This window comes from Gadus chalcogrammus, chromosome 10 (genome assembly GCF_026213295.1).
Source record: "Gadus chalcogrammus isolate NIFS_2021 chromosome 10, NIFS_Gcha_1.0, whole genome shotgun sequence".
Lineage (NCBI taxonomy): Eukaryota > Metazoa > Chordata > Actinopteri > Gadiformes > Gadidae > Gadus > Gadus chalcogrammus.
Genome location: NC_079421.1, coordinates 13,949,479 through 14,013,377, shown reverse-complemented (window position 1 = coordinate 14,013,377; position 63,899 = coordinate 13,949,479). Strand labels below are relative to the sequence as shown.

The following is a 63,899-nucleotide window of genomic DNA, read 5'->3' as shown; positions in this document are numbered from 1 at the left end:
AGGCTCTGACCTTGCAACAAATCAATTAGCAGAGCTGCAGGGCAATCAGCAAGGCTCTGAATGGACCCTTAATTTATGAATGGGTTGAGGGGGGGCTGCTCTTGGGGGATCGCACCCTCCCGACCCAGTTCCTACCTGATAGGTGGCCCCATCCCTACTGTGAGCGTCACCTCATCTTCCACATCTCACACTGTGCAAATCAAAAAGAACTGGCTCTCCATTGTTAGCACAGCAGGGGGCTGGTTGGATTGGAGGGGGGGCTGTAGGGGGGGGGGGTTGCTCTCGGGGGAGTACACGGTGTATATTAGATATTGAGTGTATTCTCGTCGGGCCCTCGCTCCAACTTATCTCCCATGTTGCCGTTATAACAACCATAACGAAAGATAAGAGAAATTACTCCTCCATGTGCGGCCTAGGGCTCCATCTTCCCTCCCTCCCTCCCTCCCTCCCTCCCTCCCTCCCTCCCTCCCTCCCTCCCTCGCCCTCCTTCGTTTCCGCTTGGGAAACCTGACACTTACTCCAAGGATTCCTGCCATTCAGTATCAGCAGCATCAATGCAGCATCTGTGTCTCTCCTCCCCCCTCCTCCTCCTCCCTCCTAGGCTTGATGGGATGTAATCCCTCCACTGCAGCAGCAGCAGCAGCAGCAGCAGCAGCACAGGGGATCCTGAATCACCATTCACTCTCCGGCAGAAGAGGAGTACGTTTTCCCATGGACCTGAATGACTCGCGGGGCCTCTGTTCCTGTGTGCTCCCCTCTATCGTTAATAGTGGTAGTGGGTCGATGCGCAGTGCTCCACTGACCTTATCCTCCATTAGACGCATTGTGTTATTGCCTGTGTGATGATGTGGAGTGTTCATATAAGCAGAGACCCTGGTTATGGAAACAGATCTTTCACGCCGCCGCTTCCACAAACCTCCTCTCTCTCCCCCCCCCCCTTGTGCATTAGGATGTATGGCTCCGTACGTGTATCATGGGTGTATGGGTCGTTTGCTGCAGGCGGCCGGGCTCGTTCATTACTCATCTGCCAGCGCATATTGACAGCGCCACACTTTCATAATTTTTTTTCGCCGGCAAAACAATTTGCATCACGCCGAGCAAATTGTCATTGTTGGTGTGAAGTGATAAAATCACCAAGGGGGTAAACGTATATATATATATATATATATATATATATATATATATATAGAGGGGAAACAAACACGCGACCGAAGGCAGGAGTGAATCAACATAATTAGATTATATAATCATAATGGGAAAATGATTGGGTCGGTCGTTTGTTTGAACACTTTGTATCGGGAGCAGGTAATGAGTGCGCACATTGAGAGAGAGAGACACAATGCGTTTCAAGGCTAACTGATTCAAGAGGCAGATGCGGCCGCAAAACAGTTACTAAATGTATTGATTTCAACTGGATTCGGCATTGACAAAGTGTCACCCGTGCAGAGAATGGCGTTTTCCTTTCTACAGGTGGGGATTTAACGCAGAGACGAAAGTCGGGCGTCTACACGGGCCGTGAGCCTATTTTCTCAACAACATAATGACCCCAATCCCCACCTAAGGAAATGGATATTACATAATTATCCCTAATCAGATCTGATTATGCTGCAAATTGTATGACCTTCTTCCTTCTGCGCCCTTCTCTCCGCGGTTGGAGGAGGGGGATGATTCGGCCCTTCCCCTGGGAAAAAGGATTAGATGTTTTCATTTGCGAAATGATTTCAATTCCTTGACTTGGCAAAGAGTTGCAGAGTTGAACCCCCAACTGGCAACAGATGTACGGCTTGGGAAGGACCGAAACTGGGAAAGCAACGCGGGTGGCCAGCTGGCGAAAGGCAAAGGGTTGCTGGTTTGAGAACCTAGGGGTGACGCAGTTCTTGAGGAGATTAACTTAACCTTTAAGGGCTCACAATGTGAGAGTCCATGAGGTGTTATTGAGAGGTGAATCCATTGTGTGGAATCCTTGGACTGACTACAAAAGCACAATTTTCAAGCTAGCTACTGTTCGTACACGGGTTCATTCGGTTTCTGTTGTTTAAGAAGCAAAAAACATGGTAATGTCCGTTGCAATGTATTCAAATGCTGATTTTATTTTATTCAGTCCTTCAGAAGGTTTAACTGTAATTTGTTAATTCAGTGCCAAAGCGAGGGAAGTAAACAGCAAAGCCTGAGAAAGCGGAGGAAGCAGATTCACAGATTTTGTGAATCTGTGACAGACTCAGAGATGTTTATGTGTGTTTTCATAATGTTCTCGAGGCCTCGTCGCTCCTCCGATATGCACTTATGTACATGAGCATACGCCACGGCCGCCGCGTTCCGACTACATTCCTCACCACCTGCTGCGACAGCTGCTCCGTGCACACAACTACTGGACTGTCAGTCAAGTGAGTCAGCAGGCAAAGTCTTGCTCATTTGCTGCAACACACACTCATTCAACCGCACACACACACATACATACACACAGCAGAATCAGCTCCTCTGTCCGTATCTATCACATCTATGTTTTGGATGCATGATGAAGTAGACGGGGTACAGAGAGAAGAACAGCTAGCTGGGAGAGCCCTGATGTACAGTGTAGTACGCAGAAATAGATTTCTGAGGTAACAGAGCACAGCCAGCGAAAGGGGCCCCCGGGGAAATGGGTCTGACGAATCGGAAATTCCGGCTGAAAATTAAGAATAGCAAGTTCTGAATTATGGATCAATTTTCTTTTTCTTTTTTTGTTCGAGTATGATAGTAAACAAAACACGTATTGTTGTGAGTGCTGGATTGGGGTGAGACGCTCGTGCTGTACAGAGGAGTAGTTATTTATTTAAAGCACGCCGGGATGACACCTTCAGCAAATTGCCTTATTATTTATAAAGCTCTCTTGTACGTTGAGACATTTTTACAATGACAGGTCTGTAGAGCCCAGCCTGCCAGGAGAGGGGAGGCTATGGATTCTGCCGAGGAAGAACAACCCTTCTTGCGTTCCTAATAAACACTTCTGCTTTTTGGGGTTGTTCTTCTCTGGTTGTCTGCGATTAGTTAATGTCTCTATCCTCAACGTCTTTATGTGATGTGTGGGACAGGTGGGGGGGGATTACTATATGCATTTGTCCATTAGCGTTTGATAAGCAAGCCTAAAATATGTGTATTTATCGATTATCATTTAATGCTACTTTCTAAATTCCACAAATTCAGTTCATTCCTGTAGCAGGTAATGCATCGGTTGGGACATATATAGGCCATCATTACTCACCGTCACTTTCCACTTAAAACCTTAAGACAGGATGAGCATAGAAATAACTCGGAAGAAGGTATTCACTCTCTGGCACGATCATCCATCATTTATTAAGGAATTTGATTGACTGATGATTTACAAAATACATGTACTGCCATATAGTGCAGCATCATTTATATATCTGTGTGTGTGTGTGTGTGTGTGTGTGTGTGTGTGTGTGTGTGTGTGTGTGTGTGTGTGTGTGTGTGTGTGTGTGTGTGTGTGTGTGTGTGTGTGTGTGTGTGTGTGTGAGAGAGAGAGAGAGAGAGAGAGAGAGAGAGAGAGAGAGAGAGAGAGAGAGAGAGAGAGAGAGAGAGAGAGAGAGAGAGAGAGAGAGCGAGAGAGAGAGAGAGAGAGCAAGAGAGAGAGAGAGAGAGAGAGAGAGAGAGAGAGAGAGAGAGAGAGAGAGAGTCGGGATGGATGAATGGATGGATGGATGGATGGAGAAAGATTGACCACTTTCTGTTTTGGCATTAGGAGTCAGTAGCCAAAGATGGCAGCTTCTCAAAATCAATAGTGGTACATAACGACAAAGGGCAACGCACAACTTTAGGCATCCTGAGTGCCAAGTGCAGAATCCTGTGATGAACACCTCAGAGAGTTTTTGATCGATAGACATATGGAAATTATATGAAATGTTTTTTTGTGTTTTGTGCGTGTGTGTGTTTGTTTGGCGTGTATTTTGCATGTGCGTGGGTTTTGTGCATGAACTCACAAATAATCACTACGGCGTGTGCGTGTTGTTGAGGTTTCATGGCGTGGCACTGATGTCAGGGTGACAGAAAAAATGAATCAAACGGTGTTCCGTTTCACTTGAGCCGCCGAGCAATAACACAGATGCTCATCGGTTTGCTTAACGACCGATGACCAAAGCAGCAGCGAGTCCCCCGTTCGACCTTTGACCTCTCAACACCCTCTCATTTAGAAAATTGTGTGGTTCCCGTGGGACTGAGGCCCTGGGGAGGACATCAGTGAATTCTTGTTCTGGGGTCAAGTGTCAAGCTCGTCCCCGGAACATACCGTGGTTATACTAATTCTCCCTTTCACTTTCTCTTGCACGCGCACATGCACACACACACACACGCACACACACACACACACACACACGCACACACACACACACACACACACACACACACACACACACACACACACACACACACAAACACACACATATACACACACACACACACAATCACACACACACACACACACACACACACACACACACACACACACACACACACACACACAAAACACACACACACACACACACACACACACACACACACACACACACACACACACACACACACACACACACACACACACACACACACACACACACACACACACACAAACACATACACGCACACGGATGCCTGTCTATATATTTATGACTGTATGTGCTCACATGCACCAAATCCCATGAGAAGAATTACAGCTCCCACCACTGTGTTGATCCAGGTGTCATTTCATTATTTTTGCCCACCAAGTGTGTCTGCAATTTAGTGATAGATGGTCCAGGATAACCTTCTTCACCCCCTCTTGAAGCATCGTCAGAGACAGATTGCCTTTGCCTCAAACATCTGTTAACCTAATAATGAATGAACAATACTATGGACGGACCCTACAATGCGTATTTCATCGCGACCGGTCTGAAAATACGCATTGTAGGAACAAAAATAACACAAAAATCAAGCACACTTATTTTTTAAACTATTATACCTCGGTTTTTCGCCAAAAAGAATCGGACAAGTACTTGTGACACTTGAGTCGGTGCGGTCTGATTGAGTGAAAAGACTCAAGCCTTTAATGGAGGTCAGACATCAATATTTCGTGGAACCACTTTCACCCTTGTATTCATTCAAAGGCGAAAGGGAACAGAAATCGGTCAGTGTTCTCAGAATCTCAGATGTTCCCTCACTGCCCCCCTCCCCTCCTGGACCAATCAACACCACTCCCCAACCCTGTTTATCAGCCGTGTGTTTGTGTGTGTTTGTCTGTGAGCACATGCTAGGGTGTGTGTGTGTTTATTTGTCTGTGTCTGTGTGTGTGTGTGTGTGTGTGTGTGTGTGTGTGTCTCTTTGGGTGCCTGTGCGTCTGTGGGGGTGCCTGTGTGTGTGCGTGTGTGCCTTTGTGTGTGTGTGTCTCTTTGGGTGCCTGTGCGTCTCTATGTGTGCATGCGTAGACGTCTCTGTTGGTGCCTGTGTGTGTGTGTGTGCGTCTTCGTGGGTGCCTGTTTGTGTGTGTCTTTACGTGTGCGTGTGTGTGTGAGTGCGTCTCTGTGGGTGCCTGTGTGTGTGTGTGTGCGTGTGTTTATGTGTGTGTGTGCGTCTCCGTGGGTGCCTGTGTGTGTTTATGTGCGTGTTTGTGTGTGTGCGTCTCCGTGGGTACCTGTTTGTGTTTATGTGCGTGTTTGTGTGTGTGTGTGCGTCTCCGTGGGTGCCTGTGTGTGTGTGTGTTTATGTGTGTGTTTGTGTGTGTGTGTGTGTGTGTGCGCCTCCGTGGGTGCCTGTGTGTGTTTATGTGCGTGTTTGTGTGTGTGTGTGCGTCTCCGTGGGGGCCTGTGTGTGTGGTCCTCCTTGTGAATTTAAAGACACAAGCATAGGGGCGTCCATGGAACGGTAACCTAACCCCACAGTGTCAGGCCATGAAACTCACCATCTGTTGCAGCGAGATGACACACAGACAACCTCTGTCTGGGATGCCCTGCTTCTCTGAGCTGCGTTGCGTTTATTATGGGCTGCAAATTTACGGGCATCTCAGCACATAATGCTCAAATCTTTCACGCATATCAATTATTTTGTGACAATCTGTCCTTGTGGTTATTTACATTTTATGGAAATAGCATAATGTTGAATGACAATGTCTGTTTCTCACTTTGCTTGCTTGACAAATTGCCTTTAAGGGAATAAAAGCAAGAAAGAAAAGCAATGTATTTATTCAAAAACGAAAAGCAACTGGAGGAGGATATGATTTGGGACCCTGCTGCAATGGAACCCCTCGAGATGATTTATGCTTTATATGTATATATATATTTCAATTCATTTATTTATTTAAAGGACAGTGCCCATTAATCAACATTTCTGTAAATGTGCCAGTGTTAGTCAGCAGGCAAATTTTCAACTGTAGTCCTTTGTTTATATATATATATATATATATATATATATATATATATATATGTAAGTATAAGATATATACACACACACACACACACACACAAACACAAACACACACATAAATAGACACAAATACATAAATAGCTATCGCTTATCAAAGTCAATCTACCGCGTGCGAGCTGTGAAGAAAGAACAAAACAAGGAAGGAAGTGAGGAAAAAAGCTTTCCCACGGTTCATTTAAAACAAGCACCTCTCTGTGTGCAATCAAGCGTAGACATGACATCACTGTCCTGGGAGGGGGTGCTCCGCGCACGGCTCCGCGCACGGCAGCACCCCACCGTTAGCCGTTAGCTCCGGCCCGCTCGGGAGGTGCTGAAAGCGAATCACCGAAGGGGTCCCCGGTTCGAGCCCCTTCGCTCTGCCCGACCGACCTCTGTGTTATTTCGGAAATCTGAAACAAAGCCAATACCTTGAACCAAAACACGCGGTCCAAAATGTGTACTCGAAATCAAGCGTTTTTTCCGCCAAACTCATTTGTAATGTAAACTCTACGTTAGATTTTTCTATGGAATAATTACGAAGTTAAGATCGGGGTGGAGGGCGCAGCTGTTAAAACGCGTCCGGCAAATATTTACAGAACCCCGTAAAGACCAGCGCTCCGCCCTGCGATGGCATGTCTCCGTCCCGGCCCATTGACAGAGCGATAATTACGGGTACAATAACAAAAGTCCCCCGTTAACGTAATGTCCGCACATTGCCTCGGCTCCAGAGGTCAGGAAATCAATGCGCCCTCGCCTGCAGCTGCTACCGAGAGCCGCCCATCTCCGACCTTCATCGACACGTCCAGAGATCCTCTTCCTCGTGGCCAGTGAGGGAGAGGATGTATAAGTAAGACACAACTAAGAGGTTAATAGAGGGCAGGGTGTGACACCCCCTCTGGCTGATCTGTGCCATCATATCCACCATAGTGTTCCTCGCTGAAGGTAGGGGGAGGGGTCGGGTCGGAAGCCATTTGATGGCTTCTGTTTCATTCGAGGTGTCGATGGAATGAAGAAGAGCAGGGAATCGGTGATGGGAAACCCCAAAAAAAGATCTGATTAATTCTTCTGCATCCTTCGAGGCCAGTTATTGCTTTCTTGCACATTTTCCGGGGGTTGATTTGAATAACAAATTAGGATGCGGATTGCAAATGTGGCGCTCTCTCTGCCACGCGATCCCAAAGCACTTTATCACTCTTTATACATTCATAAAGCACGCCTGCAGCTCATCTCCCCACACTTAGGCTCTGGGAGGCCCCACAGAGATGCTAATGTTCAAATACTATTTTCTCCCGCAAGCTTGTTAGCAAGTTATACTCACTTTTGTCGAGTCATTCAATTGTTTCACAATTACCAAGTCTCTCTCGGCTTGCCCGAGTGCCACGGGTAAAACAAAAAGTTTAAACCAACTCCGCGACGACTTTGAGTCTGGGAGCATTTTGAATCCTAATGTCGCTGAATGTGAGATTAAGCCGCCGCAGCGTGGACAGCCAGTCTGGAAAAATAATAAGGATTTTTCTTTTGATTCAGAGGTCTTCATTCATTCTGTCTTTGGCACACTGCTGGATCATCCTTCTGGACCTGTGGGTGGCGTTAGACATCACACACTCTCACGCACACACACACACACACACACACACACACACACACACACACACACACACACACACACACACACACACACACACACACACACACACACACACACACATATACGCATGAGAGTACACATGCATACATCCACACACAGAGATGCACATATATGCACGCATGCATGCACACACTCACATCAGCACACACACACACACACACACACACACACACACACACACACACACACACACACACACACACACACACACACACACACACACACACACACACACACACACACACACACACATGCACACACATATACGCATGAGAGTACACATGCATACATCGACACGCACAGACGCACATATGCACGCATGCATGCACACACACAAACACACACACATATAGGCAAACATGTACACACACGCACCCACCCACTCATAAAGGTACGCATGCGCACACACACACACATACAGACACACTCATTATACACAGTGAATCGGGGTGACCCAGCATGGATGACAGTTTTGTTATCTGCGTGGTGCCAGCTCCATCCGCCTCTGAACTCCACGATCCGTGCTGGGGAACATCCAAGAGGTTTGTTTGGTGCACTTACAAACAAACAAAAAAAAACCTGGTCGTGTGTTCTTAAAACGAAATGAATCCGAGATGGATCCTGCATCTTAAAAAGGACCAGATGCTACAAAGTGTGGATTGGTAACACAAAGGAAATCAATACGGGTCTCCGGAGCTAAAGCATCTGTACTCCAAGGCAACAGGGCCGTGCATTGGGAATGATTCTCGGGAATGGGAAGGCTCTCTCTACAGGCTGGGTGCTGTTTAATTTGATACATGGTGAAGGCTGACGTACCGATGTGCCTTGAGATTTGATGTATATTCATGAGTGCGCCAGTTCATCAGTAGGCCTGATACATGAACACACAAGTACTACTGAATTCAGGCAACTGCCTATATAACAAACTAATGCATACTTATAAAGTTAACATAATGAAAGAAATGCGGTCAAATCCTGGGCAATGGGATAATTGTATCTCTATAGAGAAGCGATATAAAAAGAGTTGTCCTCGCTATTGCAACACAATGGCCAATGTTCCATCTTCAAAACAAGGAAAATACATTCACAATTTAATTAGTCCCCAGATCACACCCCCTGAACAAATATATTCAGTTCCAAGGCTACGTTGCAGCAGACTCGTCTTCCTCGCTAGTGCGCCGTTTTGGGATTTATATTATTCTGACAGTCACCAAGAGCACTTTTCCCAGTAGGATGATTCACACGGAGCACGTGTGAACCCCCCCCCCCCCCCTCATCCTCTCTGCTCTGTGCTGACTCCCTTCTCACAGCGGCTCTCCCCCAGCAGCGCTGGTCGTCATACCAACATCGCACGTACTGGACTAGGAAGTGAACCGGCTTCGAGATCTCAGAATACACCGCACCGTGCGTACGGTGCATCGGAGGATGCCCGCGTACGAGAACTTTTCCAGCATCATAGCGCACGGCTCTCCATCGGCGCACACACCACGGACGGTCGTACTGGAAGAACTTCACTAAGAAGGAGAAGAGGAAGAAGAAGAAGTGGAATTGCGAATAAAGCTTCCCCGGAGTGTTTTTTTTCTTCATAGATAATTTCCAAATGATGATTTCCTCGCGTAAAGCAGGACCCGTTCCTGCTGTGTAGGCGAGGTGTGCAGAGGGTGGACTAAGAGGTGCTGGGTCTGCCAAGCTTAACAGAGATTCATCCTCTGGTGCAGACATGGAGCTCTGGGGAGTCTATCTTGTGCACTTTCTAACTTTGGGTAGGTGGCGAGTCCCTTCCTTCATCATGTAGAGTGCGTATGTCAGGGTGGAATGATGCGGTGAGATGTGTGCGTTTGGAACGTAAAGGTTGTTTAAGGGATTTGAAGTAACAAATATTTAGTAACATGAAACTTTCCGTCGCCATGTTCTTGTAGGACAATTTAATATATATATATATTTACTGTATGGTCAGGAAAGAGTTAAGAGCAATAAATGTAGATTCCCCCTAAAAGACATATCTAGGCCTACATATACTATAATACAAAAAAACATCTCACATTAAATATAGGATGATAACTACCACCAGTATTCGTGCATGTACCGCTATAATGAAAGAGTGATACGATTCTGCGCAAGTGCGTGTGTGTTTGTGAGAGTGTGTGAGTGTGTGTGTGTGTGTGTGTGTGTATGTGTGTGTGTGTGTGTGTGTGTGTGTGTGTGTGTGTGTGTGTGTGTGTGTGTGTGTGTGTGTGCGTGCGTGAGAGCGCATGTATGTGTGTGTGCGCGCGTGCGTGTGCGTGTACGTGGGCATGTGTGCGCGCGTGCGTGTGTGTGCGTGTGATCCATGAGGCGCAAGCTTTTACGCGTTTGGGTGCTTTGATGTATTGATGATGGTTCAATTAATGAATAGTGTCAATAATCTATGGCTAGTTCGAAGTTTATGCAAGTTTCTGTATGCCCGTGTTTATCATAAAAAAAAAATTATATTCTCAAAGGGGGTCGTGTATGTATGCCCCCTTTGAAAAATGTACATAGACCTCTGTCCTTTGCGTAACCACCCACGTAAAATCACATAGCCATGTAATTGGATGGAGTTGGAGTATCTTTTTCACACCAGCTACAGCAGAAAGCTTGAGATGTCGCTTTGCTCAAAGAGTTTACCCATCAAACCACTTGAACAGATGATGGTGAAATAAGAACAGCACAATAAGGCCTGAAGACAACAAACTTGCTTATATAGGCCTATATATATCAATCTATATCTATATCTATATATATCTATATCTATATATATATATATATATATATATATATATATATATATATATATATAAATATATATGGGCCTAAACACATATATAAGTAATACTCATACTGCATTACTTGCGCATGTTCATTGGGAATTCATTGGGTAGGCCTACCTCATTTCCCCTGCACTACTACACTATTGACTTTCTTCAGCCCAGCCTCAGACTGTGTTTAGCCATCTGCCTGGGACAATTAGCTGAGGCAGCCCACCGATAGATCAGCCACCACTGGCTCTTTGGGCGACTTGATGCATTTATATGGGCTGCTGAAGAGGTATAATGGCTTTGCATGGCTAGTGACTAGGGGTCATGCACACACACGTTAACGTACACACGTACACACACACACTCAAGCCTCGACGCGCAAACACACACAAACACACATACGCATACACATACGTGTGCACACACGCATACACACACACACACACACACACACACAAACACACACGTGCAACCACACACAAACACACGTACACACACACACACACACACACACACACACACACACACACACACACACACACACACACACACACACACACACACACACACACACACACACACAAACACACATAGAGATGAACACATGCTTGTTTGCTAGGAGACTGTCTCTATTTCTAATTTGTAAAGCAGGTCAAACTGCTTTTCTTCAGGTAGCTTTGTTTTGAGTTATAAGACATTTGGAGAATAGTAAGGATGTGTCCACTAGCAGACAAATGACGAGTCTACTTCAAGCAATATGAAGATTTGAAGCGTAATTGCCGAATTGCCACTGGGTCTCTAACAAACGAAAACATAAACAAATCGTTGGCACAAACCGGGGATGGAAAGTCCAAGCATTGATCTGATCTGACAGATGATCGTACGCGCTTCTCTTTGACAGATCCACACAGGAGTCTCACACCGTGATACAGAATGCTGGTCCTTATGCCATCGAACCCATCATTGTTTTAGCTCTGATTAGTTTGCACTGTTAACCGGTGGCGGGTCGTGGCAGCACTATAGCAGCACCGTGTATTCAGATCATTATCAACGCTGGTCCGACCGGTTCTCACTTCAGCGGCACTAGGTGATTGCATGAAATATTAATGGTTCATATTGAATGGGTAAGACATTATCTACATGGGTATTCAGACAGGTAACCTTGTAATTAAAGTCAATCACAACTGGTACACCAGACTTGTTTGCCAATCGGGAGCAATTGACCTGATTGATTGTAACACTTCTCTCCGGCGCACACCTTTTAATTAACCTCAGTCATATTACATACTGAATTTCACATTAATAATACCTGACACACATATGTGCATATATAGTGAGAGAAAACAGAGTTAAATAGCGCAAGCTCTAGAGAGAGAGAGAGAGAGAGAGAGAGAGAGAGAGAGAGAGAGAGAGAGAGAGAGAGAGAGAGAGAGAGAGTAGAAGAGAGTGTGAGAGAGAAAGGGAGAGAGAGAGAGAGAGAGAGAGAGAGAGAGAGAGAGAGAGAGAGAGAGAGAGAGAGAGAGAGAGAGAGAGAGAGAGGTAGACGAAGATATGGAGAGAGAGAGGGATAGAGACATGTACGCACACACACATAAGCACACACACAGAACCCAAACACACACACACACACACACACACACACACGCACACACACACACACACACACACACACACACACACACACACACACACACACACACACACACATACACACACACACACACACACACACACACACACACACACACACACACACACACACACACACACACACACACAGAGGTATTAACGGGCATCACCTGTTTTATTGCCTTGCCACTACTAACAGATTTGCAATGAATCTCATTTGAAACAGGGATTAACTCACAGACCTCTTTTGGAGAATGAAGTAAACTCGAAATCAAATTAAAACCACTCGGTTAATCTCTCAACCCGTGTCTCTTGTTGTTCTGCCAAGTATTAGGAATCGACTGGCATAGGTGGTCACCAAAGGCTAATGGCTCGCTGAAAATACCGAATCACTGCCTGATATCCTATTACCCTACTCCTAAACATGTAGTGTTCGTAGCTCTGGGCTGAGCAGGTCAAATGACGATGATGACTCTTACAGCCTGGCATCCTATCTTTCATCACTTGATAGCCACAGGAAATATAAGTAAGGAAGGAAGCGGAATGAGAGTGTTCCATTTGAGACGTATCAATAATTTGAAGTGACGCTCGCCCACAGATGTGGGTTGAAAGCTTCGAAGACTCTGCGGCGGTTTTCTACCGCCCTGGCTCACTTCTTAGAACCGTTGGAGAGAAAAAAAGGGCTCCATATTTAATTATTGAGATTTTAACTTTTTTTTTGCAGCTGAGATTTTGCTCGGGCATTTCCGTCTCGTGTCACTCAGGTGAAACATCTGACTCCCACCAGAAAGTCAGGTGGTAAGGCGCCGGCGGTAAAGTCAGATACAGCCTTGACTCTATGCGCCTGAACTAAAGTGACACATTTTATTGACTTTGAGGGAATGTTTGGTGAATAGTGTCAATGGTTTGAACGGGTAATTGATGTTGACTTCAAGAAATAATGCCAGCGAAAATACTCTGACCTTGTTATACAAACGTCTAACATCGACTCACTATACATACCCGGCTTGATTGTACTTTATGGTTATTTGTAATTTGACACTGGCTGTCAAGGCAGGCTTACTGCAATCTGCTCCAGTGGTCTGTTTTCCTGTGTTGCCCAGAATTACTCATGCTACCCCGCACTCAACATCAGGATTAGACAGCTGGGCCCAATCCCAATGTCCGGACTCACAGACTCTCGCGAAATTATTAAGGCTTTAGGGCTGCCCCAATGTCGAATTCCAAAGGGCATGAGGGTTTGAGCCAACACTTACCGAGCCCTTTCCGTGAGTCTGCATCAGTGCAGACTTCACCTAAGGGAATTACCCACAGGTCAAAGCGTTGTGACGTTTACCGCGGAGACCATAGGGAAATCCGGAAATTAGGAAGGTGAACAACAAGACGTTGTTAGTTACACTGGCCTTTTTTTAGTGAGCCGGATCATTTGGATCAGCTCACCAACCAGAGCCGGCTCTTTTGGCTCCCAAAGGGCAAGTGGGAAGCGCAAAGCGCAAGTAGCTTTGTGGGCGGTTCTACGGCGCTATCGCTATTTTACAGGCGGATAAATGACACTTGCGTCGCGGCGCAAGTGTCAAAAGGGTTGGTCTGAAGCAGCCTAGTTACCCGTAGGTGTGGTTTGGGCGTAACGTCCAACAAACCAATGAGAGTGCCAGCTCCCATCCCCTTTAAGAGCCATGAGCGCATTTGAATCGGACGAGTTGATATTTTGACAGCGCGTCTGCAGTCTCCGATGAGACAGATGCACATGAATTTCAAACTGCAAATGGCTCAGTTTATTGCCAAATAATATGGCCTAATTCACACATGGAACAAGGGGTTTTCTTCCACAACTTCAGAAATACTGAGTCCTCAAATAGATTTCGGCAAAGAAAACGTATATGATATAACATATGATATGCGGTAACTGTGGTTATATTTAATGATATACGCAATGCATTATAAACATTGTTTCTTATCAGTATTGTATGCTATTCTAATATGCATGTGTCCCCGCGGTAATAGACATTGCCATTGATTGTATTATGCGTTACGTGTTTAGTTTGCGTGTGTTTAAACAGAGCACACACGCGCGCCCGCATTCATTGATTCTTTTTAACACTCACTCGCGGTAAAACAATGTTTTTCACGATCAAATACTCATCAATCCTAAAAGTTATGGGCATATAGGCCTACACGATGTCAAGAAAATATGTGTTTGCTGTACGGTGTTTGCAGATGCATTGATTTAAAAGTAAAACTTATTACCGCTGCATCAGCTGTTGTTTCCCAAATAATTTACCAAGAATGTGCGGCTAGGTAGATGGGAGAAGCGAAGTGTATGCGCGAGGTGCACAAGCAATCCGTATGTATTGCATGCGCATGTATGCATGCGCCCTTAAAATAGCATCTGAACAACGCGCTACTGACTTTAAACCAGGTATTTCCTGGTCAGTAGCGCAATGGTATTCAGAAACGGCAAAATACCGTTTGCGCCAGAACACGCCTCCTCCTTCCGCCGAACCGCCCCTTGGGGTGCATGATCAATCCCTAATTTACCGGCGAGTGGCGGTGGTGGGAAAAGAACGCTCTGCGCCAGTTGTAAACTAGCAACGACACATGCGCCAGTGACTAAGTCACTTGCGCCGGACGGAAGATAGGGCCCCTTGAGTCCCTTAGTCCTCAAGGCTCACTTTGGGATTGGGCCATGTGACTGGGCTAAAAGAGTTAGCCTTGCCCTCCCAGCTAGCACTATCGTTAGCTGGGAGAGCAAAAACATTAAGACAGAGTGTATTTCAATGTTAAAAGGCACAACATTTAATTAAAATGCATGTCAATTCATGCATTTTGAATGCATCTTAAATGCTTTAGTACAACACTTGAGAATATACTTGAATAATCTTCTCCCCTTGGAAAGGAATTGAGTCAAATTGGGCTGCTCATCGGGCTCAAGTTGGAACATGCAATAATATGCAACTAGGAAAGTTCCTGCTTTGATTCGTTTTTGAGTCAATCACTCAACTCTGGCAGAATTTGATTGGGCAGAAATGTGTGCTAAAATACACGGTATGTTTCACTGATACATTGTGGTCTAGAAATCACATCTCTTTCCTGATTCTTACCTTTGTTTTACCATCGTGATGACAGAAATAAAGATTATATTTTTTCTTCTTGAAGATTCTTCTCCAAGATTCCTCTTCTTGAGTGGTAAAGCATGTTGTTAAATGGAGTGTGTCGTGGGACCTTATGCAAGAACCGTTATAGAAAGCAGGCTACTTCAGTTTGTTTACAGACAGCATGAAGATGATGAATTGTTAATTTGTCTTTTGCTTGCCCTTTTGACTTCATTCTTTGCCAGAGGGAGCTCTCTGTGTTATAGCTGAATGTTTTCACACACCTTAGCTTTGACACAGAGGATCAACAATTCTACTTAAAGTTGTGGGAAAAAAGATAATGGGAAGATTTGAAACTTTCATATAACTCTGCTCTCTATAATTGTTTCAATATATAAGAACAATAAGACAATTGGTAATGGTATACTTGCTCACAATTTCATTTAAAACTCGAGTGTACACACAGAAATAACAGTAAAATAGAAAATGCTTTTTATGCAATTCCATTCAGCACCATGGCCAATTCGGGGTCTGGTATTAAAAGCCTTGGTGGTTGTGATTGCGGAAAAACAATAAGGGACATACTGTATATCGTCTTCTGAAAGAAAACTGAACTGAAGCCGGTGGCTGGATATCTTGGTGTTGGAAGGCGCATTGACTCTTAAAAAAATGGATCAATCTTTCTGACACAGAGCTTAATATGGTTTTGCAATGGCAAATGTGGTTGGCTGAAAAAGAGGGGTAAGTAGGGTCCCATGGGGTGAGAGAGAGAGAGAGAGAGAGAGAGAGAGAGAGAGAGAGAGAGAGAGAGAGAGAGAGAGAGAGAGAGAGAGAGAGAGAGAGAGAGAGAGTGAGTGTGTGTGTGTGTGTGTGTGTGTGTGTGTGTATTTGTGCGTGTGCGTGTGCGTGTGCGTCTGTGTGTGTGTGTGTGTGTGTGCAATGTGTGCAATGTTTTTGCTTGCGTTTGTACGTGGAAGGGGAGTGTAATATGTGGAATAAAATTGTGAGTTGAGGCCTGGTCACACTATATATTATGTAAACAGCGAGAGCACATCGAGTGAGGCTGGATGGAGGGACGGCCGACTGCTCACTGTAGACACCTGGATGTGTGGCAGACTTTAATTGAAGGAAACATCTGTGATGGGTCAAGCTGATAACCCCTATAATTTCCTGCCGCCCACTGACCTCCTTTGTAGCTATACCTTCAAATCAGGTTTTCTTTATTCGAATGGAAAAGTTTGTGTAGCCTAGTTTCAGAAATACACAAGGAAGGCTGTCTGATGCTGTGTGGAGTGCAATGCTCCTGCAGTCATTCTTGAAACGGAATGGTCAATTAATTTGTACAGTTATGTATCACTGCGGTGAGATTAAACCCATTAGTGGGCATTACAGTATTATCATCTCCATTAAGTGGCCCAACCGACTGTGTTTGCTCCGTAATCGGTCGTTTCTTGTTGACATTTTCTGGCGAGGGGAAGCGGGGCAGACGCGAGATCACATGACCACAAAATTATAGGACACAGTTTGTTTTATCTGGCTCGATTTCAGAATGTAATCGTCGACCCTTTTCTCTGCAGATCTCAGACGGGTGCAGGCTGAGGATCTTAGAGGTACTATTATTTGCTAAAACCATTCAGGTATTTAGCAGCATCTGATCCACTTGTGCCTTCAGATTCACGCTTTGCTCAAGAAGTTTGTCTCCCTGCCTCAGGGCAGGGAGACAAACGCAGTACTTTTCGTCTTGGCCTCCAATACCCCCGCCACGGCACTGCACCTCCAGCTCCCTTCCCGCCATTTGAGATACATCACACTTAGTGAAAAAGCATTTTCAATTGTCAATTGTCAGCTCCCTACCTGAGGACCAAAGCATTAAAGCACGGCCATGGATTCAGAGCTGAACCGTACCAGTCGGCGATGATTCGAGTGGGACCCCTAGTTGCTTTGCGCAGTGTCTTCTCTATTAAAAGACCAAGACGTGGTAGAGTGTACGGTGTGGAGACTAAGCGTGCCCCCCTCTCCCCCCCCCCCCCCCCCCCCCAGGCCCCTGCAGAGCCTCATTAGCTGGGAGTTGGTGTTTATATGCTGAGAGAAAGCTTGTCGCTGACAGGCAGCCACGGCCCCTTGGTGACAACATTTCAGAACCGAGGGCCTAAGCTCTGCTTCCGTCCCTCTCGCGCTGCCCAAACGCCTTTCTGGGACACTTTAAAGTCTATTCAGGGTTCAGAGTAGAAGTCGCCATCCAGATTGATGGAGGAGGAGCTTAAATGGGAGCGGATGACAAAGGTCCAACAAAGTGTTTTTACCGAGATTATTGGTTTCTTTCTTGTTTCGCCTGAGTCTGTTTAATGTCTGAAAGTCCAAAGAACACTTAATCTCAGGACTTCTAAAGGCTTGGTTTGGGCTTTTAAACTCGCTGCTAGATCTCAGATGGGATTCACGCAAATTATTATGTGCTTTCATATCATATCTTATTTAATGTGAATAAACTTGATTGCGCTACATATATTATGTTTTATCAAGTTATGCTGTAGAATAACTGTGATCACCAAAGAAATGTTAATGTATTGTTGTCGTCGCCCTCACATATTTTGCATATGACCAACGAAACTCGAACTTGAACTTGATCTTTTCCAGTCCGTCGTGTGGGGAATAAATATTTCCATAGCGCATACGGCCGGACAATATGGCAAGGAGACATTTGAACTTACCTGACTGTGTGTTTTTTCTCTCCTGCGGACGACTTCGCCCACAGCTGTGACATTAGACCTTAGTCAGTCTGTGACAGTCGGAGAACGCTCTGACTGCAGCAGACCTTGGTACATCCTGTGCACTAATCCTTTTGTAATGGTGAGGCTTCCACACGCTCTCTCCCTGTGTAAACATTGTCCACTCTCTCCTCCTGCTCCTCCTACTTCTCTTTTCCGTACATTTTTAACATCATATCTGATATGCTTTCTTTATTCTTAGCGTAATATTTCCATACTCTTTCTGATCCGTATCCTATTTTGATGTTATCCGAAACTTTGTTGACGTCGATTCAATGAAACTACATGAATGGGAACATACAAAATATTAAGGACAAACAATAATATTATTTATTCTATGTTCATTTTATTAACCTCCCTCAAAATGCCATGAATAGGAACCATCTTCGCGACAGATTACATTACAATACATTACACAACTTAATTTACGGGATCCTTTAATCCAAAGAGACTTACAATTAGATCAGTCCCTCATGGAAAGCTCACGATACTGCCAATCTCATTAAGCCCTATTTCCCAAAGCTCTGGCCAAAAACCCTTGTGTTGTGTGTGTTACGAGGAAGCTCTTCATCAGAATCGACAAATGTAACATTTATCCCGGTTCTGCTGCAGAGACGGATCTGTTTCTCCTCAGTCCCGATGCGTCGCCCGTGTCGTTGTTTTATATAGTGCCGCAAAATGTGACAAACGTGATGAATGTAATGAGCCAAAAAATTAAGGAAAATTTGCAAACAAATTGAAGTGATCAGGGCGCCAGGCAACACAATAACACGGCGGCCATGATGGATGCAGCTGTCTCGTATCGTTGTGGTCACATCACCGTTCCCATAACAATCACGAGGTGCTAACCGACTTAATAGATGTGTTTTATATCGAGTCGGGATGGCTGAATTAAATCCTGTGTAACTATTATTTTATTGAACATAAATAGAGTCTATTTATTACCCAGGGCGATGTCGGTGTTTATTTAAACATGGAGGCGAATGAGTGTAGGCTGGGTGTAATAGTTTTTGGCTCAGTATTCCAAGGCTGCACGATGCCTGTAAACAAGTCAAGTGTTGGCACCAAACGGTTTCTCATCCAAATGAATTCATCTCTTGTTCGCAGCCACAAGGAGCCCTTAGCCTAATCAAATCAATGGAATCTAATGGGTGACCTCATTGTTGTTTCTAATAAAATGAAAAGACAGTTTATTCCTGTTTGCGGGTTACTGAATTAGATCTCCGTCTGAGGCAGGGAACCTGAGCTCTCTCGTGTCTCATGCGTGCGACGGATCACGTTCCGGAAACGGATCGAAGGCAGAGAGAGTCCGACCTGACAGTAATCCACTGACCCTGATGGCCGTGTGTCCAGAAGAGGAAGCGTCGGATAGCGTCTCTCATTCATTAGAAAGGGGGAGGTGGACAATAGTAGTCGGTAGTAGTGATGTAGTGGTAACACAAGCACCCTTGGGTGGTGGTTACACTCGACGTCAGTGGTTACACGCGACGTCAGTGGTTACGCACACACACCATCAGTGGTTACACACACACACACACACAAACACACACACGCCATCACTGGTTACAAACATACCCCAGGGGGTACATCAACAGCTGGTTCCAGGGGGTACGTTTATAGATGTTCACTTAAAAAATGTAACACATGGTGACATAGTAAATAGTTACATCACGTATCTATATATCTTCATACAGCTTTACATATATTATGCCGCTGGTCAAAAAATCGACGGCTAGAAACAAAGGAATCCAATTAGGCCGTTGCAGACAATCCTATTAGATTTGATTTCTTGAACAACTCTGTTTACTCCGGTAGTCATTCCGTACTAAAACCTCCTTCAGAATAATAGGATATTAGAGAGAGAGAGAGAGAGAGAGAGAGAGAGAGAGAGAGAGAGAGAGAGAGAGAGAGAGAGAGAGAGAGAGAGAGAGAGAGAGAGAGAGAGTGGGAGAGAGAGTGGGAGAGAGAGAGAGAGAGAGAGAGAGAGAGAGAGAGAGAGTGGGAGAGAGAGAGAGAGAGAGAGAGAGAGAGAGAGAGAGAGAGAGAGAGAGAGAGAGAGAGAGAGAGAGAGAGAGTGGGAGAGAGAGAGAGAGAGAGAGAGAGAGAGAGAGAGAGTGGGAGTGAGTAGAAGAGAGTGTGAGAGAGAAAGGGAGAGAGAGAGAGAGAGAGAGAGAGAGAGACACTATGCATCATCCACCCCCCTCCCCCCATTTTTCAACCGATTAGTCGTGGGGGGGTTATGTTCTGCGGTGGATAACCTTGCGAAGCAGCGACGACAAAGGTTGAAGCGGGCTCTGCTTGGGCTCCTCGGTGTTCCAGAGAAGGGAAACACACCATTACCAGGGCAGCAGACGGGAACGGGCTGGAGGGCGCCTGTCTCTGTAAGCGGCCGTGGATTTACAACATCTGCTCGGCCCGCCAGAGGATGCCACCTTGCGCACGCCGTCATGTGATTCATGGTGTGTGAGGAGCGAGAGCACCAAACTGGGATTTAGGGAAGAACCACACACACACGCAGATACACGCACGTGCGCACGCACACATGGAAGCAGACGCACACGCACGCACATGCACACACACGCACATGTGTACACACACGCACAAACACATGCAAGCAGGCACGAACGCACACGCGCAAACACACACATTCTCATAAACACACACACACACGGGTAGATTCATAGTGCTTGGTGTTTTCCAAAATTTCGGATATTAAGCCACGTTTAGCCTAATATCGTTGTATGCAATTAACACATTTAAAAATGTAGGTAATGATAATACGTTTATTTTCTATAGCGCATTTCTCACACTCAAGGTCGCTTCACAGATTCATGAGAGAGATCCAAAAATGATTGTATGGAGAAGGTGGCGGGAGTGTATTCTGGTGTTTTACAAACAACAGGGGGATAATTATGAATCCAGGTCTGGATTATAACCTCACTCTAAGTGGTTCCAATATCTATTCGACAGACATTATTAATGTCAGGAACCCGTAGTCGTGACTTAATATTAATACTATGATTTTAATAATAACATCACCTAGCGATGTTGCGTAGCAACCAGGAGAGAAGTCTGTACATTTTTTAATCAACGGTATAATTTGTTTAATTCTTACTGTGCACAAAATGATTCCATAATTAAAGCGTTGGGTTATGCAATTAGACCTTCATAGCTCAGCTGATATCCCAAATTCTAATAATCAAAGACCTGAAATTGCTGTTGCCTGTCTATGGTATTTCATAGTATAGTCAATAGCAACCTTACAGCAACCCACATATTGGAATAGTTATTGTTAGAATCACATAAAAGCTGCTGAAGACACAATACACTGGCTTCTTCACCCTTCAATGTACACCCTTTTGTAAGGCAACACCTGCATTATTATATATTAGAAAAAAATGACCTCTTCATATCACAATATACAAGGTCACAAATCACCACCTTCTGCCAGAAGGAGATGCTGTTCTGGATGACTCTTGACTTTCCTACGGCCACACAGAACTTATTTGGCCGACTCTTATTTGACCCAGAAATACCTGGTGTTCCTCAGTGACTGACGTCCAGGAACGGCCTTAAACTGGTTTCTCAAGGTTTACTTGAGCCCTGCAAACTCCTCTAAACTTCTCTTTGTATCACTTTATAATTGGTCCAGGGGAAGGATGGAGAGGAGACTAGTTTGTCAGAGGCCCTGTCAAAAAAGTTCTGGGTTATTAATACTTAATGTCTGCGGCTCGCACACCCCTGTATGCATCCTTAAGCAAGACAGAAAGCCCCCCCCCCCCCCGCTCCCTGGACCACTCTCTATAGAAATGTATCCTAAATAGAAACAACACTATGTTTCTTTCTTGGCTTTATCTCGTCTCACATGGTCTACAATGATGCTCTTTCTCTCTCGTGTTTCTACCTGGCGTCTCTAGAACGGATCATCAGAGAGCCTCTGTATAAGGATAACAATGCATTTAGGATCCTGGAGTGTGAGGGAAGAGAACACAGCATAGAAGTCCAAAAACCCTCAAACTTTTAATGTCTAGCCCTGCAGCTGCCCCAGGGAGCTCTGCTCTTCAACGCCAGACTGTAAATACAGAGTGTGGAGATCTTCTGGTCTGGGAGAGTGTGAGCTGGGTGAACCACAGGCAACCCGCTTCCAAAAAAACACAAGAGAAATGGGTTTCGGTGGCAGGGGTTGTTAAATTCTCGCTTTCTGGAAAATGCAATATATTTCCTAATAAGTAACAAAGAAAAGCACTGAGAAACTTTATTGTGGATTATAACGTTTTGCTGAAACATCCAATTTATGTGCACACAAAAGGTGATTTGAAGGTGTTTAAAATGGTGTGAGGCTCATGTGTTTTCATGAAAACTAACCGTAAATAAATGTCCAAGTTACGCCTTTTCTGCTTTTGTTCTTCTTCCCAACTTTCCTCCATTACTTTATTTTGGTTCTGATCCAATGCCCTTCAGTCCACATGGTCCGCATCAAAATGGTACTTAGCATTTTAAATCGCACTCCTGCCCAGGGAAAAGGAGAGGAGTAGAGGAGAGAGAGTGAGAGAGAGAGAGAGAGAGAGAGAGAGAGAGAGAGAGAGAGAGAGAGAGAGAGAGAGAGAGAGAGAGAGAGAGAGAGAAAGGAGAGAGAGAGAGAGAGAGAGAGAGAGAGAGAGAGAGAGAGAGAGAGAGAGAGAGAGAGAGAGAGAGAGAGAGAGAGAGAAAGGAGACAGGGTCGGATTCAGACAGACAGAGGAAAAGAGAGACGATAGAGTGAGCTAGAGAGAGAGAGGTTTACAAGGCTTACGGTGCAAGCTGCTATGAGAGCATCACCTGTGCTTTTCTGTACATGCCCTTTGAAACCTGAAAAAGTAGCACATGGCAGGGAACGGGACCACATATGGTGAACTTGTTTTCAGTGGAAGGTCACTTATCCGCTTTACGGGCTTTGCCTCGCCTCAAGGCCAAGAGACCTGAGTGAACTCCAGTCTGTGATTAAACACTATACATGACTGCTGCAGGAGAGATTATTGTTGGGCACACTACATAATAAATGTAATGGCGCATTTCCACCGGAGGGTGCGGTTGGCTTCGCAAAGGTGCGGCACGGTTCGCGTTTCCCCCGCCAAAAGTGGGCGTGACCTGGACTGAGCCGTACTGAGCCGCGCTCGTTTCGCACTCCTCTCCAGTACTCCTCTGTTGGGGTACTGAGACACCTGAAAGGGTGCCGGCAAGTTCGAGCTACACACGCCCTTCGTTGATTAGTCGACAGAATCATCACTTACGGGCGACATGGGGATAAAAACAAGTAACCGGAAGGTATTAAAGGTATTATTCTGGAAAATGGGCATGTCGCGCAAAATTGTATCTTGGGCGAACAAGGAGGTGGAGACGTTCCGAAACTGTTGCTGGACAACTTCCATGGCAGCTTTTGGTTTAATGTGTCACGTTCCTCTTTTCCATTGTTTTTATTGAGCAGGCTACACTGTGTCGCGTTTCTATGATGTCACGATGTTTAGGCAGCTGCCGCGGCGATCGACATTTGGCCTACCATAAAGGGTACTGTCAGTGGTGGAAACGCAACCTCAGAACTGAGCTGGGAAATATTGCCCTACCGGACTGAGGCGAACTGAACCGAACCGCACCACACAGACTAACAGCTCTGGAGAAAACGTGTTTTTTAGAAAATGTGTTTTGGGCTAAGAGTTTAAGGAAGGAGTGGGCGTGTTATCCCCATGGCTACGACCCATTTTGGATAATGTTTTAGAAGAGTGGAGTGTTTTAATGAGAAATGTTTTGTATGAAATGTACCCCACACTGTGGCGTTATACTGAGTATCCAAGAAGCTTCACTCTCTTAGACGCGGACACCAAAAGCAACCGCTGGCCAAGAGCTCCACACATCTTCTCACACACACGCACACGCACACGCACACGCACACACACACACACACACACACACACAAACACACACACACACACACACACACACACACACACACACACACACACACACACACACACACACACACACACACACACACCCTCGCATTAAACGTGTTCTAGAAGCTTAACCCTCTCTTGGACCTGGACATCCACCTTTGCACATCCACCTTTGATGGTAAAATAGTGCAGTGAATGGCAGAATTTACATTTTGCATAAATAACCAAACACAATTTGTTCAATAAAATCCAACAAATAGCCTCATTACTGGACACTTGTGATGCTACCAGATGCTGTCGTAAACTGCCTCATTGTTTTGGAAGCACCTGCTGGCACGTTACACAATACAGGCCAGTGCATCCCTCCGTTGTCATTGGAAGGGAGGGTGGGGAGGGGGGGGTTCAGTTGGCTGCAATCGGCAACCCCCCCCGTTAGTGGTCACCTCAATCCTTCAAAGTGGGCTTTAAAGGTCACTATACACAACATATCGAATAGATAAGTTAGAATATACACGATAGCTCTAAAATGCTCAGGTCAAATCGAATGTTCTTTAAACTTGGTTTGATTTATAAATGCCATTATTTGCCGGCAAAAACTTTTACCAGCCAGAAGTGGCCCTTCCCTTCGCTGTTTGGTACAGCTTTGGCGTCTTTGGAGTTCAGGGACGAAGGAAAGGACAGAGAGATTTGATTACCATACAAATTGGACTATTGTGTGGGATGGAATCGAACCATCTAGCACAACTGGTGTCTGAATAAAAAAAAAAAAGAAAGCTGAGTCCAACCTGAAACACAGAATGGGTTGTTTATCAGTTTGAGCCAAAAGGACCCATATGCCCCACAAATACACGTCGCCTACTCTTTCCCCAAGAAGAAGAAGAAATTTCATCGCTCGAAAGTCTAGCTTTTTATTGAAAGAATATCATCAAATAACGCAACATCTCACAGGAAGGCATTGATTCAAACGCAGCCTGTGTGGTTTCAGGGGTAGCAGTGTCGATAGAAAACGATAGAAAACATTACATTAACTCACAAATCTTTATGTAGTTATGTTATTTTATTAAAAATTAATAGTTATTAACAACATTTCTGCTTAATCATCTCTGCAATCACTTCGAGCTCAATCAGTTATTGATGTCATTGATTCATGTATACGTAGAACCGGGGCTTGATGTTGTTTTGATCACGGATTTCTTGTTGTGGCTGTTGCTCTCGCACGTTCCAACTTCTCAGACCGGGCTCCAGGATGTTCCCAGAAGCCCAGGGGGCTCACGTTTGGGCAGCTAAGACAGGAGATTTAGCAGGGCTGTCAAACCCAGCCCACTGTGACACTGCTTCTACCTATACCCGCAGCCAGCTATGATGTGACCGAGGTCTGGACCTCTGTTGATTTGTTTCAAACCTATATGCAACTGTATACAAAATCAGTTGGAAGCAATTGTAAAGAAAAGTCAGTTGTAATCAATCGGTTGAGGACTTCTCCGAGAACCCCTCCGAGACCTCCCCCCCATATTTTTCCAACCCTGGCTTCTACCTATTGTGTCATTCATCATTAACAAAAAACAAACGAAAAAAGGAAACTACTGACTGATTCCAAAGGCTCCCAAGCATGAAACATCCTCTCAATGTTGCCATTGTCAAATAAGAGTAGAATTGGACTAGAATTAAACTACTAGTCAACTCATAGGCTGAGGTTTGGCTTTGCATCATGGTGGTTGATTTGCCGACCAAACCTTGACATTTCTGGAGGGCAGAGGGTTTGACGCCGTCTAGGAGGATGCTGTTCCCCCCCCCCCCCCCCCAAAAAAGGGTTAGTTTCCCTTGAACTTTAACCACACCAATGGATTCTCACGATATATCTGGACAAGCTACCTGGAGACATGGTGAGGGTCATCCAGGCTCTCCCTGCTGACGCTGTACCCCCAGATGTAGTCTTGAGATGGCTGATGGACGTCCCTGACATAACCCAGTGGATTCATCCAGAGCCATTCTTACTATACAGAAGCAAATCGTTTTTTATCTATAACGTTTTTCTTATCCTAATGAAAAACAAAAGCTATCTCAGAAAATGTAATTTATCTTTTAGATTGAAAATGCATATAAAAATAGCTCACATTAAACTTTTAGTCAGCCATGCATATCCCCACTAGTGCATGCAAGGCATTCGGCTAGAATTTATTCCTTCCTCTTTCCCTACTGTAATGTGTTGTCAAGCAGTATAGCACTATTTTTTTCTACTCCTTAAGCCTCTGTGGTGTTCTCATTCCCCAGTAGATCAGCAATGTTAGAAAAAAAACAAGAGAAAGTGGCCTCAAAGTCTAACTCTCTAAAGTAAGTTTATACATATTGATAGATGGATAAATAACAAAGGCGTTGTGTGAAGAGAAGCCACTTGTAAGATTACCTTTCATGTCCCTGTTTGACATGAAAATGTCTAGAATACCATTCATAGCACAAATTATTTAGGAGATTCCTATGGTTTATTGGAAGTGAGTGCAAACTGGGAGGTGTTGCGAATTTGGAATGTCATGTTTTGTTTTTTTCTCAATTCGAAATTAATTATATATTATTAATGATACAATACGATCCGTGCTATATCTCAACAAGTTCAACAATTAAATGAGTTTCAAATGTGACAACAAGGTTGTTAAAAAAATATTCTGTCCATATTTATTCCCTTATTGAAATATTTCACCAAACTTTCTCAAGTGTCACAGCGCTTTTCACTTAAAATGTTTCATTTAAACCCATCATCTGGCAACTACTCAAAGTCTTTTTGGGCGCTGCTACACAAATGCAGTGATTTAAAAGATGAATTAAGAGTAACCTGTATATGACATCCACTTTCATGCTCAACCCCTGTGTCTTACACCTTGAATATTAACATCAGTCTCTAGCCATGGCTCAATCACACCACAGGAGGATCTCAGATCCAGGCAGTTTTCTGCCTCCCCGTTTGATGCCAGGAGGCTTATTGGGCTTGATGCACCTTTGAAGCAATTGAAACTGGACGACTGGATGGTGTACTCGCAGTGTGAGAGAGAGAGGAGGAGGAGGAGGAGGTATGAGTTGCCTCAACCTTTGTTCGAGTTGTTTGCTTCAATTCGACTTTTATCACGCGATCACGCCAGGGGGAGCGGTGTTAAACATCTGAAGTCCGGTGTCAGGTTCTGTTACTGGCCAAGGCCAGTGCAGGCTCAATGACCTCCTCTCCACCTCCGCCATGGACACGACTCCTGGGAAGTATGACGACGTGCGCCAATCTGGCAGATCACTCAATTGAGCATTTTAGTTTCAGTTAGAAAGCCAAGTTTAAGACCAAGGCCTTCTTTTAAGTACTGCCACCCGGCACCCAGCTTTTGTTCAGCCCTGGATGGTGTCTCCAATCGTTTTTTAGTAGTGTCTTTAGAGCGATCGAAATCTAGGTTTCTTCTGAAGAAGACCCACTTACACCTCAGCATTGTGTCGGGATTGTGAGTTGAGTTTTGGCGATTTTTCCGACAGCTTGTCCGATGTGCCGTGTCTAAGATGTGTGTGTTACGACCACTAACAATGTTGGCTCTGATTGGCTCACAGATGGTGTTTATTTCAGTACTTTGATCGGGTTGTTTAGTCGGCGTGTGAGGGGGGGCTTCCAAGTTTTTCCAATTATGCTGTTAAATGGAGACACAAAATCAACATGTGATTTAAAACAATGGCGTTTACAGCAGAAAAAAAGACTTCATTATTTAATTAGCTCACAAAACAAGCTTTGCTAACAAGACATCGACTGGAGATTGTCTCACATCAATTACGGCAGATTGCTACATAGCCCCATAAAAATCTAACAACGTGTCAAATACATCATCGAATATTTGCAGCCAGACATTTTCATGACGCATTCATGGAAATTGTCACCTTTGGACACCTTTTGGGATCAGAAGGCGAATTAAAGTGGAGACAATTAACTTAAAGGGGTTTATTTCAATATGCATAACCGTCATCCAGTCTCCACCTCGTTCCTTGAACTCAGCTTACCGCATGTGTCACTCCCAGGGCAACATGTTTAGAGTAATGTGTGGGGGAAAGGGAGAGGGAGAGGGGGGTGGAGAGAGAGAATGAGAGAGAGGCGGATAGAAAGAGAAAGAGAGGGGTGTAATGGGGGCAAGGGGCGAAGACGTTGGTTAAGGTTTTCATCAGTAAAAGTGGCCATCAGTCATTGTGATGGAAGGTCTGGCTCCGCCCACTACTGAAAGGGTGTGTTGAGTGACAGCTGCAGCTGGCAGACATTACGGCCTTGGCCCCGCACCGCGGACCCCAAAGCAGAAGGTTAACACTTCATCACTATGCAAATGGAGGTGGGAGGGTTGTACACGGGGCTACTGTTATGAAAATTATAACCTCTCTCTTTAACCCCGAAAAAATATCCTCATAAACGCAACACTTTCACTGAAAAAGTTTTTGTCATTCGCCACTCACTAGAATTTTGGTCAGATGTGGCATAACTCAAATATTAAAATGTGACAAAGTTTAACATAATGTCTGCCAAACCTTCCCTTGCGAAAAATATGCTTCATTTCAAAATGTTAAACGTTTAAGGAAAAATACATTTCGATGTAAAAAGGCCAGATAGCTAGTGAGTCACGGTAAGAGGAGTTTGCAGCAGCTTTTGACTGGAACAAAATTCAAGACACCCTGTGTGTTATGATTGAAAGATTACGAGCCACCTGAAGTGGGCCATCAATGAGCCACGCCCTTGAAAAGAACCCCAGCATATGGTACATTGTAGCGCTCAAGTCTGCAATCTTCTTCCAAGGAGAACAATAGGGTCGGTCTGCTTCCTAGCTGGCTGGCGTTTGCCGCAGGAAGCCGGCACTTTCACTGGGGGGGATAAAAAAGTGATGTGTCATGCACTCACCCCCTTAGCGAGCGAAGGACGATAGGCTGATAAGTTAATTGTGACCATTACAAACCAATACTGAATGCTTTCATAATGTCACTATTTTCAGACAGAGATAAAGGGGCCTTTTGTAGCTTGACATTGAGCCTGAACTTGGCAGGCCATCACACTGGCACAAGAGTACCCCCCCCCCCCCTCCATCCTCCACTCGTTACACAAAAAAATTATGTTTCATCCGACCCAGAGTATAACATAATCACACAGCACACATGAAACATGTCAAAGTTTTCTGACGTTTTGATCGAAGCCGCTTTGCATATTAAAGAGAGCCTTTTATAATTCTCCTCCTCATTAGCCAATACACGTCGCTTCTACCCCTTACCACCCAAGAAATGTTTGAAAATGTCCGCATTAGAATAAAGAGGAAAAAAGGGCTCTGTTGGAGGACTTGGAGGTCTGGTATTAAATAGTTTAAAAAAAGACAAGAAGCCTCGTAGACAAACGATACGGATGAATAATGGAAGCGGCTTCTTGTGTCTGGCCTTGGGGCTTTTACCCAAGCTTAATAGCCTCAGAACGTGCCTATAAATGAGGTGGTTATGCTTTACATGTGATGGTTGCAATGCAGGGGTGTATCTCCCAGTTCTATAATAAGAATCTGAGCATTATTATATGTCAGGGTATAGGGTTAAACCTTAGCCTAACCCTATTTAATAATTAAGTTAACATAACACCATTAGTAAATCGAATCCCTTTAGTAAATGATTACTTGACACTAAACATACTGTTAATTATCTGTCCGTTAATTGCAAGTGAATGCTTATTATTGCGTGGACTTATTTTCATTAATGGTAAATCAATGTAAGTTAATGTAACACATATTGTAAAGTGTTACCAATATGAACGCACGTGTTGATGCCTTCATATCTAGTATATTTTTGCCTATAAAGCCAACAATTGTGACCTTCCTTTCTCATTATAATTGAAATACATGACGAATGAAGGCAGAGGGATTGGGTGGCAATCACATATCACATTTCCATATTTGCTCTTGGCCTGCACCTACACAGGGGCACGGGCTCGTTGGAGCCGTCCTCGCTGGGCAAGTTTGGAAACAAGTGTGAATTAGACACATCAATTACAACACGCTGTAATTGGCTAAGAGGCTAGGGTCAACATCTAAACATATGCAATGTGTGTGACTGAGTGTCCATCAAGATGTGATGGCTTGGTTGCAATTATCATTGTTGAAAGGATATGGTATATCCTATGAGCTGTTGGGAAGCTCAAGCACATGCAAGACCAACTCTGTGAGTTGGTTTATTGGTGTATCCCCTGGTAAATTGTCTCTTACATTGCATATTTTAGATGGTACTAAACTTCCGTTGACAGCACCATTTGTCTCATGTAGGCTTCTCCATGGGTATGTGTGTGTGTGTGTGCGCGTGTGTGTGTGCGTGTGTGTGTGTGTGTGTGTGTGTGTGTGTGTGTGTGTGTGTGTGTGTGTGTGTGTGTGTGTGTGTGTGTGTGTGTGTGTGTGTGTGTGTGTGTGTGTGATTATATACAGTGTCATTTTCTGTGTAGATTCAAAAATCCCCCCTTCTCCCTCAGCCCTGCATGACTAGAAGATTAATTTAAACTGCACGTTTGTTTCTTGCACTTGTAACACAAGGCCCATAGCCTTGTTCAATGTCAGTATGTGTGCTTGTGTGTGCGTTTTCATGCAAGTGTGTGTGTGTGTGTGTGTGTGTCTGTGTGTGTGTGTGTCTGTGTCTGATTCTATGTGATTGTGTGTGGGTGTGTGTGTGAGTTTGAGAGGGTGTGATTGTGTTTGTGTGTGTGTGTATGTGTGTGTGTGTGTGTGTGTGTGTGTGTGTGTGTGTGTGTGTGTGTGTGAGTGTGTGTGTGTGTGTGTGTGTGTGTGTGTGTGTGTGTGTGTGTGTCTTGGCAGCGGACCCAGGGTAGTTTGACCGCTTCAGCCTGCCAGTGTTTTATAAACCTCAGGTGGTTTCAAAATCCAGTGGAACTGAGCCAAAAAGGACTTCTGCAGCACACAAATATGCACACAAACACACAAACACACACACACACACACAAACACACACTCGCTGAGCAACACTTACTGCTTGTACACTTGTTTGGCTGTTGCACATACTCAGTAGCAAATACACACACACACACACACACACACACACACACACACACACACACACACACACACACACCAATGATCTAACATTTCAAGGACTGAATCAACAAATGCAAACCAATTCGCGAGCCCCGAAAAACAGCATGGCTTAATCCTGGAGCCTCCATCTTGGATAATGGTCACAGAGCAGTGTACTCGATGCGGGTTATCGAACGCAATCACCTCCATCACATGCCTCCAACCGTAATCTACGACCGGCTCGCACCTCACGGCGGCCCGGCCACGTGGGATAACCCCGCCCTTCTTGGGAGATGTGAAGCGGAAGACAGGGTGTTTGGAGACTATTGGGTGAGGTATTGCGGGGTGCAGATGTTTCCCTTCCCTTTCCCCGCGCACCCCCCCCCCCCCCCCCCCCCCCCCCCCCCCCCCCCCCGGTGGAAGCTGACCCTCCGAGCACTAATGGAGGTCCTTGTTATTGCAGCTTGTCAGGATGGACGCCACATACTGCTGCGGTTCTCCGGCGATGGCGGGCCGATTCGTATTAAGAGGGATGTTTGTTAACTTAAGTGGGAGAGGGTTGGGTGGTTGAATCGAACACATCCACACAGACTCCACGAAGGGGACTAATTATAGGAGGCAGCCATGGAAGGGGCTGATTGGTGCTCCGTATCAATTTACCAATTCATTCAACAATATATATACTGTAGCGTGGGTCTAGACTGGCCTTGACCCGTTGATGCATTGTTGTTTTAATGAGGTACTAATTTATACTGGCATTACCATTATATCAACTTTGTTGTTGACACTGGCAGCCATTGTGTGTGTGTGTGTGTGTGCGTGCATGCGTGCAAGCGTGTGTGTGTGTGTGTGTAGAGTTCGGTTTCCATTAGACGTCGCTCTGCCCTTTCAAATCACTTGTGCATTCTGGGAAGTTATTTGCTCAGAGGGACCTGATGTTGTCAAAGAGAAGCGATTGTTATCAGAGACCTGCATGGTGTCCGTTCTTCAAATAACCTATTGTAGAGCGAGAGCAAGGGCAAGATACCTTGTTTGTGCCTTTCTATTGCTCAACAGCCACCCAGGTCAATAGAGGTGTGTGTGTTTGTTGGTGGGAGAGAGCCAGCTTTAGGTGTCGCCTGTGCTTCACACTTTACTATTCCAATCGCTTACATTTGCATCACATTTCCACAAAAGCAGCCTAATGCCCATATCGCTATGTGGACCATGTTGCTTTGAATCTGACTCTGTCTCTCCATCCTATGCCAGACGGCCATAGTCGCCTTCTGAATGTGATGTAGTTGTCAAGGTTACCCACCCAGTTCTTCAGAGCACAACTAAAAGTCTCTCTGGGATGCTGTTCGGGAGGTCGGACTGCGTTGGAATTGCGGCCGACTTATAGTGTGCCAATACTTATTCTACATCTCGTATTGATTATTGAACGTAAAAATCAAAGAAGACCGGTTAGTGAGTCTTTAAATTTGTAAAGAAGCCTATCGGCTGACCGGTGGGGAGATAAAGTGCTGTAAAGCAGCAGACGCTACGGTTCTGTGTGGAGTACGTGCGTGTGTGTGTCCGCGTACCCCTCCGGCCGGGGGGTTTATGTCATCCATCCTGGGCCCCTGCGTCAAACCCAGCAGTGCGTCCCCTCTGGTCCCCCGCAGTCCGTCGGGCCCCTGGGGGGGGGCTTACGTGTCCACTGACTTCATTAGGGCTCCCCTTCCATCTTCGCTGAAGTGCAGGGGCCATTAAGCAGGCGCGCCCGGGTAACTGATCAGCTAATCTGCCCGTGATTTATGTGGCATGGGAGAGGCAGAGTGCTGGATGGAGACTCGGAAGGCATTGATTACGGACATGGTTAATTGGCTAAACCCACTGGTACATTGAGAGAGGCTTATTGGAAATGTCAAATCAAGTGACTCATTTACATTCATGATGTATGGTGTCGGTTCCGTCTTCTTGCCCAGGCTGCGAAAACTGTCGTAGGCAGCCACAAAGGCCTGGGCCTTTCTATTTGCATCTGGCCCATCTGTCGGCGCTAAGGCCTTGGCTTGGAGGAGGCTAGATCGTTTTTTTTACCTCCCCCACAAATAATAGCCACAAGATAAACTTGGAGGACGGCAAAAGGCTCCTCATCTGGTGTCCGGACCCGATTCAATACACGAGGATAGGGAGTGATTCGGCCCAGTATAAGAGTATGTTTGTTTTTTTAACAAGGATGAAACTGTGTTTTTTTATGTGTGTCATTCTTTTGTGTGTGTGTGTGTGTGTGTGTGTGTCAAATCATCTTAATGGATTGTTCTGGATATTCCTTGTTTGTGTTTAGCGATATGGGTAGCTTGAGCAATAACACGAAAGAGATGGTACTGCATTTTTAGAAAGTACATTTATGTTGGTTTTCTGTATGTGTGTATTTCTTTGCATGTGTGTCAAGGGTTTCAAGGCTTTTTATTGAGGCGAGAATTTACTTTTTCCTAGCATTCATCTTGGAATTCATTCATTCATAAAATACTTGAAAAATACGTTCACAATTTGGAACATAGATGTAGGCAGTGGCAGCTCACCAAAGCCCAGAGACTAAAACACGTTTTTTTTGCCAATGACACATGTCCCAGTACATGTTGGATTGAAAAGATAGGAAAAAATGCAAAACTTAAATAATTAACCGTAAAAAAGACATGGGCAGAAGTAGACTTCTTGAAAAAAAAAATCCTTTCATAAACTGCCTGTATTTTCTGACGGTGTGCAGCATTGTTCCCACTGTCAGATACATCTGTTTTTCCAGGACTCTTGGGGAGTTAGGAGAAGTATTAAAGGCAACAATGGCTCTGACAAAACCCTTAAAACCTTGCCAAAGCCTCATGATTTTCACGGCAATTGCATGTGAGGCCTAACAATTGTATGCTGAATGAACACAACACCAGAAAATGGTGTTAATTTACCATTTTTGCTTCTCAACCGTGATCAAAAACGAAAGGAATACATACACAAGTTTGTTATTGGTACAGCCCCAATAAAGGCTTGTTCATAATAACAACCTAATACAACTCTTACAAAAAGAGGGGTTTATTTCACCAGACCTGTTTTTTCCCTAAGACACCATACTGAGGTCGGGAGATCTGGCAATCCAAAGCATAAGTGGGAGAGACACTGAACGGACCACGCACCAGGCGGTAGGACTCAGTGGATCTCCTAAACTATCACAAACCAAACTAAAGTCTAGACTAAGAAATAAAGCTGTTATATCATGACTGCGGACCTGCTTCCCTTAGCAATATGACAAAGAGAACCAATAGTTCTTGGGCGACACCAGCCATTATCAACCGCTGTGTGCTTTCCTCCACCTGGCTTCACAGTCCCGCCACGACCATATGATGGACGTCAGCCGCAGGTACCTGGGCGGACCTAGAGAGAGAGACAGGTAGAGAGAGAGACAGGTCGAGGGAGACAGGTCGAGGGAGACAAAGCAAAGGGAACACACAGCAGGAGAGCAGAGCAATTAGGTTAAGTGCTCATGAGCACCTTTTCATGAGCTCAATGATCACTTATTTCTAATGGGTTTGATAGAAATCTGTCCTATTTTTTACCGTAAAAGTGTGGCTATGGATAATATCAATCAGGGTATGCGCCGTTCCAATATTTTTGATAGGGTCAGATAACGGCCAAGACCGCTGGATTGGATATCAAAAATAAAAAAGGTTATAATCCGATCTGTTGTTCCCCCTGAAACCTGTGGCTGACACTTGTAGCCCCCCCCAAGACAGAAGTAGTAGCTGGGAGTCGGAACAGTTGTAATTATTTATCCAGCAAAAAATGATGGCTCCCTATCATCAGATACAGAGCATTATCAGACCTGAAATACAAAAAGGCCTTTTGCGTCAGTATCCGTCTCAAGGTTCCCATTGTTGGAGAAGGTGAAGGAGGACTATCTTGTCTGATTGACGGATCCACTCCAGTATCTGACTGCACACATCTCCCGCACTAGTGCTTGGTATCTCCTGGGTATACTATGTGTACATTGTATATTCAACACATATCTCTCGGCCCAAGGCCTCTGCCACTCTGTTTTGTACAGCCAGTGCAGATCCCATCTTAAATGAGAACTAACGGAGTACTGCTTCAATGGATTTATGATTGTCATCTCCAAGAGGTTTGGCCCACATGCCGCCGTTGTGCCAGACGCCTGTGTGCTATTGAGTCACTGAACACTGCACACGTCCACTTATGGTCCTTTGAATATTAATGCACCATAATTGATTGTACATTTCTATATATACATGTAATCTAGGCCCAGCAGTGAAGATTTATTTATCTCTTTAAAATGAAGTGTATAACCGAACCACTGGGCAAAGCAATCTTTTAAAAGCCTGTACTTAAATCCGGACTCTGATTGAATTGCATGTTCCTTTCACCCTGACCCGAGTGCTTTACATGTGAACGACACGGAAAGAACACAACAAAAACAACAAACAAATAAAAGCAGAATGAAACCAAAGAGAACAAGAGAGATAAAAGGAGATAAATGCAAGCCAATTGCTAGATGCGGAAGTCTCCCATTCCACCTGCGTCATTCCTTAAGGGCTGATTATGGTTCCACGTCGACGCAACACAAGGACCACGCAGACGCTTCGACGCAGTCCTGAACCCGTTTTGGTTCTGCGTCGGGTTTTAGTGAGCGGTCCAATCACAGCCCTTGCTGCTGCGTCCATAATCAGCCCTTAATTGTCGTTACCCCCCCCCCCCCCATTGCTCCCACAGCTCTGACGGAGGTGGTGCTGGCCAGCCAGGACTGCCTGGTGGCGGGGGACACTTGCTCCAGCGACGAGACGTGCAGCCCCCGCCTGAGGACCCTGCGCCAGTGCGTGGCTGGCAACGGCAACATGAAGCTGGGCCCCGGGGCCAGGAGCCAGTGTGCCAACGCCGTGTCGGCACTCCTGTCCAGCCCGCTGCACGGCTGCCAGTGCAAGAGGGGCATGAAGAAGGAGAAGAACTGCCTCAGCATCTACTGGAGCTTGCATCAGTCCTTCATCCACGGTCAGTGTTGCAGCAGCGTCTGGAGCTATGTTGTAATACCGTAGATGTAGACGAAAATACACAGGCAATGCATGAGTACTCGCAGTAGAGTGTGAGGTGTTTTTGCGAGGAAAAAAGTTGAGTTTAAGATGGGGATGACTGTAAGTTGAGTGTGACATGGGGTTGAATGTAAATTGACTGTGACATAGGGGCTGAATGTAAACTGATTGTTACATGGGGGTCGACTGTAAGTTGGCTGTAACATGGGGGTTGATTCTAAGTTGACTCTGACATGGGGGTGCGGTGGGGGTTGCTGTTTTAGCCTGTGGCTCCTCCTATTCCTACATCAGGTTCCATCGCTCAAGCTCTCTTCCCCATGCGCTCTGATTGGCTGCTTTGACCTCCAGCTGCTAGAAACAGTAAAGTTAAGTTCAGATCGTATTTGGCTACAGCGAGGGAAACTCAGTCCATCAGCAGGGCGCGATAAACATCTCAAGAGCAGAAATTACGAAAACATTACAAATACAAATTCATGCATTCAACGCTGTAAGGCAAGAAATATATACTCAAACCAAAAAGTCTCTCCCACACAACCTTGAGTATGCACAAAAAGAACATGAATGTGAAGCAGCTCGGCTGATTGACTTCAATTGACGTGGTTCAACCGGGCTTGGAGGAATGGTTGCTTTTCATTTCCACGATGAGGATCTGATTGCCCTTGTTTGATTGTTGTCCTCTAGGTCTGAACCTGGTGGAAAGCTACCCCTACGAGGCGGTGGAGCGGGACTATGACTACGTTCGCCTGGCCTCCATCACTGCAGGCAAGCCCATTGACTTTCATTCAAATTCATCTTATTTTTATCTGCGGAAGACAACGCCATGTCAATTAATAATACCAACACAATTAAAAAGATTCCTGCGAGTACTTCTGCACGTCGATCACTGGTACGGCGGTCATCGGCGGACAGGAAGTGCTCCGGTGCATAGCACCTCCAGTGGCCGGTGGTTACAAGGGCAGCATTCGAAGGCAGTGTGTTCACATGTACAGAAACAAATCCCTAACGCAGATACTAGTTAAGTGATTCCAACTAATCGCCAATTCTTCTGGTAATTAACGCCGATAACGGGGACAAGATTGCTTTAACTACACTGCGTCTGAGACTAGCAGCAGCAGCAGCAGAAGCCTTGTGATAGGAGCCCTCGACGAGCCACTGAAATCTCAGCAGACGCAACATGACTCCAGCTCGTCACTTCTAATCAGGCGATGGATATGTTTGATGCTTATGCAAACACTTGTTTTTATTACTGGGCGAATTGATACTTAGTTGGAACTTAATGTACAAGTTCTTACATCTATCTCTCTCTCTATTGCCTGTTTGAGCAAACAAGTTAACCACTCTGACAGAATGAAATAACGTCATCGCTATAAAAATAAGCAGAAGACCATATCATCTGTGACCTCGACGACAGCGCAATTACTCTTTTTTTCTTCCCCCCATAAATACATCTTTTCCCTCTCTCTTTCCTGCTCTCTTCATCTTTCTCTCTCTCTCTCTCCCCCTCTCTGTCTCTTTCTCTCTCTCTCTCTCTCTCCATCACTCTCTCTCTCTCTCTCTCTCTCTCTTGCTCTCTCATTCTCCATCTCTCTCTCCATCTCCCTCTGTCCATCTCAATCTCTCTCCGTCTCTCCTTCCCACCTTTCATCCCGCCCTCGTCGCCGCAACAGACTCCGAGGTTGGCATGGCGACGGTGAACCGTTGCCTGGACGCGGCCAAGGCTTGCAACGTGGACGACCTGTGCCAGAAGCTGCGCACCGACTACGTGTCGGCCTGCATCAAGCCCTCCGCCAAGTCGGGCCTGTGCAACCGCTCCAAGTGCAACAAGGCCCTGCGCCGCTTCTTCGACCGGGTGCCCGGAGACTACACGCACGAGCTGCTCTTCTGCCCCTGCACCGACACGGCGTGCGCGGAGCGCCGGCGGCAGACAATCGTGCCCGGGTGCAGCTACGAGGGCAGCGAGCGGCCCAGCTGCCTCACCCAGATGCGCATCTGCAGGGCGGACTATGTGTGCAGGTGAGGGGGGGGCGGCGGGAAAGGACCGGGACCCCTGGTTCTCAATTTAAAGGTGGCCTACTATACCACCAGGTATGACTATAATATAATTAATATAATAATACAATATTTTATTTAATACCCCTTTGCTTAAAGGTGACATATTATACCTCCTGCTGTGAGTGTGCCATTTTACAAGCCTTTTTGAAAATCTGCCTCTTCTGACATAACAAATGGGCGTGTCCATCTGGATCTACAGTATAATGGATAGATGAGCAGGATTTGCTACAGTCTACTGGGTAGGCTGGTAGCTGGATCTATCCAGCACACATCTAGGTAGACACGCCCACTTGTGAGGCAGATTTTCAAAACGGCTTGTAATGGCTGAACACACCTGGCGGTATAATATGGGACCTTTAAGCAATGGGATATTATAGTGATTCCTCAGTAAGCCTAGATTAAAGGGGGTTATGCAATGTCGCAGACCGGTGTAGGTTGTGGGGGAGAGTAACGGATTGTTCTAATATAATTGTAATTCTTAATGTCCTTTTTGGCTTTAAGGGGCCGGCTTCGGTAATTTCCCTTGACAGGTCAAATCAGCCCCCGAATAAAACTGTGATCAAGTTCTTTCTCTGGCGTTCTTCCCGACTATTCCTCGCATGGTGAATTTACATGGAATTACATATTGAGTTATCGTCGGTCTGGTATTATGGCCTTTTGAAACCAAGCAAACATCCGATCAATCAATGGAATGGCCCTTTGTTTTAGCCTGCAGCTTCCTCCCGCCATTGGTTAGAAGGCCCTGGAGAGCCTCTTGGAATAACACATTAAATATTTAGCGCGGATAAGGGGGCCAGATGGATCAGAGTTATCGCTCTCTGCTATCTCTGGTCACGACTATTATTTTTCACGGGCCCATTACACTTGGAGGCCTTCGCTAATGATCCAGCACCTGGGGAGGTGGGGGGGGGTTGAATTACAATACTCTCTTTCTATCACTATCGCATTAGAGTCTTCACTCCCGCCAACGTCGCCCAACCCTCCCCCAGCTCTCAATCTTGACCAATAGGAACAGGCGATAGGACTACAAGTAAAACTCTTGAATAACCAACCTTCCGTTGGCTGACCCGATATGTGGATGTGTTGCCTTTATTTCCACCCTTTTCTTTCCTAGATCTCGTCTGGCACAGTTCCAGTACGACTGCCAACCCTCCCAGTCTTCTGCAAATGGCTGCAAGCAAGGCAACTACGGAGCCTGTCTCCTCGCCTACACAGGGCTCATAGGTAGGTACTACTGCGCGCCAGAGAGAGTTGAAGGTGTGTTGTGCGTGAGCCAAGGAAGGTGGGGGAAAGTGTGAGCGTGTGTGTGTGTGTGTGTGTGTGTGTGTGTGTGTGTGTGTGTGTGTGTGTGTGTGTGTCAGCCCCGGAGGGAAATCTTAGCTCGGCAGCGTGTGTCTGTGTGTCCGCGGGGCTTCGGAGAGGGAGAAAGGATTTCGAGAGGATTGAAGGGTGAAACAGAAGTCAGGAATAAATGAAAGAATACGTGGCATGTAAACCCATACGGGCACGGGCATCTGAGGAGTGTGAGTGAACTGAACACTGGCTCTCAGCCTCTCCAGCTAAAAACAGAACAGGTAAAGATGTTCACAGAGAACATCGCTGAAGCCAAAAGACCCAGTTTTGGATTTTCTGCAACAAAACACCCCAAGGGCCCGTCCGTTGCGAGTTTTCAGTCGAGTCCTAGAAAAAAGTAGTGTGTGTGTGTGTGTGCATGGGGATAAGTCGTTCAAACTGACCAGTCAAGTATCCTTACCAAACGCCACCATTTTGTTGCCTGAGTTCAGTCCAAGACAAAACAAGCAGCTATTTATTTGACCCACCGTGAGGGGAAAAGAAATGAGAAAGCCATCCTCAACCTCTTAATGCAGCTGAGAATCCTCAAACGCTGCCCGCCGGCACAAACAACCGCTTGGCATTTCCATTCCTGTCTTGTATTTATTAAAGCACTCAAGATCCCACCTCCATCCGTCAGATAGAGGGGAAAGGCCGGCAGAAAGAAAAACAAACGGCCCATGTGACCAAAAATAACCCACAGAAGAGAACATGTCTTATTCGCGGCTAAAGGGCATCGGAAGTTATGACAGATTACACCACAGCACTCTAACGGACACAATCCAAATCAAGGTTTTATTCCTACATTAGGTCATGCATACACAAATTACAATATCCATACATATTTAATAATTGCAATCACCACATGACAGGCCAGTACTAGCTCCTCAAAAGGGATGCATTAAATATTTATCAGGGACTGAGATCCGATTGCTTCCCCCCGGCAGGAAGTTCAGTGACCCCAAACTACTTGGACAACTCAACGTCCAGCGTGGCCCCGTGGTGCTCCTGCTCTGGGCCTGGGAGCCAGGGAGACGAATGCAGCGAGTTCCTGGGCTACTTCACCCACAACGTCTGTCTCCGTGAGTCTCGCCCCCTGCATGCCTGTGTGTCCTCTTTGAAGGAATCCACCAACAGTTCTCTTTTGTTTCAATGCACCAGGGGGGTTGAGTGGTTCTGGCTGGTGGTTCTGGGTTATTTGTGTGGTGTGTTGTATCTTGTTGTGAGTGTGTTTGCCGTGGTGCTTTTTTTAGTCATAACTAGAGGCGCGAATGTTGAGTTGCGGTAAGGACGACAACTCCCAGCTGGAAGGTCCTGGGTTTGATCCCACATGTCTGAAGTCTGCTTAAAGTTAGCTTATTTGGCCCGTCTTGTTATTTTACTGTTAAAATGCCACATTTTTGCAAATATTTTTCTTCCTTCCCTTGCAGATGCGCTTCAAACGAAAACGCATCTGTTTGAGAACTGAAACTTATACTGCTGCCGCCCACGTTGTGGCCCAACAGTAAAGGGAAGCAGGGAATCAGGCTGTGCGGGAACCCTGCATATTTGGTAGCAAGAGCAATCTGATTTTATTCATCCAGCTCCATCTCTGGTCTTTCTCAAAAAATGTGTTGACAATATCTTATTGTCATTACTCCATCCTGGCGCAAATGAAGATCCATGCAACTGTTAATAAATTAAATCAACAAACATAGAAGTAATTTCCACGTCATCATGATGTTTGAATGTTTGTATTCAAATCTGACTTTAGGTTATTCATCTAAAGTCTGACAGCAGGGGAGCCCCAATGTGCTCTCTCTCTCTCCCTCTCTTTCTCTCTCTCTCTGTTTCTCTGTCTCAGTTTCTCTCTCTCTCTCTCTCTCTCTCTCTCTCTCTCTCTCTCTCTCTCTCTCTCTCTCTCTCTCTCTCTCTAGTAAACAGGGCCAGCATTGTCCACTTGAGCAAATCTGTTTACTCTTTGGTAGAACATATAAGGATGTATTAAAAATATTTTGAGCCCAGCATTTGCTTTTTCAAAATAGTTGTTCTTCGTTAAACTTTATTCAATTATTTATAAGCTCAACAAACGAGGAAGGGCAAGGCAAGGGTCACATTTTGTATTTTGTGATTAAACACATGGATGACAAAAGGAGAAAACAGAAGAAAATTAAGTTTCAAAACAGTCTTCTTAACATTTTTCCTCACCACTATTTGTGAGCCAAGTAGAAATCCTCATATAGGTATTTCTACTAGTTTTGGCATCAAAGACTAGATTACGTTACTCATGGTGTGGAGTTGGGAAATGTATTATGGGACCGTGATAACATTGGCAGGCAGGGGCAAAGATTCAGTAAGTACAAATTATTCACTCATCCACTGTGACCCAACCCCTGCAATTGCTATTCAATTTTATCTTATATTTCTTTACTTTATATATACTATTGGAGTGCTATGACTTGTGTTTGGTCCCATCAATGAAATTGTTTTCAACCTTGTTATTTGCGTCCCTCATTAATCTACACTCCTTTCATGGCAACACTTTTTCAGGGACTCATCAGTGAGTTTGTGTGCATATGTGTGTCGTCAGTGTCTTTGGTATACGAAATGTTTGGTCTCAGTGCCCCGCCTGCATTTGGCTTTTCCCTGTCATGATAAGCTGAATGTTGTGACCCATTTTCCAGGGAATATACTTTTTGGGGAGTCTGGGGAACTGTACGTGTGTGTGTTTGTGTGTGTGTGTGTGCATGCGTGTGTATTGCATATGTTTGAGTGCACCTGTGTGTGTGTGTGTGTGTGTGTGTGTGTGTGTGTGTGTGTGTGTGTGTGTGTGTGTGTGTGTGTGTGTGTGTGTGTGTGCGTGCATGCGTGCGTGTGTATTGCATATGTTTGAGTGCACCTGTGTGTGTGTGTGTGTGTGTGTGCGTGTGTGTATGTTTGAGGGCACCAGTGTGTTTGTGTGTGCACGTGCCCGCGCGCGCGCGTGTGTGAGTGTGCATATGTGTGAGCGCACCTGTGTGTGTGCGTGCACGCATGTGTCTGTGTGTCAGTGTGTGGTGGCCTTAATCCTTGGTGTGGGTTCTCCTTGGGGCCCCTGTTTAAAAACACAAAGAGAGGTCACATAGTTGTTGGGCGACTGCCGCTGCTCTGTCAGAGAGCTAGTGAGCGCGTTCCCAGGGAGCAGGTGCAGAGTGAGAGGCCTGAAGGGAATGCTCAGTAATCCATTTCTCCATCCCCGCCAACGCCAGGGAGAATGCGTCGATTTGGCTGGCGTCGAAGCGCTACTATCTTGTTTCACTTCGACAAATGGAGGAGGGGAACGAGGCAGTGTCAGATGTTTTAGGGGACATCGTGTGAACGTTAAAATGTACAAAAATAAGATGTGGATAGCTTGGTTGAACAAGAACCGTCATACAGGAAATTATTAAATTAAATATGTTGAATTGCTAAGACTTCACCAACAGGGTAGATAAATGAACTATTAACTAACAATCAACTCACAGTTATTGGTCTACTAATTTAATAATTTCTGCATTATTTAATGTTTACGGTTAACCAATATGTGGAAATACCGACCAACCCTTACCCTAAGCCCAACTCCTATGCTTACGCTACAACTAATGCTAATTTATGCTCAATTAATGAACCCTTATCGTCAATTTTCAGCGTTATTTTTTTTTATTTAATCAAGATGACAATCAGAATTTGCGGGCCTTCAGCCAACTTAAAAAATAAATAATTAAATTGATATAGCCTCTCTGACCCTGTTCTTGTCCTATTGAAATTAGCTGTTTAGCTGAGCCGTCATCAGAAGAGAAGTCGATCCCATTGCAACAAAAATAAGATATATATATGATTTAACTTTGTCTCGGTACACAGGAAATGCCCTCTTAGCTTTTGGAAGCGAACCGGACCTGAATCAGCCAACTCTCAACCAATCGAATGCCTCCATTCCGGGCAAGCGGAGCAAAGAGAGGCAGAGCACCACTTACCCTCCCGAAACCATGGAAACCATGCAGAACATTCTGGAAACAATTATTCCAACACAGGTATCGTCTTGTTTCATATACATCCATAAATACTGTTTTTTCGCTCCTCCAAGGTAACACTTCTGTAGAAGCACGCACGGAGCCCTCCTCGGTATAACCACCTTCATTTATGTTTGTGCTTTTTCTTCAGGCCGTCGACAATGAACAGATGCAAGGTCACTCCATCCTACCCCCTGACAGCCTCCCAAACTTGTATTCTTCTTCTTCTTCTTCTTCTTCTTCGTCTCGAAGCCCAAGGCCTTGGGCTACCTCCAGCATTCTTCTTCTACTGTTTGCTCATTTGGTTAGTTACGGACACTGAAACCGTCTGAGTTTCTAAAGAACCTTGCCCGTGATATAGGGAGAAGATACAGATGGGAGAGCGAGAAGTGGACCCTCTGACCCGCCTGTCTCTCTCTCTCTCTCTCTCTCTCTCTCTCTCTCTCTCTCTCTCTCTCTCTCTCTCTCTCTCTCTCTCTCTCTCTCTCTCTCTCTCTCTCTCTCTCTCTCTCTCTCTCTCTCTGTAATATATGTACAGCATATGTATGTATACAAGTGTTTTTTTGTTTTTTTTCTGTTCCACCTGTCAACATCAGCCTCTCAGCGATTTCAAGACACTACAGCGTGCACGAGAGAGAGAGAGAGGCGAGGAGAGGGGTGAAAAAGAGAGCGAGAGGGGAGAGCAAGGTCGGTTTGTACATTTGAACATTGCTACTGCATTCAACTAAAGCCAGTTGAGGTAAAGGACTGCACCACCACTAACCCGGCGCCAAGCTTCTCAGCCAACATACCATTTCATTTTTTATTCCAATAAGTTCTTATAAAACGTCGGAGCGTGTGTGTGTCTGTGTTTGTTTATCGCTTGAACAATTGTGATTGCCTTTGTAGAGATCTGTATTATCTAAACAAAGCTCCTTGCGGGAGATAGTGTATAAGACAGAGAAAAACCTAACAAAAAAAAGTTGGAAAAATACCCGTTTGGATAATTTGGTTTGGTATGGTTTTGCAACAACAACTGATTCAGGGTCAATACTGAAATAGTTGTTTGGGACTCAGAGACAATTGAGTAGAACAATCAGAGCGCGCACTGAGCATGAAGCTCAACAAGACACTACATGTTCCAGAACACTCTGCTGCCTGCTGCAGCGGAGATGTGGCGGACCCTTGCAGAAGGACCCAACCGTTATCTGGACCTGTGTCCTCAAAGCTCGCACACCCTCAAGCTGAGTCTACGCCATTCACGGCAGACACAGACCCTCTGGTTGAATCGTTTGGATGGGTGCAGCAACACCACCCAATCCAGCTACGTTATCTGAGTTTCTCTTGTGTTTGGTCGCGAAAGGAGGAGAAGATTCCTGTTTTTATTTCTTTTTTTTGTATCTCATTGTGTACGTGGACGTTTTAAGGACCTGGGATCGATGTGCCATATTTGACGAGCTTCACTTGACCCGCAGATCGAGGGGAGAACAGCATGCAGCTGGTTGGGGATCACAGTGCTGAAGGAAGCACCATTATCTGTTGGCTGTGGTTGTAAATTACGAACTGCAAAAAAAAGAATTGGTTCAAGTACCGCGAATAAAGGTTTTAAGATCATGATGGCTTTACATTAACTTCTTTTGACCTCGGCAGCAATCATGTTGCTCCCCCTCTTCTGGGTTTTTAATTGCCACTTTTTGAATGTTGAACACCCACTCATTGGTCTAGTTGAAGGAGTTGGACTGTGACGCTTAAAAGTGTGTTTTCCACAAAGTTTATTTTTATGAAAAATACATCTGCACTGACATGACAATACAGCCAGCTGAGGTAAAAGGGCACACCAACTGGTGTTTGTTGGCTTTTTTACCAAATCGACTTAAACAATTCAATAAGAAACTCATGGTCGACATTTGGTTTTCATCAATGAATAAAGATCCAGTGATACAAATACATTATGTATCTCATCATTAAAACAATGGAAGTGAAAAAAGGCCAAAACCTTTTCACTGTGGGCCCATGGTAAAAGAAATACATATAAATAATATATATCTGTCAATCCACTTTGCCATTGCTTTCCTTAACCTAACCTCAAACCCAATTCAATCATGCACATCTGGATGCAATTAACTCCCAAAATAAGCAGAGGAAAAGAAAAAAAAAATGAACTCCCACACAAAATAAGCATAATGGATACGAATGCTCTTGTCGGGGTTCAACGTGTGCTGTGCTGCATTTTAAATCATTGAACAGAACGTTGCCTTGGAAAGAGGCGATGCAATGAGAAAATAAACAAGGTGTCCACACCCAAGGGGTAAGGTGGTGGTATGTGTGTGTGGGGGGGATGGTGTGTGTGGGGAGAGGTGTGGTTTGTGTGAGGGGGGTGTATCATTCCATTTCTGAACATGGGAGACAAGGAGCCTTGAAACCGTAGGCTACCTTGATATGGTCATGGACACCACATGTTGTTTCCATCGACTGGGTTCAACCATAGTTGGCAAGGTATAGCTGCTCTTGGAATATCTTTGGAGGGTTGGATTTTCAAAGTAAAAGACCACAGGGAGAGGCAGTGCTTCCTTCACTCTTGAAATAATGATAATAGAAATAACAAGTGGTGGTGAATTTTAATGATTTTTATACTGTCTGCGTATTGTATAGGTTTAACCATATATGATACGATACAACTTTATTAATGCCCCGTAGGATAAATTAGTTTGTTGTAACAGCCCAGCAGCAGTGTGTAGAGCTACATGTCCTCAATTAAAAGAACAACAACATAGAGGGGGGTAAGGGTAGGGCGTGAATAATTTAGATTTTAAGTACATAAAATCAGACAGAGAATATAATGTTTGGAATGCAGCCAAAAAATGTATCTAAGACATGGCGGCTCAGATGTAAAAGAACATTGTTGAAGTTGCTTCAAGCAATTACTTGGCAGAATTTACTTGGATTGTACATCCAATCCAATGTCAAAGCTATCATTCTAAACTATTTAAAATGGCAAACTACTAAAGACATTCATTGCAATGTGGGTCTTCAACGACGAAAGCCAAATGATGCCGGCCAAAACGTTTGGGCGTAAAAGAAAAAAGGTTCTTAAAAAAGGGAGTATGCATGCAGTCCTAACGGATAATTAGTGTCTGTATTATTGTAGTACAACACATTGGCAAAATGGAGTTAGCAAATACATCGCTGTGACTTCGTCCCACTCTGACTGGGATTTTTAATTAGCTTCAGATGAGCTCCAGTGCTGAGCAAGAAAAGGCCTTTAGCGTCTGAAACTCTTCAGAGTAAAAGTTGGTGTTTCGGATCCACAAAATAAAATGTGAATGCTGAGGAGAACATTTCCTTTGAAACTAAAGCCCTGACAAAACACTGGGTCTCAAAGAAATGCATCATCATTGCTTTTATTGTCCTCTTATTTCCTATTCACAAAGCTGAATGTGCGAGCATAGAAAGGCACATCCCCTGTTGAAGAGGGACAACTCTGGGATACCTTCGCAACCTGAATGAGAGCTAATAAACACCACCACCGCTGTGAATGGGTACTATTCGATATTTGCCTGTGAGAAAAAGCTTAAAAGAAGTTACCTTGCACAATCAGACAACTGGACAGACAACTACACCATCGTTACCACATCTACCTTGTATTCCAGCATTGAATATATGCATTTTTCATGGTGCGGGGGAATCTATGCAGCAGAAGGTGCTTAAATATTTACCACAGAAAACAGCAGGGAACAAATTCCTCAGCATGTTACGTGATTGAGATAGAGCTAAAACTAAATGCGGGAACAACTGTTGCGGAATGAAGTTAAGCCGCCGCGAAATATAGTTAGGTTGTCAATGGCAGAATGATAGAAGAGCATTGTATGCCATTCAAAGTGAATCGCCTACATAAGAGAGTGGAGTCATGCGAGTTTGGCTTCTGTGTTGTGTTAGACTGGCTTTCTATCTTTGCCTCAAGGTCTTGGTTTATTTCACTCTGACCCAGTGCATCTCTCTCCTCTCCTTCAATCCTTGCCGCCGGTGACGTTCTCTGAATAGACGAGGCGATCGATACACCACAATTGAGTGGGCTCTTCTCCGCCGCTTTCTACATGATCAGAAGTTTATAGCCTACTCGTCTAACTTGCTAGGCTTGCTAATGCCTTTTTGTATCTTCAGTTACTCCAATTGTAAAATGTAAGTGATTAATTATTCCCTGCAGTCATCTCCGGCACAGAGAAGAACATTAGCGTGGACGTTTGACACGAGTTAACTCGATGTCCTTGTTCCATTCCTTTTTTGTCTTTTTAAAACACAAAGAAAGTATGATTCATTTACACCGATTTCTTCAGACCAGTCAAACATAATTTGTTTATTATAAACAATTATATATTAACAATACGTATATTTTATGATTTGTTTCTATAATGAAGCACTTGAAGCAGTTTGCTAATTTGATAAACGTACAATTCCTACAATTTCTGGGATGCATCTTCACGGTTCAATCCACTTATTGTAAGTTGCTTTGGATAACAGCATCCGCTAAATAAATGTTATGTAATGTCATTTGGCGCAATGTGTTCGTTTGTGATGCGTGAGAGAGCAGATGCTTTATTATTTTGGTGGGGGGAACAGGATATACATCCCGGATTCCTGGTAAAGTTCTAATCGACATGTGTGATAATCAATCATGCCAATGATAACTTCTGTTGGAGAATGTTCCAAAGAAGACACCCCTCTATTTTTACAAGCTGCACCATTTACACAAGCCTGTGCTTCTGTCTGGGAGGCTTGTTTAATCCCCTGAATGCGACTTGTTTATCCTAGAGGGTGTTTAATTAGTTCAACTCTCTGGAGGTAATCTTTTTGAAGGGCAGATTTGTTTTTATCACTCCCGACACTTGTTGTCTGTCTCATGTCCAGTGTTTGTGCCAAGATGCAATTAACAACGTGCGTGTTGCACTTCTGCTGTATGTATTTACTGTTGACAGGTAAATACCGGCTAATGTTCTCATATCAGGTCTTATTTATTAATCTAAGATTCAGGAGATACATTTGATTTTATATTGTTAGAAATTCAATTGCCACTAGCTATGAGTGAGTGAAATGTGCGGTGAGAATATCTGTTCTGGCTGCCTGAGCACCTCTCTATGAACCAATATAGAAAATAAGTTTGCTTATTTTCAAAATGTTGCTCTCATCTGCTCTCTACAACCTTCCAATATCACCTAAAGCAACTCTAACTTGTCTTTTGGTGTGTTAAAAAGATAATCAAGGTTTACCACATACCACAATGGACATCTCCTATATATATTGGTGTGTTCCTCCATCCTATTGCTTGTTCACTTTACTCTGGCGACGACGAGTGGTATCAACTAGTGGTCGAGAAGGAGGAAACAAGAAAGTGCAATTAGACGGATGGGGTACTTCAGTGCCATTAAAAGGTGTCTATTGGCTATGTGGCCCAATCACTACCTTACGACTTGCTTCAAGGAATAAACCATTATAGGGGGGGGGGGGGGGTTCTGTTATTGGAAAATATTGTACGACAGGGGGATAACGCAGCCTAGAAAAAGCTGAGGTATATTATTTCATTTACATTATATAGCTTAGGTTTATTTAGCTTATAGCACTGTTACTAACAATTATTTGTTACTTTCATGTCTATCATTTCTGCATTCGAATAATCAGCTGAAATTTGACATTAATCTTGTATTTTAGTGCAAATTTGATTTGATATTAAGGTTTCTATAAAGATACATGAAACATCAACCTCCAAACTAAAATATGAAAAAAAAATATCCAGAGTTACTATACATATAAAATTAGAGGCATAGGAAATCCATCCTTATGAATACTTGGTTTCTCTGAAATATTTGCACCAACGGCAAGACACTGAAATGATTGCATTGAAATATAACTCTCTTAGTGGCTAGCAATTTTCAAGTCCCACAAAATGTTTTTCGATAGGTATCCAAAAGGAATTGCACTGAACGGCACTCAAGAAAGGTACGATGATGGTTATTAAAGCACACACTGTCTACACCATGAAAATGGACTTTGTTCGAGGCAGGGAAAATGTCTAGTAAAGGGCCTTTAGTCCAAAAATCACACTGGTATTTTAAGCACATACAAATGGGTTTGATTGATAATGTATTTTGAGTGTGTGTCTACGTTTGGACATGTGTTCGTGGAGTGTTTATGGATGACCACCTAGAATGCAGCGATTCATCTTAAGTGAACTTAAGGAAAGAGAATGTACCGTTGGTATTTCCACCCATCACGACACAATGTTTAGCTATGCATAACTATACCACCCTTAAAACTATTACATCTCTATTCTTTATTCCTATTTTAAATCATCTAATATCGTCGTTGTTACCATAAAAGGCGGCAGTCCAATGGAAGTTCGCACATAATAACTGGAATTGGAGTAAAAATAACTGGCGGTCAGTTCCTCACAGCTGCTCCGGGCTAGCCTCCCTCCTCAGTGTTCCCAGAGCAGGAGAGCCTCGCTGGGAGCCATCAGCTGTATGCTTCCCCGAGCTGGCCCACCTATCGCTGTGTCTCTGTGGCTCCCGACTAAAGGCTAACCCTCGGAGGCCTAACATCTGAGACCGAGGGTCCCACGAGGGTAGGGGATGACGAGGCTAGCCCTGCCCCTTGACTCAAGGCCTTCATTTGTTTTTTTGTGTTAAAGCAACCGTTCAAGCGACTGCTTAACAATAATAACAACTACACTTTCCCTGGAATGTTATTTCACGGTGTGTTGGTTAACATTTTGACAACTCTGGGCATAGGAACTCTGACAGCTAGCTCTAATTAATTGCTCACACGTTCTTGTTACGGTGCTGATGTGATACAGCAGGGACTATTGCTCACTTCATTGTAATGGATAAAGGGGACCCTATCGCCCTTCTAACAAACACAATTACATTGACTCTCGAAGTACTGTATGTGTCACTCCTTAAAATGTCTTTGTTTTGCTTTTTATTCTTTATTGTTAAGATGGACACAACTTAAAAAAGAAACATAACAATGAAACGATGGCGTCAATGCACTGAACTAGAGATGCATCGCGACGTCCCCTGGCTAATTCAGAATAGGCCAGGTGACGCGTGACCTTCTTTTTAGGCCACACCTACAAGGTGACGGTCACCAGCAAGGGGAAGAATCAATACGAGGCTCCAACAGGCACATCGTACCCTTATTGGATCATAAAACCTTGCAGTATTCCTTTAACCTCTGGTTGGAGCCATTCAATCACGGTGATGCTTGGTCTTGACTGAGGTTATGTTAGGCCGCACAGCCACAACATTGCTAATCATATCTGGTTGGCACTGTAACAGGGGTGACCCGGGATCCAAAGGAATGGTTCAATTATAATCACCCGAAGCTAGGCCTATACAAAGGTTAAATATGCTGTGCCAATTGGCTTTGCAGCAAAGCTAAGCTGAGGTGGAGAATGTTGAACTATTTAAGTCTGCTTTTTCCCTGGGGCAAAGAATTGATAAAACCTACATTGAAAACCACTGAACATATAAGTTTAAAATCCTCTATTGAAAGGACCTGAATGCTTCCTTTTTCTCGGTTCATTTCCATGTCCCTGAACCTATTACAACATAGACCTACAGAACAGCAGGACACCCTTGAATCCACAACCCACAATTGCCATCCGTTCAGCCGCTATAGGCCACCAATTGGAAAACAGCATGCACAATAAGACCCCACACACAAACACGACTGGGGAGTCCATTTGATTCAATGCGCTGATGTCAAAAAGGTGGCACTGACGGTAATCTCTTGCGTGTGTTCATGGTCTATTGATAAACGGGGCATTCTGGAGGCAACAAGCTGTTGTGCCGTGGGTTCCTGGAAATGTCAGCTCTCATCTGATATCAGCCATTCCCTGAATCGGTGCAGTCGTAGGAGAAACCACCAAAAAAAATGCTGCAGATTGGAGCGAGCAGCAGTTCGCCCTGGAGCTAAGTCTCTGGTTGAGTAAAGATATGGATACAGGGTTGGCATGTTTGCTTCCTGTCTCTGTCCTTCTCGCAGACATCTACCAATGGCTGGCAAGCGTTTCCACTGGTTGGCTTCCAACTGTAAACAAACTAGGCACCTGCTCAGAAGCAAAATTTCACCCCATCCCCCCCACCTCGCCAGAGGCTCAACGGTAAGACAGATGTGCCGTAGTAATTCAATTTTTTTTGGGTCAAATTGGTCAAACATATCACAAGTTCAACTTTCTTACTTTTGACTGTGTTTGTTCCATTTTTAATGCTGAAATTGCGTTGCAAAGTAGTGCAATTCCGCTCTTCGATAAATTATCGTTATGAGATACTTTATGATACATTAACTGTGATACATTCACTTCAATCAGTTTAAAGAAACAGGGCTTGCACAGTACAGAGTTACATGGAAATCAACACCTCCATTATGGAAGCATAGGAGCATTGAATATTCGTTAGTGCGTCAGTGGTAATGATTTTTTGGTCAATGTTTAGTAATTATTCACAAAATAATTTCTCGTCATTGGAAGACCAGTGTTTTTTAGTGTTTTTGAAACCGCCACAGCATTTATGAGGCGAGACGTATATAGCAAAACAAAGCTTTCATTAGCCTAGTTTACAGACATTCACGTTGATTTAGGATTTTACAGACATACAACTATCTTGAGTTCTCTTAATATGGTGCAGTATCGGCATTAAAGGAATACCATGATGCATTCAGATGTAACTACGAGCCCTATTGGAGACACTTCAGTTGAAAAAAGGGGTTAGCTTTATAATGACCACAGCAATGGGGCTTTAAGGGAAGGTGGAGGTATGTAAGAGTGGAAATCGGTCTGACGATGGCAATTAGCAATCAAAATACAGAGCAGCAGTGTAATCAGTAAAGGACCTCAGACAATCAGCCGTGGTTATTAGTCATTATGTGCTTAGTGAAAAAACCTTGGTTTCACTTAAGAGCTATGGGTGCTTGCATGTCAGCATGCAAGTCACACACTCATTTGCATACCTTCGTGTTTAACATTAGATCACACATCTATCAGTCAAAGGCAAGGGAAATTAGGGGAAAAAACTGTTAAAGTACGTGGGTGACTTGTTCAAATAGCATGCCACATTGACTGAACCTTTGAACAAGACTACACTGCCCCCTCTTGCTTTTAGAAAATGGTGCAGGCCTTAAAAATCATGAAACTGACCACGTAGTGTATTTTAAATCATATCAGAAATTACATCACTTGCACATGTAATGACATATAATTGCATCCGTAAACTAATGACCTATAATTGCCTCCGAAAGCCAAATATTACTTCCTATTTCAATTTCCGATAGTGCTTTCAAACCAACCCCACAAAATGCATTGTGTCTTTGTCCTGATATAACTTTGCAACACACACACACACACACACACACACACACACACACACACACACACACACACACACACACACACACACACACACACACACACACACACACACACACACACACACACTTAGTGCCCTACGTGTGAGTTACAGAACAGCCACGTAGACAGTACAGATTCTGATCCTATGTTAGTGTTATGTCATTCTCTCATGGGCACTTAGCGGAAGCAGTATAGCAGAGGGTATAGGCCTACGGTAGATATAACCAGATGTAACCAGAGCTGGCTCTGGAAAAGGACTTGACACTTGACGCTGTTGGAGAAATCAAGACATGTCAAGCTCTATGCAAACAAAGGAGAGATGTCGACAGCAAATGGCAAATGTAAAGGTCACCCATATGAGGAGATATAACGGATAGATTAACCTAAGACCACGTATTTGCATTGGATCAGAGCCCAGGAACAGTGGCTAGGGAACACCAAGGTGGTTTGAAATTATAATTTCCCTTTTGGTTGGATATATTTCTATGCCTTCTATAAATTTTACGATAGGGCTCAATGGAAAGAAGCTGAATACAGAAAGATAAATGCATGTTTTCTTGGTTTATAGACGATACAAGTATGCAAAAGCGGACGAAACTGAATCTGATATTCCCTTTAATCCCCCCTCCTCCATCAGCTTTATTAGTGCTGCCTCACTGCCCCGAGGCCGCTTGGCCAGAGAATACTTCACCTATCCCTGTCATTATGTCCCCATTGCTCTGGAGCTGTGGGACAATGGGGTAGAGCCACACACGTTGTCCATTGCCCCGGTTCACACTCAGCCTGCATCGCTGGGCAACACACCTAGTGAGCTGGGCTCACTGATTACCTAATTGTAGCTCATTAACCCCAGAGCAACCCAGGTCGTCTGTTGCAACTGCCCGCCTTATCAAAGAAGGCATTGACTTCAAAGATTTCATATTGTATCGTTTACCTTTGTGGCATTACATGACTAAGGCCATGAATGGGAAATAGCATTATGAAAATGGTGTGACAAGAGAAAGGATGTACATCACACAAGATAAACAAGGCAATCCCAAAAAGAATGGACACACAAAAAAATGTAATCGGCCTACTACTTTAGAGTCAATGAGTTTCACAGTCAATAGCTCCAACACTTGAATACTCTTATGAAAAATGGCTATGTCTCCAAAAAGAACATAAATCCTGTTGAAACACCAGTCATTGTGGGATGGAGCAAAGCCCTCCAAGAGACAGACGGCGGCAGCCGTATAATGTATAATGAACTCCTGGTTGTTGTTCGTCCTCTTAATGTGTTTCCCAAACTGTTAATGGACCTCATCAATCATATCTGCATCTCCCCTGCCTCAACCTGAGAGAACCTATCTTAATCAGATAACACTGTAAGGATTATATGGAAATACATAGGAAATAAATAACTTCCCCTGATTTAAATCCTCCTCCACGTTTTGATGGATTTCCCTTTAAAGCAGCCCAACATTCCCATTATAACAAGATGCCCATTCAGGTGCAAAGTGGCCTTCAAAACATTCATGCAGGGAAGGTTTTGGAATGCCTATTCCAGAATTGACCAAGGCTCAATATTGCACATTACCATACCAGCTGCGGTACTTCTGTAGGTAATTGCTCTTGCCACCGTATATCATTAGAATCGCCATTTTGTTTGTGTCATACAGCTGCTGTGGTCAACAGTAAGTGCCTCGCCACTCTCCTTCGTGAAATTAAGTGTGCACCCAGCGGGCATACGTCCAGCAGAGGACATCGTGCAACACACAACACACCGTAGTGAGATCCTCAGGTGTTAAAAGTCCTACCACACCGAGCCATTTAATTGATTCACAAACCTCTTCCTCTCAGTAGCATTGACTGGACTGGGTGATCATCTGAAGCTGGGATTGTGAAAGTAGAGATCTGTGTGTGGGTTTGTGTGTGTGTGTGTGTGTGTGTGTGTGTGTGTGTGTGTGTGTGTGTGTGTGTGTGTGTGTGTGTGTGTGTGTGTGTGTGTGTGTGTGTGTGTGTGTGTGTGTGTGTGTGTGTGTGTGGGGGGGGGGGGTTGCATATATATATTAAAAATGTAATGGATTACTATAGTATAATATAATATTAAATACTTAAAAAGGAAATTAGATAAACATATTTTGACAAATTATGCTGTTGACAGAGTTCCACATGTCTGTGTGAAAGGTTATGTCACAGAATTAGTCTTTTAATGAGTAGCCTAACATTCATTACTAGTGAACTGGGGTTTAAAATATGGGAGCAATCAGTTCATCAATGAGTCACTGCTCGATATAGAGCCAATCATAAGAAGATGGGGAGTGTGTTCGGACTGGGCTGGTTTAAGCAGCTATCTTCCACACAGACTTCTGTCTTTTTTTTTGCTAGGATTTCTTTTCGCAGCTGGCAGTCAAGAACATTGACAACCATTATGTTTAACAGTTTTGTGCATCCACCAGTCTACCATTGGATCCACCGGGAGCGGAATGATATTTGATATTGTCCAAATGGATTTTATATTAATACCCATATATTCATGTTTTTGTTTTGTTCATTCATGCTTGTTTTTTTGTTTACAATTCCATGGTCTAAAAAATGTTAAATAGGGTCGCCAGATATGGTGAACACCATAGGGAGCCACAATATTTCCTCCTTGGAAAATATCACACCCTCCCTATGGAAGGGAGGGTGGGAGCCACCAGGAGGAAATATTTTATGCTACCCCTGGGTGGCACTATCCATTCATTTAGATTCTACATTAATATTATTATTAATATTATTTAATATTATTAATATTATAAAAAATGCAACAATAAAATGTGTCAAGAAAGTGGATATGAGGAATTTGAGTATATTGGCACCAATTTATTTTTTGGAAATGTCAGTCAAAAACACTGGCTAATCGTGATATTTTGAGCCTCAAATATTAATGTTAGCAACAGTAATATGGCAGATGTAGATGTTTTGATTGCAAACTTGAGCTTCTGTGTAGTTTTATGAATGAGTTTTAATGTGTTCATAATGTCAACCCAAATACCGTATTGTCCATGACAACCAAACTAGCAGTTACAAGATTCAACATTCACGAGTGTATCATTACAAACTGACACAACGGAAAATATATAAACCAAAATATATAAAAGAACAAAAACATTATGATAAGTGCATTTGCTATTCAAATGATTGATTGGTAGCCTACCAGAATATTTGCTGAAAGTGTAGCAATAGAAAGGTCTATATAAGAAGTAGTAAAGTTTGCATGGTAACACAAAGACAAATGCCACTTCCGACAGTAATTGCCTCGTTCAACCCAACAAGGTTCAACTCCTGCAAACTGCACCTTTGGACTCATTATGAAGGACATTGTGATCTATTCACACCGCGGTTTCAGTTGCAGGGGTTCAGTTTTGTTGAGGGGGTCTAAACTGAATTAAGCATGCGCTCATCTCTGAGAAGTATTGATTCAATGTTTTTTTTTATGCAGTTGAATTAAGGTTTAAATTGTATTTTTAGCCCTGAATAAATAACAGATTACCTAAGGGCATGGCCGGTATAGCTAATGTTCGGCTGAGAAGGGCTGACACAATAAGTTACAGATTGTGCCTGAGGGTAGAGAAGTATGTTTAAATGCCATTTCCAAATGCATTCCTCCAATATACTTTGTGTGAAGGTAAATATTTATACTATTACTTATGAGTGTGTGTATGCATGTCTGTGTGTATGTATGTGGGCAGTGTTTCATTCAATGCTCAATAGAAAAGTAAAATCATTTTTGTTGACCCTGTTAGTTGTATATTTCCAAAGCAGTTACGCCTCACGGTTCATTGTGATTTATTCTCAGTGAACATTCTATTTAAGTTCAGGGTCCCCATCTGCTCCCCAGGGAGTCTTGGAAAAGAGAAAGCTTTGACCATTGAACGGACGTTACCTGGGACGCGTCATAGACATTAACGCACACTAAACAGCTTTAGCTTAGGCTACGCCAGGGTACAAACCTTAACATTACAATAAAGGGGAAACAGCGGGAGGGAAACGATACAAATTTACACATCAAAAGTGCAAACCTTCATCCTCGGTCTTCTCTTTACCCCCTCTCTTCACACGACCCCTCTTCTTTTATAGTGCAGGGCACAAGGTCGGGTCACTCTGATTGGCAGAGAGGACGTTACGGGTTATTGATTTCTAGTGTTGCTGTTCTCTTGGTTTGAAGGCGGGCCTGCAAGAGCTGGCACATGAGCTGCCTTTCCCCCTCAACACAAAAGCCTTTTTTGGATTGCTTTTTGGGTTCCTGGCTCCTCCGCCAAAGACGACCAACAGACCAGCCACCTGAAAGATGGCGACGGAGAAGTCTGGAGTGATTCTGACACATTTTAATGGAGGTAACCTTCAATTAACCCAGCCTTTCACGTCGACTGATGCAGCAGGTTGTTCTAATTCAATCAAGTCAGCACTTATTTTTCTGTTTCTGTGGCAACTGGAATGGTAGCATTTACCGCTTTAGAACAACTGTAAGAGTGCACAGTATTAAGATGAACGGAAAGGTTAGCACTACTATGTTAATGCTAAAATGGTTATGAATGGGTCAATAATGTGTTTTAGGTCGACTAAAATTATGCTGAAAATGTTGAGTTTAAAGACATTATTTTGGCCTAATTGAGACCTTTAGGGGTAAGGTAGAATGCCTTGTAGGCCTACCTAACAGTCCATTCCATAAAGCAACACATTGCACGTATTTATAATAAGATAATGGTGAAGTAACAGGGGATACAATTGTTTTGGTTCTATTGGTGTTCTAGCAAGGACCTATTTAATGGTTGACTGAAGAGGAATTGGCTATAAGCAGTGGCATGCTGCCTGTTAAATATTTGTAGTTCTCAGTTAGGGAGATATTTCCGACATTGGCCCTTGGTCCCTATCTGGGAAGAGATAAAACAAGAAACAGCAATCTCGCTATACATTAAACCTTGGTTGTTCTTAGTGCCTACATTTTTAGATCATTTATTTATTTACATATGGAATAAGTTTTGTTGACATCATACCCGGCAGTGCTGCTCCAGTCATGCTATAAGTTTGTTCTACGGTTCTAATTAATGTTTTACAGTCAGTAACAATGTAAGGTTTGTACGACCTCTTTGACCACTTTTTACGATATCCAATTAACTTTCATTTAGGCGCTCCTCTGCGTCCACAGCTAAAGGATGTTCACCATACACACGAAAGGATATTATTGCATAGAGGACAATGTTCAATTAAATCGTAATCCTTTTAAAGATGAAGGGACTAGGTTTTTAAATATGTTGGAGTAGTAACCTATTGGTAGGTCTACGTAAAGCCTTACGTCTATAATACAAACCAAATGTGGTGTTTAATAAAACACGGTATGGAATGTCAAACGGTTGACCTGACAACCAGCTGACCCTGAAGAAAAGAGGACTAGAAATACTAGAGGGCGGCTGTTACATAAACTACTTAAAATAGAGAGAAAACCACTCACTTTTAATAACCTCAACGACGATTGAAAAGGATGCACTCAGAGGCCTCGAGTTGGTGTACGTTTCCATCCGAGCTAAGTGGATCTGGTTCCCATTGAACGTTTCTGTCGCCTCTCTGCTTCTCCTGCTCTGACTCTGCTGCCACCCAGCGGCAGTGAAGGTGGCTTAACGTTGCGGATCACTGCCAATTTGTTAAATGTTGCATTATTTATTTATTTTACGCCGTGTTTGCGACCAGTTAATTTCCCACAGTCATAACCAAGCTATTATTGCTCTGACTGATCGTACGACTCATTTATAGTTAATTTTGTCTATGTTTGCATAGAACAACGAGTCATACGAGTACTACGCGTCTCTTCCGTTCCTGTATGGGAAGCACGGCCTTTGCTATGCGGAACTGCGTTCTGCTGTCCGTTAAAGCAAGCCAGTACCATTTGACTGTGCCTTGTAACCACCATAGAAACACGCAGACTCGCCGGTAATTACATCATGCCGGAGGGGATTCTCGGGATCGGCCCTACTGGGAGACACTCAGCCGCCGTACGAGAGCCAAAAAACGGGTTGTCTTGGAGGCACATGGGCACCTCTTTTTTTTTGTTGTCTGCCTTGTTTTTTTTAAACATGCTTTGTAAAGGGATTTTTACCCGAATTCTTTTTCCTAAGCGACTGGGGGGTATTTCGTCCTCGTGCGAATCAACGGTTCGGTTTCCTAGGCACAAGGACCCAGCAGTTGCAAACTTCTGTCACACGCCCTTTCTTCCGCCCCACCCCCATCACCATGTGCTGCTGCCGGCAGACTGGTTGTTCACCTCTACCAGTGTATCTGTATGCGTGCGACTGTGTTGCGTGTGTGTGCGTGCCGTCTGTGTGTTTGTGTGTGTAAGAGAGAGAGAGAGAGGGGGTGGGGAGAGAGAGATAGAGAGAAGGAGAGAGAGTGAGAGAAAGAAAGAGAGCGGGAGAGAGAGTGAGAGAGGAAGGGGGGCAAGAGACAGGAAGGGATTCTTAGACAAGGAAATGTATTAGGCAGAAGTGCTGAGCAACATGATGGGATGACCTGGGGAAAAAAGCATACCTGAAAAACTGAGAACCATGGAAGACAAACAGGTCCTTCATTTTGTGCCATGTGGTAAGTTACACATAGGTGGGGTGAGGGTGAGAAGGTATTTACTGGTGAAACCTGAGCCTTCTTGTGCCACACATGTGGAGGACCATATGCCTTCGCTTCCCTTCTCACTGGTCTTTGCTTCCTCTCTCTCCCTCTCTCTCGCTCTCTCTCTCGCTCTCTCTCTCTCGCTCTCTCTCTCGCTCTCTCAGAAAATCACTTTCGCTCTCCCCTTCCTATTTGTTCCTCACGTACTGTTAAGTGTTTACATCCTTTGTGTGTGTGTGTGTGTGTGTGTGTGTGTGTGTGTGTGTGTGTGTGTGTGTGTGTGTGTGTGTGTGTGTGTGTGTGTGTGTGTGTGTGTGTGTGTGTGCGTGTGTGTGTGTGTTTCAATGGTGTCTTCAAAGTGTTATAACATGTCCTTACATTCTCAGCATGAATGTGTATTCTGCTCTGTGAGCATGTCTATGTGTGCTATGTTGGTTTCACAATATGATGCTTGAGGATTTACCAACATTGCAAACAGTAGCACATCACGAAGATCATTCATTGCAAGGAGAGCAGGCAAATCAGCCGGTAGTGTGGGCCACTGTTTACGATATGTCTATAAATGGGGCTCTTCTGTTTTGTTGACATCAGCTGCCTTATCCTAAATAATGCAGAGCATTCATTCACTACTTGCCACAGGGTCTACCAGATGGGCTTCCCTATCAAATTGTTACAAGTTGACTGTTGAAATCATTTCACTATTGCCGTTTCAAATGTATGGCTTCTGTAAGGAGAGACCCCCACCATTAGCCACCATAGCCACCGTGAACCTCTAGGTTCTAAAGAGAATTTGAATAGGATTTGCATGTGCCAGGGAGGCCTTAGCTTATGAAAAGCCCAGCATGTCTTTTGTTTTAAAGCACTCCACCTGATGTGGTGTCTATTGCCTCCTCACAGAGCAGCGTTCAAAAGGATTACCTGCTATAGCCTGATGGTTATGTAATATACTCCATAGTCATGCCCTTCGAACAAAGCATTCACCAGTCGTAGACACAATCGCATACAGTTGAGTTTATACGAAAATTGAAGTTTATAGATAATCTGTTGGTGTATGCTTGTTTACCTTCTAATTACCAAAAGACTGCACACAAAATAGTCTCCTCTCAAATTGGTCTCAATGTTTTTGTATACAGTTAGTTTGAGTATTAAGGAAAGATGTGTTCAGGAAGGTGCCACATAGCAGATAAACCCGTCGTATTTTGTAGCTGTTCACGGGTTAAAACTTCATCAAGTTTTTTAAGGCTGAGGATTAAGAAGATTATCCCTGAGAAGAATGTTCAATATTCTTAAATGGCTCAAACATATAAGCTTTTCCCTTAATTCATATTGCATAAAACAATTTAGTCATCCTAAAGTTGGACCGCCTGATAAACACAACTAGTGATCACATGCTCCAGAAAATAACTCAATTGCACTTAAATACTATCATTGAATAAGCAGTATTAATAAAGCCCTCTAATGTGTCCATAGAGGCTTACAACCATGTGGCTTTGAACCATGTGACTTAGCAGGATTGCTGCAGTGGAGATGGAAGTTCTTGAATGTCTAAAGAAGAGAATCCAACCCAACATAAGCCCTTAAAGTCCTGTCTTGTTACCTGGTCCGGCCACAATTACCATTGGTCCAGCAGTCATATCCCACCGACCTGGCTGAATACAAACCCATCGTAGTATTTACTGTTGGATTTGGATATTGGTTCACAGGTGTTACAGGTGTTGAAGTGGAATGAGCCATGCTTCCTGGTTCCTGTGTGTGCCGTTTGGGGCGATAGTGAATGCGTGTGTTGTGTATTTTAGTGCAGTACACTATGGCCGCTGCCACACGTGTGTGTGTGTGTTCCCTTTTCCATGGAAATGAATAAGTCGTTGTCTCGTATATGAGTGGATATCAGTGTGTAAATATGTATATAATGATTTAAATCGTCGTGGAAACCCAGCTATAACCTTTTTGACAACTAGAAAGGAAGAGTTCATGAGATTAACTTTATTTTTCGAGCTTTAAAACTCAGCTGCATCTTATCCATGGAAGACTAAACAAGTATATTTTGGGGTTTGCAGCGTCCACAAGGACGTTCAGTAGCAAACAGAACGATTCCTGCAGTGATACTGGCAGAGTAGGCCCAGGGCTGAGGCAACTCATAACTTCTGCTGAAACTGTGCCAAGTGTTTGTCTACTAATGTGCTCCACAACAACCACAGACAACCCCTTTGGTAGGATTTAACAAAGAAGTTGGCATTGGTTACGATTTAAAGACAACATTTTACTCAAATTACATGGAATGATTTAGCCTCCTCTAGGCATGTTCTAAAAGGTGGTTACAAACGGTACAGGGGGTACGAGGTCAGACAGCAGGCTATTTTGAGCAGTGGGTTTAAGGTCGGTTGCTATGCTGATGGAAGGTCTCAGCTCACCTTCTAGAGACGTCCATCAGAGAGGAAGTCGGACAGGAAATGACGCATGGAAACCTGTTTGAAGGCAGGACAATATTTGGGACCTTATAGACTGTGTCCTAGTTCTAGCTAAAAGCGTATCTGTTACCTTTCGTTATATTATCTCTTATCTTACAAACTAAATATGTTATTTTATTCAAACTCATTTCACGCTAGTAAATCCTTATTCCCCCAGGATAATTGATACAAAGTACTGAAATTACAATTTTTTTCTCTGCAGTATACCAGCATTTAGAATCAACCAGGAGAGACAATATAGTGACACTAAACTTAATTTATTTCAATATTTGGCATTAGGATTCCGGCTATGTAAACTACCAACCACATTTGCAGCTTTATGGAGCCTGAGGGAGAGATAACAGATGGAACAGGAACTGCTGGATGTACTAGTAGGTGGAGTGAAACCGCACCACAGTCACAGGTGGGGTTGGGTGTAGCTGCATCTGCACTTCTTCTGGCTGATAGCCCAGCGATTGTTGCGGGTGTGGTGACACTCCTACCTTGGTAGTGAACAGGAGATTTTAATACTGGCCTTCCAGGCTGACCTTTTCATTGGAGATTCATGAGCAATTTCTTCACGACACCCAAGAGCTATTAGCATTCCTCAATGTTTTATGGATAATGCAGATGCTGCCGGAAAAGAATAATTCAGGCACACCTGGACTCAAAAAAACACATTTTTGCACCAGTTCTGCCGTACCCTAACCTCACCTCACATCTCTCTCTTAACATCCTGACAAACTGAGAACCATGGAAGACAAACAGGTCCTCCATTTTGTGCCATGTAGGAATTTTCAAATAGGTTTGGGGTGGGTGAGAATGAGAAGGTAGTTACTGGTGAAACCTGAGCCTTCTTGTGCCACACATGTGGAGGACCGTATGCCCTCGCTTCCCTTTTCCCTGGTCTCTCACTTCCTCTTTCTCCATCTCTCCATCTCTCCATCTCTCTCTCGCTCCATCTCTCTCTTTCTCTTTCTCTCTCTCTCTCCCTCTCTCTCCCTCTCGCTCCATCTCTCTCTCTCTCTCTCTCTCTCTCTCTCTCTCTCTCTCTCTCTCTCTCTCTTTCTCTCTCTCTCTCTCTCTCTCTCTCTCTCTCTCTCTCTCTCTCTCTCTCTCTCTCTCTCTCTCTCTCTCTCTCTCTCTCTCTCTCTCTCTCTCCCTCTCTCCCTCTCTCTCTCCAACACACAGCCCGGTGCTGTGTGTGTGCGTCTGTGTGTGAGCGGGCCTGGGAACGTTCTGTCAAATCGCTGTTGCACAAGGGGCCCTATCAGGCATCACAGGCAAGGAAAGGGCTCATCCCTACAGCAGTGGTATGTTCCCAGGGTCAGCAGAGAGGGGGGGATACCTTACTGCATACACAAATATCTCACACAGCAGGCCCGCTTTCTTTGTAACCAAGCAGCAGATAGAGATTTGAGGGGGTTTTATCGTCAGGTACAGAGACCGCAGCCTGTGGGTTTAAGGTCCAGTGTTTTGCGTCAAGTGGTCTTTGTCTTAAAAGGATATTTGACTATGATATAAGACTGTGTATAAAAAGAAACCATCTGAGTTTTGATTTTCCTGTCTTAAAATGTGTAAATGGGCACGTTTGACCATCTGCAGTTTCGATCCATTTGTAATCGTTTTAAGAGAAAAAATAACACATTTTCTCAATGGCTTGCCATTTATTTCTCAAATGCATCCAATATATGCCTACC

The 63,899-nt window shown here is 44.2% G+C and overlaps 2 protein-coding genes across 3 annotated transcripts in view; both read left to right on the top strand.

Annotated features, from left to right (window-relative positions):
* The first annotated feature begins 9,383 nt into the window (after positions 1 to 9,383).
* gfra4b (GDNF family receptor alpha 4b) lies at positions 9,384 to 45,476 on the top strand. The gene is made up of 8 exons (XM_056600493.1): positions 9,384 to 9,837; positions 36,048 to 36,323; positions 37,043 to 37,123; positions 38,029 to 38,374; positions 39,528 to 39,637; positions 40,693 to 40,827; positions 43,604 to 43,773; positions 43,904 to 45,476. Exons 1-8 carry the CDS (start codon positions 9,795 to 9,797, stop codon positions 44,072 to 44,074), a joined length of 1,332 nt encoding a protein of 443 aa, XP_056456468.1. The 5' UTR covers positions 9,384 to 9,794; the 3' UTR covers positions 44,075 to 45,476.
* An 11,863-nt stretch (positions 45,477 to 57,339) lies between these two features.
* The window catches only part of LOC130390736 (solute carrier family 4 member 11-like), a 21,922-nt gene continuing 15,362 nt past the window's right edge, over positions 57,340 to 63,899 (top strand). The window contains exon 1 of one of the 2 annotated variants that reach the window (XM_056600847.1): positions 57,340 to 57,489. In XM_056600847.1, coding sequence (XP_056456822.1) covers positions 57,444 to 57,489 — 46 coding nt within the window. In that variant the 5' untranslated portion in view covers positions 57,340 to 57,443. Of the gene's footprint in view, positions 57,490 to 59,018; positions 59,729 to 63,899 lie in introns of those variants that run through there. The other variant, XM_056600848.1, reaches the window with a different exon arrangement.

What these genes read in the sequence shown, in the direction of transcription:
- gfra4b (XM_056600493.1), top strand. Translation starts at nt 9,795, where the DNA reads ATGGAGCTCTGGGGAGTCTATCTTGTGCACTTTCTAACTTTGG. An exon ending in GCATCAGTCCTTCATCCACG is followed by an intron (nt 36,324 to 37,042) that starts GTCAGTGTTGCA and finishes GTTGTCCTCTAG; the next exon opens with GTCTGAACCTGGTGGAAAGC. An exon ending in CACCCACAACGTCTGTCTCC is followed by an intron (nt 40,828 to 43,603) that starts GTGAGTCTCGCC and finishes CTCGGTACACAG; the next exon opens with GAAATGCCCTCTTAGCTTTT.